The sequence below is a fragment of the Marmota monax genome, unplaced genomic scaffold, assembly GCF_021218885.2.
Source record: "Marmota monax isolate L192 unplaced genomic scaffold, Marmota_monax_Labrador192_F-V1.1 WCK01_AAM20220418_F8-fsc00149, whole genome shotgun sequence".
NCBI lineage: Eukaryota > Metazoa > Chordata > Mammalia > Rodentia > Sciuridae > Marmota > Marmota monax.
In genome coordinates this window covers 1,414,353-1,477,177 of record NW_026693170.1, presented here as the reverse complement: position 1 = coordinate 1,477,177, position 62,825 = coordinate 1,414,353, and the positions used below count along the sequence as shown (strand labels likewise).

General features: G+C 43.7%; 2 protein-coding genes, 1 long non-coding RNA gene and 1 pseudogene across 4 annotated transcripts; 3 read left to right on the top strand and 1 right to left on the bottom strand.

Annotated features, from left to right (window-relative positions):
- The first annotated feature begins 3,990 nt into the window (after positions 1-3,990).
- On the top strand, positions 3,991-18,303 carry LOC124100326 (large ribosomal subunit protein uL6-like; annotated as a pseudogene).
- A 6,526-nt stretch (positions 18,304-24,829) lies between these two features.
- LOC124100308 (microtubule-associated proteins 1A/1B light chain 3B-like) lies at positions 24,830-25,537 on the top strand. The gene has a single exon (XM_046455817.2). The coding sequence runs from the start codon at positions 24,878-24,880 to the stop codon at positions 25,241-25,243; it is 366 nt and encodes a 121-aa protein (XP_046311773.1). The 5' UTR covers positions 24,830-24,877; the 3' UTR covers positions 25,244-25,537.
- Positions 25,538-33,675: 8,138 nt separating this feature from the next.
- Igfl4 (IGF like family member 4) lies at positions 33,676-37,208 on the bottom strand. Of its 2 annotated transcripts, none has more exons than XM_046455748.2 (4): positions 37,138-37,208; positions 36,703-36,766; positions 36,358-36,617; positions 33,676-35,966 (listed from the first exon to the last, which is right to left on the bottom strand). In XM_046455748.2, exons 1-4 carry the CDS (start codon positions 37,153-37,155, stop codon positions 35,892-35,894), a joined length of 417 nt encoding a protein of 138 aa, XP_046311704.1. In that variant the 5' UTR covers positions 37,156-37,208; the 3' UTR covers positions 33,676-35,891. The 2 variants fall into 2 exon arrangements, with proteins under 2 accessions (XP_046311704.1, XP_058438930.1); XM_058582947.1 differs by having other exon boundaries at positions 36,358-36,468; positions 36,713-36,766; positions 37,138-37,192.
- Positions 37,209-51,176: 13,968 nt separating this feature from the next.
- LOC124100268 (uncharacterized) lies at positions 51,177-55,487 on the top strand. The gene is made up of 4 exons (XR_006854202.2): positions 51,177-51,314; positions 52,080-52,143; positions 53,667-53,863; positions 54,193-55,487. It is a non-coding gene; the product is annotated as an uncharacterized LOC124100268 (long non-coding RNA).
- Positions 55,488-62,825: the final 7,338 nt, after the last annotated feature.

Here is a 62,825-nt window from a genome sequence, read left to right as displayed (position 1 = left end):
CTGTCCTTGTCCCTGTGGCTGGCCTGTGGAGTCTCATTGTGACAAACTTGTGGTGCTGTAATAGTCCCATCCTACAGAGGAAAAAACTGAGGCCAAGAAAAGAGCTTTCTCATTGATGCAGTCATCCATTTCCTTCACTCTTTCTTTTTTGTTGTTGTTGTACTGGAGATTGAACCCAGGGGTGCTTAACCGTGAGCCACATCCCCAGTCTTTTTTTTCTGTTTTGTTTAGAGACAGGGTCTTGCTCAGTTGCTGAGGCTGGCTTTGAATTTGTGACCCTCCTCTGAGCCTGCGGAGCTCAGGGATTACAGGTGTGTGCCACTGGCAGACCTCATCCCTTTCGTCTTAGCCCAGGGCTGTAGAGAGAAGGGACACTTTCACACAGTGAATCCGGAGACCTGCAGCTGCAGAAGGGAGAAAACAAGAGTAAGGTGTTACACGGGGTGGAGACCGTGCGTGGCCGCTGCAGCCATGGGGCTGGTCCCCTCCTGGCTCTGCCACCTCCACTGTGTGGCTGTGGGCAAGTGATGCCGGCCCAGTGGTCTGTTTCCCCCATTTCACAAAAAGGAAGATTATTGTAGATCCCCTGTTAGGAGACCGCCCGAGGATGACACCCAACACTGGTGAAGACACTAGAACAGGTACACAGTGAGCGCTCACTTATTTTATTGTTAAATACTGGAGGTTGAACCCAAGGGCACTGCCTGCTAAGCTACATCCAGTCATTATTATTATTTTGTTACAAAGTCTTGCTAAATTTCCCAGACTGGCCTTGAATATGCCATCCCCCTGCCTCAGCCTCCTGAGTTCCTGGGATGGCTTGGCTGCTATTTTTTTTAAATTTTTATTTTTTAGTTGTACATGGACACAATCTCTTTATATTATTTATTTATTTTTATGTGGCACTGAGGATCGAACCCAGCGCCTCACACGTGCTAGGCAAGTGCTCTGCCACTGAGCCCCAGCCCCTGGGCTGTTATTTTTAATTGTATTCTCTCATAACAGTTCACTGAAGAGCTGTAAGTGGAGAGATGGAGATTGTGGGGGCTCAGAGAGGTGGGAAAATATTTGCTCGTTCAACAAATATTTACTGAATACCTGATGTGTGTCTAGCATTTTTAGAGGTGCTGAAGATGCACCCATGAATATGGGCAAAAATCCCTGCCCCCTCAGAGTTAAGTTAAATAGCAAATAATATAGACAGATGAAGAAAAATAGGCTGAGCTATGGAGGAAAAATAAAGGGGGGGGGGGCGGGGTACAGTGGCACTTACCTGCAATCTGGGCAGTTTGGAAGGCTGACTGAGTGGCTTGGGAGGCTGAGGTAGGAGGATTGTAAGTTTAAAGTCAGCCTCAGCAATGGTGAATTAGTAAGCAACTCAGTGAGACCCTGTATCTAAAAAAGTATAAAATAGGGCTGTGGAGAGACCTTTTTTTAGAGACCCTGTCTCTAAAAAAAATATAAAATAGGCTCAGTGGTCAAGTGCCCCTAAATTCAATCTCCAGTACCCAATAAATCAATGAATAAAAATAAAGAGGAATAGGATCATAGGGTGGATGGGGAGGCCTCTTGGAGGAGGTGACATTGGAGGAGAATTTTTTAAAATTATTTTTATTTAATTTATTTATATGTGGTGCTATAGATTGAACCAAGTGCCTCATACATGTACTCAAATGCTCAACCCCTGAGCTATAACCCCAGCCCCAGAGGAGAATCTTAAAGGGCATGAGAGGAGCCTTGCAGTGCCTTGGGGTTGGCACTTGGCTAGTGTGTTCAGGGGTCATCAAGGGGGCCAGGGTGGGGGAGTCGGGGAGAGGTTATAGAGGGAGAAAATTATTCCTGTTTCCCAGATGAGGAAATTGAGGCTTGGTAGCTGATGTCACTTGGCTCATGTGATACAAGATCACAGCTGGGGTTTAAACCAGTGACTGTCCAAGTCTCCTGGGTGCCTGTGAAGAATCTTGGTCTGTGTGCATCTGCCTGCACGCCCGCCTTCCTCCACAGGGGTTGGGGGCTTGTAATTGTGATTCCTTTTCCCCACCCCCAATTCTGATGTATCCAGGTCTGGGCTGGGGTTTCTCAGTTACTGCTTTGTCCCCAGCACAGGGCCTGGGTAACACCCACTGTCAGCTTACAGAGGTGAATGTTGAACAAACGAACAAATGAATGAATGTCAAGCTGAAGATTTTGGACTATGTGCTGAGCAGGCCACTGGGGAGCCAAAGAGGGTTTTCAAGTGGGGGACCATGGTCTTACCTGAGCTTTGGAAGACACTCCCCACTTCCTGTCCATTCTGGGTTCTTGCATGTGTGCTCCTCCTGTGTGAAATGCTCCTGCCCACTCCTTTCTGCTGTTCTTCAAACATCAGCTGGGAAGCCCCCTCCTGTCCTCCAGGAAGCCCTCCTGGTCTTCAGGCTGGGTCAGCCCCCACGCCCCCTCCACATGCCTCCTCCATCCCCGTCCTGAGCACTCTAGGCTATCACTGTCTGGGGACGGGTTTGTCTTCCCCCACAAGTGCCCCCTGAGGACAGAGTCAGTAGTATCTTGTTCATGGCTGTGTCCCCAGAACTGCCCTGCACAGGGCTGGGCACTCAGAGAAACCTTCTTTGGAAAAATGAATGAGACCAAAACTGGGGCAGAAGAGGGGAGGGACTAACCACTGCAGCCCGGGCTCGGAGCCTTCCTCCAAGGCAGCTCCTTCCTCTGAGGAAGCCTTATTTTGAGCTACTTTGTGCTTTATTGCAACCACCCAGAGTCCTAGACAGCAAAATTAAGTAGACGAGGATGGAAATGGGGACACTGGGAGGAGGAGACATATTTGGTGGAGACCACAACTCCGCTTCTCCTGATTCTGGTGATTTGGTGTATCTGTGGGTTTTTTCCTTTTAGTGGGCGGGGAGCACTGTGGATTGAGCCGGGGGCTTGCCCTTGGCCCTCTGCCCCTGAGCTACACCCCAGTCTTAGCTTTATTTCTTAAACTCCCCAGATCTAATGTTTTTGTCAGTCGTACTGTTATTTGCTTTTGTGGTGCTGGGGTCCAATGCAGGCTCCTGAATGCTAGCTGAGCTATTGTTTGTTTATTCAAGGACTAACTTCAAAAATTAGAGTATGAAAAGGGGAAAGAAATAGTAACCTTAACTGGCACTTTAACCAAGCCATCAAGGTGACATGCCTACTGATGCTGATGCTGTCTGTGTAGCTTGATACAACAGAGGAAAATGACACTTTAGATTTTTCATGTTTTCTCTCCAATGCACAATTCCAGTCTCATTGGGAAGTTTTCAGACAAACTCAAATTATGGGCTATTCTACAAAATACATTCTGCTGAGAGCCATAGCCAAGTAGGAATGACGCATGGCAATTTCCTTGTCAGCCTACCCAATGTTGTTTAGAGGGAGGACTCTCCATTGTGGAAATGGGCTTGCCTTGGACCCAGGTCATTTGCAGTGACCTGGGTTTAGGGTGGGTCTGGGTTTAGGGTGGATCCTGCTGGGAATAGGGCATATCCTGCTGGGAATAGGGCATATCCTGCTGCCTCAGGTGCCCACTCCTTGAGTTCCCGTTCAGTTCTCGGGGATTCGGAGAGTATTTTGGTATGCAGAGCCCAGTGGAGGTGTGGATTTTCCCCAGAACGTGCATATAGAGTGCCGGCGAGAGTTCCGGAATAAAGAATTGCTGTTTGAATCTACAAGGCTGTGAGTGGCTCGTGATTTTGTGCCCAGCTAGACTGCGGCACACTCTGTGTTGTGTGTGGTGGTGCATGCATGTGATCTCAACAGCTCAGGACGCTGAGGCAGGAGGATCTCCAGTTCAAAGCCACCCTCAGCAATTTAGTGAGGCTCTAAGCAACTTTGCCTCAAAATAAAAAACAAAAAAAGAGCTGGGGATGTGGCTCAGTGGTTAAGTGCCCCTAGATTCAATTCCTGCTATCAAAACAGCAACAACAACAACAAAAACCACTCTGGCTCTTTGCTGTGTCTATTGCAAGAATGAAGACTGTTCTCAGCAATCAGACTGTCGACATTCCAGAAAATGTCCACTTGTCTCTGAAGGGACACACAGTTATTGTGAAGGGCTGAAGAGGAACCCTCTGGAGTGATTTAATCATATCAATGTAGAACTCAGCCTCCTTGGAAAGAAAAAGAAGAGATTATGGGTTGACAAATGGTGGGGAAATAGAAAGGACTGGTCATTGTTTGCGTGATGAGTAGTCAAAACCTGATCAAGGGTGTTACACTGGGCTTCCGTTACAAGATGAAGTCTGTGTATGCTTACTTCCCCACCAACGTTGTTATCAGGGAGAATGGGTCTCTTGTTGAAATCTGAAATTTCTTTTTTCTTTTTTTTGTGTGTTATCACGTTTTATTTTATTATTATTATTATTTTTTAGTGTCATTTGCTGTTTTTTAAAGTGCTTTTATTTTTTTTAAATATACGGCCGTGGAATGTATTACAATTCTTATTACACATATAGAGCATAATTTTTCATATCTTTGTATATAAAGTATGTTCATGACAATTCATGTCTTTATACATGTACTTTTTTGCATTAATTCTTATTACACATATATACCACAATTTTTCCTATCTCTCTTTGTATATAAAGTAGGTTGAAATCCAATTTGTGTCTTCATACATGTACCATCCTCTGCCCTATCTAGAATTCATTTATTCCTCCCATGTCCCCCTTCCCTACCTCAGGTTAGGGCCTACTTTTTCTTCTATTAGATGCAGAGTCTCTGGTTTAATTCCTAGGTCCTTGATCCAATTTGAGTTGAGTTTTGTGCATGGTGAGAGATAGGGGTTTAATTTCATTTTGTTGCATATGGATTTCCAGTTTTCCCAGCACCATTTGTTGAAGAGGCTATCTTTAGTGCATATTTTTGGTGCCTTTGTCTAACATAAGATAATTGTAATTTTGTGGGTTAGTCTCTGTGTCCTCTATTCAGTACCATTGGTCTACCAGGCTGTTTTGGTGCCAATATCATACTGTTTTTGTTACTACTGCTCTGTAGTACAGTTTAAGATCTGGTATAGTGATGCCACCTGCTTTGCTCTTCCTGCTAAGGATTGCTTTAGCTATTCTGGGTCTCTTTATTTTCCAGATTAATTTCATGATTGCCTTTTCTATTTCTATGAGGAATCCCATTGGGATTTTGTTCAGAATCGCATTAAATCTGTGTAGTGCTTTTGGTAGTATGGTCATTTTGATAATATTAATTCTGCCTATCCAAGAGCAAGGTAGATCTTTCCATCTTTTAAGATCTTCTTTGATTTCTTTCTTTAGGGTTCTGTAGTTTTCATTGTATAGATCTTTCACCTCTTTCATTAAGTTAATTCCCAAGTATCTTTTTTTAAGGTTATTATAAATTCCTCATTTCCTTGTCAGAGGATTTGTCACTGATATACAGAAATGCTGTTGATTTATGGGTGTTGATTTTGTATCCTGCTACTTTGCTGAATTCATTTACTAGTTCTAGAAGTTTTCTAGTGGAGCTTTTTGGGTCTTCTAGGTATAGAATCATATCATCAGCGAATAGTGCTAATTTAAGTTCTTTTTTTCCCTATACATATCCCTTTGATTTCTTTCATCTATCTAATTGCTTTGGCCAGTGTTGAATAGAAGTGGTTAAAGAGGGCATCTGTGTCTTGTTCTGAAAGGGTAAAGTTTCTAAGCTGCAAAGCCTGAGTTAAAATGTAAAGGACCAGGTATTGTTAAGTTCCTATGCTACACCCAAAACCTGAAATTCCTGTAGCTGTTAAAACAATTCCCGGGACTGTCCAGTAGATAAATAACCTAGGACCCTGTGCAGCTTGGCACGTAGACATTCAGGGCCCAAACCAATCAGTTTGAATGTGTACCCTGCTTTAGAACTGACCTATCACCCCCGCCCAACCTGTTCCCGCCAATGAATGTGCTAATCAAGTTTGAGAGTTGTTGTTCGATTTTCCAGCGCCTCATGATGATTTGTTCTGATGTATGCAAAGCCCCTGCCCTCCCCAAAAAGTGTACTTAAGCACTTCTCAACCCCTGCTCGGGGCTCTGGGCCACTCTCCCTTCTTGAGTGAGCACGGAGCCCCAGCGTGCTGGATTGGATCCTCAATAAACCCCTTTTGCTGTTGCATGAGCCGGTCTCTTGGTGGTCTCTTCCTCCGATGTTTGCTGGACCCTTACATTTGGTGCGTTGGCCGGGAATCCCGCAGCGCCAGACAAGGAGACCCCAACGGACTCCTCTGGGAGTAAGTAGGGCGCCTTTTTCCTTTTTCTTGCGATCGCTCAGGTCAGGTCAGGTTCGGTTTAAGGGTTGGCAGAGTGGCTGCCGGCGGAGAGCGTGAGCTCCCCCTGGCGGTGGTGGACAGACGTGTCCTGAAGCCACAGGCCACTTCCCCAAGGGACGCCTTGGAGGACTCGGGAAACTAGGGGACGGAAGCGCCCTCAACTTGGAGGTGTATTCAGTGATTCTACTGCCAACCCATCAGGTTCTGCCGGCTACTTTAGTCTTGTTCATTGTCTCGTGTTGAGTTTACTGTCTGCCTTTAAGGTACTCGTGTTAAACGTTTACTGTTTGTCCTTGTCTCTGTGTCACGTTTGTATTGTCCCTGTCTTTGCCTGAGTAACTCCTAGTATGGGACAAAGCCATTCCACGCCTCTGTCCCTGACCCTTGATCATTGGACGGATGTCCGCTTAAGGGCCCAGAATCTTTCTTTTTCAGTGAAACGCCGGAACTGGCAGACTCTCTGCACTTCAGAATGGCCCACCCTCGGAGTTAAATGGCCCCCAGAAGGATCCTTCCACCTTCCTCTAATCCGCAAAGTCAGAGATATTGTCTTTCAGCCGGGGCCACATGACCATCCAGATCAACAGCCATATATCTTAACCTGGCAGGATCTCTGCAAATTTCCTCCCACATGGGTGAAGCCCTTCCTTGTTCCAGCCCCCACTCCAACCCCTCCCCCCACCCGACTTACAGGTTTAGTCGAGTCACTGATGTTCTCACACCAGCCCACTTGGGATGACTGCCAACAACTCCTGGGGACTCTCTTCACAACAGAGGAACAAGAGAGAATCCTCCTGGAAGCCAGAAAGAATATTCTCAGACCAGATGGGAGGCCAACTCAACTTCCCAACATCATTGAAACTGGCTTCCCCTCAAACCGACCCAACTAGGACCCTAACACCTTTGAAGGTAGGGAGCATCTGTCCACTTATCGCCGGGCTCTTATAGTGTGTTTCTGAGTGGCTGCCAGGCAGCCAACTAATTTGGCCAAGGTAAGAGAGATTATCCAGGGACCCAATGAATCTCCCTCAATGTTTCTGGAGAGAATTATGGAAGCATATAGGAGATATACTCCCTTTGATCCTCAGGCAGAGGACCAAAAGGCATCTATTGCAATGGCTTTTATTGGGCAGGCTGCCCTGGATATTAAGAAAAAGTTACAACTTTTAGATGGATTACAAGATATGACCTTAAGAGATTTAGTCAGAGAAGCTGAGAAAGTATATTATAAGAGAGAACAAAAGGAAGATGAAAGGAGCAAAAGGCAGACTAAAGCATTGGCAAAGGTCCTGGTCACAGTCGTAGATAGACCAGAAGTTAAAAAGCAGGGAGACAGGAAGGGATACCTGGGCCCATGCCAAAAGCTGCCCCTGGCCTCAGATCAATGTGCCTACTGTAAAGAAAAAGGACACTGGGTCAAAGGGTGCCCCAAAAAGAAGCAGTCACGCCAGCCTGCCATGCTGACTCTAGAAGATGACTAGGAAAGTTGGGGCTTAAATCCCCTCCCCGAGCTCAGGGTAACATTTGAAGTGGAGGGGACCCCAGTGACCTTTGAAGTAGATACAGGAGCAATATATTCAGCCCTTAAGACCCCACTGGGCCTTCTATCTAATAAAAGATCCTTAGTTCAAGGGGCTAATGGCAATAAATATCAGGCTTGGACAACAAAGAGAACTATGGACCTAGGAGGGAAAAATAAAATCCACCACTCTTTCCTAGTAATCCCAGAATGCCTGGCCCCATTGATGGGCAGGAATCTACTCACTTCAGTAAAAACCCCCATAGTCACGGCTTTGACTATGTCAGTAGAAGATGAACATCAACTCTTCACAGCCCCTGGGACTGATCAAACAGGCAAACTACCCCAGAAATGGATAAAAGATTATCCTGATGCCTGGGCAGAAACTGCTGGGTTAGGTCTAGCCATAAAACAACCTCCAATAGTAGTAGAATTAAAAGCCTTTGCCTCTCCAATCAGTGTTAAACAATATCCTCTAAGCAAAGAAGCTAGGGAGGGGACAAGGCCCCATATTCAGAAATACCTGGCTCTTGGGGTTCTAAGGCCCTGTCAATCGGCCTGGAATACCCCCCCCCGTGCTACCAGTAAGAAAACCAGGAACTGGGGACTACCGTCCTGTTCAAGATCTAAGAGAGATCAACAACAGAGTGCAGGACATTCACCCCACGGTACCCAATCCATATAATTTGCTTAGCACTCGGAATCTGGAACGAAAATGGTACACTGTGCTGGACTTAAAAATGCTTTCTTCTGCTTGCCCCTGCATAAGGACAGTCAATTGTTGTTTGCTCTCGAGTGGATAGACTCAGAAACAGGAACATCAGGCCAACTAACCTGGACTAGACTCCCACAAGGGTTCAAAAACTCTCCCACTCTCTTTGATGAAGCTCTCCACAGGGACCTCAACGACTTCAGAACTGCACACCCCGAAGTCACCCTACTCCAATATGTGGATGATCTGCTGCTGGCAGCCAACACCAAGGAGAACTGTGAGTCTGGGACCCAAGCACTATTATCTGAGCTTGCTCAGCTCGGATATAGGGCTTCTGCCAAAAAGACCTAAATTTGCCAGCAAGAAGTAATCTTCCTGGGTTATTCTCTTAGAGGTGGCAAACGATGGCTCACTGAGCCCAGAAAACGAACCGTTGTGCAGATACCGCCCCCATCTAATAAGAGACAACTCAGAGAGTTTCTTGGGACTGCCGGCTTTTGCAGGTTATGGATTCCTGGGTTTGCGTCTCTGGCTGCCCCTTTATACCTGCTGATAAAGGGGGATGCCCAGTTCCAATGGACCCCTGAACACCAACAGGCTTTTGATAATATCAAAAAGGCTCTGCTATCTGCTCCGGCCTTAGCACTCCCAGATGTAGAAAAACCCTTCACTCTCTACATTGAGGAAAAGAAAAGAGTAGCATGGGGAGTGCTCACTCAGACTTTGGGACCTTGGAAAAGGCCTATAGCATACTTATCAAAAAAACTGGACCCAGTGGTTAGCGGGTGGCCCCATTGCCTAAGGGCTATAGCAGCGGCAGCCCTTCTAATAAAGGATGCTGATAAATTAACATTGGGACAGAAGCTGACCATTATAGCCTCCCATGCCCTGGAGAGCATCATCCATCAGCCTCCAGACAGGTGGCTATCAAACTCCAGAATAACCCATTACCAGAGCCTCTTGCTTGACAAAGACAGAATAACGCTGGGACCCCCTGCTCCACTCAACCCGGCTACACTGCTGCTGGAAGAATCATCAGGACCTGTCGCTCATGATTGTCAACACATACTGTCAGAGGAGACCAGTGTACAACGAGACTTAAAGGATCAGCCACTGCCTCGCCCTGAGGTCTTATTTTTTACAGATGGGAGCAGCTTCCTCCAAGATGGTAAGCGGCGGGCTGGAGCAGCTGTAGTTAGCAAAACTAATGTCATCTGGTCCTCTTGTCTCCCAGAAGGGACATCAGCTCAAAAAGCAGAACTAATTGCCCTCACGAAAGCACTGAAGCTAGCAACAGGCAAAAGGGCCACCATATACACTGATAGCCGCTATGCATTTGCCACTGCTCATGTGCACGAGGCTATTTACCAGCAAAGGGGGCTATTAACCTCCGCCGGAAAGGAAATAAAGAACAAAGATAAGATCCTAGAAGACATCTTTCCAAGATTCGGATTGCCTAAGGTAATGGGGTCCGATAACAGACAGGCATTTGTGGCCCAGGTAAGTCAGGGATTGGCCAGGACCCTGGGGATTAATTGGAAGTTACATTGTGCTCATAGACCCCAGAGCTCAGAACAGGTAGAAAGGATAAATAGAACCATCAAGGAGACCTTAACGAAATTAAGCTTGGAGACCAGCATAAAAGATTGGACTATGCTCCTACCTTATGCACTGTTTCGTGCAGGAAATACCCCCTCCACTTCTTTATGTAACCTCACCCCTTATGAGATTCTCTATGGTTCCCCTCCTCCAGTAAGGGACCTAACCCCAACTCTGAGACTTAATGATTCCTTTCACACCCCCTTGCTTAATGGTTCAATTTAAATTGGGTAAACAGATAAAAGTAAAGATGTCTTTAAAATTAAGCTTATAAGTTTTTCTAGGTGTTCAAAAAGACCCTAATAAAATGTTGATGTCTATGAAATAATCTGCTTAAATTCAGAAATTTACAAGTATTGTTTCAAAATGTGAACAGAAGGAAGTTAACATGGAAAAGAGAAACTAAAAGGTTCTAGATATAGATTTAATTAAAAAATGTGTTTCTGGATAAGAGAGTCTATGTGATTAAGTAATTAAGAGGGTTTAAGTAAGTGATAAAGAAGGTCTGTGTAAGTTGGTTATAAGTGTAAATTTTTGAGCAAGTAATCTTAAAGAAATTAAAGATTATACAACTATGGTTAAACAACAGCTGTTATTTTTCAATATTGTAATGTTATTTCTTTAAAAGCTAAACTTGGTTAATATAAAAACATCAATGCAATTATGGTAATTTTGGTAATTTTAATGTGTTCGTATCTTCCAGGTATACAAGTCTGTAAGGTAGAAGCTTCAAAAGAACATTGTATCAAGCTGGTGTTCTAAAGTTGTATGGTAATTTTAGGCTTAAAAGAAAAACATGTTGGAGATTTATTTATATCATTTGTGTTCTACAACTGGACTTGTTATCAATAAGATATATACAGTTCTATGTTACTTTTTACACTGAGATACAATTTAAATGTATTTTTAAGTTAATGAGAGCCTAATCTGTGTGAAGGTTTTATTGTAAAACACAAAAATACTTTGCTACTTTTCTATAAAAGGTTAGAAGCTTTCAGCCTTTCTTTAATTCATGTTTTAGATGTGATATTATGTTGTGTTAGCTAATGTTCATGTAAACTTGAACAACAATTTATATAGGCTTTGTAAAATGATATCTAAAAAGCAAAGATCAGCTTCAGAACTATAGTATTTAAGATTTATAAAGAGCCCTGCCTTACTTGAGATAAGGCTCTATATCCCACCTCATGTGAAAGAGACTATAAAAGAAGTAAGCCAGATTCCAGTACATTTAAAGTTGTGTCCAAAAGTTGGTTTTTGCCAAGATTACTAGGATCTCAAACAGGGGATTATAATGTATAACCCTGCCAAAATTCAAGGTAGCTATTATATAAACTAAATATGTTTTTACCCTAGTTAATTTTAGTTTATAGTTTGCTTATAGATGGTCTAAGGATTGCCTGTTAATGTTTTAAAAAGGTACTGCTTTTAGAACTCACAACCTGGGTTAATTTAAGATAAGGGGTTATCACCTACAGGATAGAGAGATAGACATTAAAGCCCAGTGCTCTTAATATAAGGCTGTTAGCTTATTTGCTGGATGTTTAAGATTAAGTTCTAAAATTAAAGTTAAATTAAAAGGGCCAAGAAAACCAATATTTGGCTCTTGCCCTCAGAGTCAGTCTGAGTCAGGGAATAGGGGACTTCTCCAAAGAGCTTTGCAACTCTGGGCCACATAACTTCCTGATCAGGGAGATTAATGAGACCAGTGGAGGACAGAAAGCCAATCAGTGCATTTGCTGTGAAAAGGAGGGTCATCAGAAAAGGGAAACATTCCTGATGCTTCCAAGGGAAGCCACATGGTCAAGCAAGGCCTGGACCCATCCTAGAACAAATGGCACTAGCAGAACTGAGAAGCTGCTGTAAGTTCCCCGAGGACTCCCAGGGAAACTCAGCTGACTGTTAACAATAACATAGAAACAAAAGTCAGTTTGACTTGCTTCATCTTAAACATTTAGCAAAGACAGTCAAAGCCAAAGCACAGCTGTTCCTGGGCATTTTAAATGATAATAATAGATAAATGTAACTTCCATAAATAAGTAAACTGGAGGCTACAAAAGAGATTCTCAGACAGGAATGCCTGATAACTATTAAAAGGAACTGCCAGAGTAGTTTTTAGTTTGAGGCCCACAGATATTCCTAACCTACACAGGCAGGCTTGGTGTTTGCTAGTATGGTTGTCCAGCCCTAAGTAACAGAATTAAAGGTTTCTCTATTAGACACAGGTCATACTAGTAAAAGGATTTTGCAAGATCAGATGACATTGAATTATTAAACTGTATCTTAAGGGAAAGGACATCTGTAAACCTAAATGTTAATTGTTGTGTTTACATCCCTGACATTTCTGGCAATGTGACAAATATCCTTAAAGATTTACATGATAAATATAGAAGAAGCCACGTACTGAGCAAGAAGCCATGTACTCAGCAACTTTGTCATGGAAAAAATATCTTAGCTCCTGGTTCTTGGTACTTCCTGGTGGAAAACATTGTTAGTCTTTGTCTTTGCCATTATACTCATTGGCATATTCCTGTGCTATGGGATTTATTGCTGCATCAATATGGTTCCAGTACTAATGAATTCTTGTTTCTCTTATAGACCACCCTTCACTCAAATGGCCCTCCAGCCTATTACTTCTCAATCAGACTTTTATCATGGACCACTCGATAGACCCAATTTTAAAGGGGGACTCCAAACTGCTTGCCACACACCGTCCCTTTTCAGCCTGAAGAAGCCAGAAAGATCCTCTTCGCCCCCCTTCCTTACAGCAGTAAGGAGTTCCCAAATTAGAGGGGGCAATGAAGCCAGATTTAAAGTTAGGTAGTCAGTGTAGTTAGATAAATCAGGGTCTAATACCGAGTGAAATCTAAAATGGAGGCCATGCAAAAAATGATTCCAGGGAACACAAAACAACTCATGAAATGTGAAACCCTTCAATAATTATGATTCATTACTTTTAAGATTAAAAGTAGTCAGAAAAAGGAGTGGGGAATGAAAGGGTAAAGTTTCTAAGCTGCAAAGCCTGAGTTAAAATGTAAAGGACCAGGTATTGTTAAGTTCCTATGCTACACCCAAAACCTGAAATTCCTGTAGCTGTTAAAACAATTCCCGGGACTGTCCAGTAGATAAATAACCTAGGACCCTGTGCAGCTTGGCACGTAGACATTCAGGGCCCAAACCAATCAGTTTGAATGTGTACCCTGCTTTAGAACTGACCTATCACCCCCGCCCGACCTGTTCCTGCCAATGAATGTGCTAATCAAGTTTGAGAGTTGTTGTTCGATTTTCCAGCGCCTCATGATGATTTGTTCTGATGTATGCAAAGCCCCCGTCCTCCCCCAAAAGTGTACTTAAGCACTACTCAACCCCTGCTTGGGGCTCTGGGCCACTCTCCCTTCTTGAGTGAGCACGGAGCCCCAGCTGGATTGGATCCTCAATAAACCCCTTTTGCTGTTGCATGAGCCAGTCTCTTGGTGGTCTCTTCCTCTGACGTTCGCCGGACCCTTACAGTTCCAGTTTTTAGAGGAAATGCCTTCAATTTTTCTCCATTTAGAATGATGTTGGCCTGAGGCTTAGCATAGATAGCCTTTATGTTGAGATATGTTCCTGTTTTCCCTAGTTTTTCTAGTGTTTTGAACATAAAGGGGTGTTGTATTTTGTCAATTTTTTTTCTGCATCTATTGAGATGATCATTATTCTTATCTTTAAATCTATTGATATGATGAATTACATTTATTGATTCCCATATGTTGAACCAACCTTGCATCCCTGGGGTGAATCCCACTTGATCATGGTGTACAATCTTTTTGAAATATTTTTGTATTCAATTTGTCAGAATTTTATTGAGAATGTTTGCATCTATGTTCTTTAGAGGTATTGGTCTGAAGTTTTCTTTCTTTGATGTGTCTTTGCCTGGTTTTTGGATCAGGGTGATATTGGCCTCATAGAATGAGTTTGGAATTACTGCCTCTTTTTTATTTCCTAAAATAAATTGAAGAGTATTGGTATTAGTTCTTCTTTAAAGGTCTTGTAGAGCTCAGCTGTGTATTCATCCAGTCCTGGTCTTTTTTTTGGTTGGTAAGCTTTTGATGGCTTCTTCTATTTCCTCACTTGATATTAGTCTGTTTAAATTGTGAGTATCTTCCTGACTCAATCTGGGCAAATCGTATTACTTAGAAATTTGTTTATGCCTTCTATTTTATTGCAGTATGAGATTTCAAAATAATTTCTAATTATCCTCTGTATTTCTGTAGTGTCTGTTGTGATATTGCCTTTTTCATCATGTATGCTGGTAATTTGAGTTCTCTCTCTCCTTCTCTTCATTAGTGTGGCTAAGTGTCTGTCAATTTAATTTAATTTTTTCAAAGAACCAACTTTTTGTTTTGTCAATTGTTTCTTTTGTTTTGATTTCATTGATTTCAGCTCTAATTATAATTATTTCTTGCCTTCTACTGCTTTTGCTGCTGGTTTGCTCTTTTTCTAGGACTTTGAGATGTACCGTGAGGTCATTTATTTGTTGACTTTTTTTCTTCTTTTAAGGAATGAACTCCATGCAATGAATTTTCCTATTATAACTGCTTTCATAGTGTCCCAGAGATTTCAATATGTTGTGTCTGTGTTCTCATTTACCTCTAAGAATTTTTTAATCTCCTCCTTGATGTCTTCTGTGACCCATTGTTCATTCAGTATCATATCGTTTAATCTCCAGGTGGTGGAGAAATTTTTATTTTTATTTTGTCGTTGATTTCCAGTTTCATTCCATTATGATCGGATAAAATGCATGGTAGTATCTCTACTTTTTTGTATTTGTTAAGATTTGCTTTATGTCATAGTATATGGTCTATTTTAGAGAAGGATCCATGTGCTGCTGAGAAGAAAGTGTATCCGTTTGATGCAGGTTGAAATATTCTATATATGTCAGTTAAGTCTAAGTTATTGATTGTGTTATTGAGTTCTATAGTTTCTTTATTCAACTTTTATTTGGAAGATCTATCCAGTGGTGAGAGAGGTTTGTTAAAGTCACCCAAGATTATTGTGTTGTGGTCTATTTGACTCTTGAACTTGAGAAGAGTTTGTTTGATGAACATAGCTGCACCATTGTTTGGGGCATATGTATTTATGATTGTTATGTCTTGTTGGTGTGTTGAGAGCCACAGTCCAAGGGGCCCCAGCAAACTTCCAGCTGCCAGCAAACTTCCAGTTGCCAGCTGATGATTGGCTCACAGCAGCCCCAGCAAACTTCTAGCTGCCAACTGATTGGCTCCTCTGCGGTGATGCTCATTGGGCTGTTTCCCCGCCCTTTCAGACCACGGAGCTGCTCATTGGGGGACTTTTTTTGGCTCCGCCCATGCGACCCAGCCAATTGGCCTCAAGAGCAGGAGGAGTGGGGGAGGTGGAGAGGCTTGTGGGAAGCCGGTGGTGGCAGTTGGGCTCTGAAGGTTTTCCTGAAGAGCTGTGTGGTGTGGTGTGTGTTCTAAAAATAAAGTTCGTTTCTTTTGACAAGTGGCTCCTGAATTGTGCCCAGCCAGACTGTGGCATTGGTGTATGGTTCCCTTGAGCAAAGTAGTGTCCTTCTTTATCCCATTTGATTAACTTTGGCTTGAAGTCTACTTTATTTGATATGAGTATGGAGACCCCTGATTGCTTTCGTAGTCCATGTGAGTGGTACGATTTTTCCCAACCTTTCACCTTCAGTCTGTGTATGTCTTTTCCTATCAGATGAGTTTCCTGGAGGCAGCATATTGTTGGATCTTTTTTTTAAAATCCAATCTGCTAGCCTATGTCTTTTGATTGGTGAGTTTAAGCCATTAACATTCAGGGTTACTATTGAGACATGGTTTGTATTTCCAGCCATATTTGTTTATTTTTGTTATTTTACTTGGATTGGTTTTCCTCTTTGATTAGTTTTTTCTTTAGTGTACTACCTCTCTCTGCTGATTTTCATTGCTGTTTTTCATTTCCTCTTCATGAAATATTTTGCCTAGGATGTTTTGTAGTGCCAGTTTTCTAGCTATAAATTCTTTTAACTTTTGTTTATCATGGAAGGTTTTTATTTCATCTTCAAATATAAAGCTTAATTTTGCTGGATAGAAGATTCTTGGTTGGCACCCATTATCTTTCAGAGCTTGATATATGTTGTTCCAGGATCTTCTAGCTTTCAGGGTCTGTGTTGAAAAATCTGTCATTATCCTAATTGGTTTTCCCTTATATATAATCTGATTGTGGCTTTTAAAATTCTCTCCTTATTCTCTGAGTTAGGCATTTTTATTATAACGTGCCTTGGTGTGGATCTGTTGTGATTTTGTATACTTAGTGTCCTGTAGGCTTCCTGAATTTGGATTTCCAGTTCATTCTTCATGTTTGGAAAGTTTTCTGATATTATTTTGTTGAATAGATTGTTCGTTCCTTTGGTTTGCACCTCTGTGCCTTCCTCTATCTCAATAACTCTTAAATTTGGTCTTTTTATGTTATCCCATATGTCTCAAATGTTCTTCTTGTGGTTTCTTATCATTTTCACTGTGTGATCTATGTTGTTTTTAAGATGATTTATTTGATCTTCATTGTCTGATGTCCTACCTTCTAAGTGGTCTACTCTGTTTGTGATGCTTTCATTTGAGTTTTTAATTTGGTTTATTATTTCTTTCATTTCAAGGATTTCTGTTTGGTTTTTTGTAGAGCCTTTATCTCCCTGTTGAGGTGATCTTTTGCTTCTTGGATTTGTTTATCTAGCTCATTGTTGAAGTGATCTTTCACTGCCTGTATTTGTTCTCTTATGTCTTCTTTGAGATCCCAAAACATTTTAACCATATATATCCTGAAATCTTTCTGTCATTTTTTTCTGCTGTATCTGCCAGTGCTTCTAATGATGTGTTGTCTTGATTTGTTTGTGGTATTTTCTTCCTTTGTCTTTTCATGTTGTTCATGTGTCTTCCTTTCCAACTCCATGGATTTGGTGTATTATTGTTTTTACCCTATAGATTTGTAGTGCTCTTGTAGGGTTCCAAGATCTCTCTTTTCCTGTTTCTCTTCTCATCCAGTAGGTGGAGTTGTCTGTTTTAAGCTGGTGTCTCTGCCCTCAGGATGGTGTAGGTAACCAGGTGAGAAGACTGGACCTGCTGTGGAGCATCTGGAAGCAGGGAGTGCCACTCACCAGTCCCAGAAAGGAAATTGCACCTCATGAGTCTTCCTTTGTTACCACTCCTCTGACTTGAGCCCCCGGTATCATCTCCCTCTCTTGCCTGGAGATTTCCCAGATCCTGGTCTCTCTGTTATGCTCCAGACTTTAGTCCCCTCCCCTCTCTTACTTATCAGGTCCCAACTGCGGGACCTCTCACCCCCAGGCTCACACCAGGTGGATGGCGCCATGTGCACACTGCACTTTTGTCCAACTGAGAGCTGTTCTAGTGTTGGGTGGCCACTGTGCCAAGTTCTCCCCTCTGGGGGGGCGTGTGGGATTAGAAATCAGGTACTTGCCCAAATGGAGATCCATTCTGATAGCCAGGCCCACCACAAAATGTTGAGGAAGGTTTTCCAAGATGGAGTCAGTCTGCTTCCAGCGCTGGGTTGTCTGGTGATGTGGGGGGAGCTGAGCGATGGCCTTGTTCTGTGTATAGATAGCAGCCGTGTGACCTGCATGGGAGTGTAGTGCAGTCTGGAGTTCTGCAGAGGTGCTGATAGGTGGTTCTGCTAAGCCGCTTGTGAGCCGCTTGTGAGCTGCTTGTGAGCTAGAACTGTGGGCTTTGGGTCCAGAGTCTGGAGACTTACTCGAGCCCAGAGGCTCTGAAATCTGCACAGGTGGTCACAGGTGATTTCTGTGAAAATCCACTGTATGGGGTCTTCTCACACTCTCTGAGATATTCTATTCTGGGTAGGCAGGACCCTGTGGAGAAGCTGCCTGTCTTCTTTTTTGGTTTCGTGTCACAGAGCAGCCAGAAACAGGACTTCCTCCGAAATCTGAAATTTCTTGGGTGACAAATACATCTGCATGGTTTGGATGAGGACAGGTGTTGCTTGTTCAGTGTCTCAAGCTCAGAAATTAATGAATTAATCCTTGAAGAAAGTGATATTGAACTTGTTTCAAATTCAGCTGCTTTAATTCCACAAGCCACAACAGTGAAAAGCAAGGATATCAGAAAAACTTTGGATGGTGTTTACGTGTCTGAAAAAGGAACAGTTCAGCAGGCCGATGAATAAGATCTAAGTGTCATCCAGCCATAGAAACACAGTCCTGGAGTCAAGTGGATATTTCAGTGATCAATAAAAATCTCTATTGACTTTGGCTTATTCTTAATCCTTTCCAACAGGTTGAATAAACTTTAGTATCCTTTCGATGGAACAGAATAGGAAAAAACATTCTGTAACAGTGTACTCTGCAAAAATGTACTCTGCAAATAAAAAAAAAAAAAAAAAAGCTTGCCAGGCTCCCTGGTGCATGCCTGTAATCCCAGTGGCTGGGGAGGCTGAGAGTGGAGGATCGCTAGTTTAAAGCCAGCCTCAGCAATGGAAAGGCACTAAGCAACTCAGTGAGACCCTGTTTCTAGATAAAATACAAAATAAGACTAGGGGTATTGTTCAGTGGTTGGGTGCCCCTGAGTCCAAACCCCAGTACACCCCCCCCCAAAAAAAAAGTGCCAAGTCATGAAAAGCAAGGAAAGATCAAGAAACTGTTACAAGTTGGAGGAGGCAAAGGAGAGATGAAACCTAAATGAAATATGCATCCTGGATTCAATAGAAGAAGGAAATTATTGGGAAAACTGGTAAAGTTCAGAATAAACTTTGTAGTTTAGTTTCAGATGTTAATTTTAGAGTTTTGATAAACATGGCATGGTTAGATGACATGGTAAAATTAGAAGAAGCATGGGCTGGGGTTGTAGATCAGTCGTAGAGTGCTTTCCTAGCATGTGTGAGGCACTGGGTCTCTCCTGAGCAAGAAATAAAACAAAGGTATTGTGTCCATCTACAACTAAAAATATTTTAAAAAATTAGAAGAAGCAGAGTGAGGATATGGGGAACTCTTCAGGACTTTAAGTTGCTGAAGCTGGCATTGAACTTGTGGTCCTCCTACCTTAGCCTCCTGAGTTGCTGGGATTACAGGCACAAACACCTGTGCCTACCTTGTGTACCTATTTTTGCTGAAATGATCTAGCTTGCTCTTTTAATCTTTGTTTCTCCAAATTTGGAAGTTTGAAAGCTCTTATGTCAGTTTCTACTATACCCTGTTTAAAAATTCAAGTTAAGTTTATTTAAAGAACATGCCTAGGGCCTGGGTTGTGGCTCAGTGTTAGCACTTGCCTCACGTGTGTGAGGCACTGGGTTTGATTCTCAGTACCACATATAAAAAATGAATAAAATAAAGATATTTTAAATAATATTTTAAAAAGAACATGCCTGTATCTATCCACATAAGAAAGAATAGTATTTACCCCTCCCTCTGCCCCCACCCCCACTGCACATTGACAAGTCGTTCATATTCAGTTACTTTCCAGCTCCCAATCTGAAATTGTGAAATGATAGGAAATATTTGAAACTTGCATTTCAAGTTTTTTTCTTTCCTTCCTTCCTTCCTTCCTTCCTTCCTTCCTTCCTTCCTTCCTTCCTTCCTCCCTCCCTGTTTTTCTTACTTGCCCTCCCTTTATTTTACTTTTTTTTTTTTTGGTGCTAGGGGTGGAAGCCAGGCCCTCAGGCCTGCTAGTCAGCATTTTCCGATGAAACACACCCCACCCCTAACATTTCAAGTTTTTGCTGATCACCACTTTACATTAAGCATTTCTATGTCAAGTATTTCACTTGGGTGTCAGTGGAAGGTGTCCTGATGGTTGGGGTCCATGTCGAGTCAGGAGGGTCTGAGAACAGCCGCTGAAGCTCACTCTCCCAGGGGGGTACAGAGCAAGGGAGTGTTGGGCCAGGCCACCCCTGCACACCTGGTGGGCAGAAGTCAGGGGTCAGCTCTCTCTAGAGCCCACCTAGGAGTGCAGCTGGGGCAGTGGGCAAAGCCCCGCCCTCTTGCTGGTGAGTGACTGAGCCCTTCATTCCTGGGCTGCTGGCCTTCTGGCAGCTCTGTTCTGGTCCTGGGTTCTCAGGCCCCACAGAGAGCAGCCCCCTCCCCCAGGCCTGCCTCAGTGTTGGTTCCAAACACAAGACGGGTTCCCAGGGGCCAGGGCAGCCCGGCTGTGCAGCACCGCAGCCTGAGCCACCAGATCAGCCACGCTAGGGGTTTGGGGGGTTGTTTCTGTACTTGGGTCCATACAGCCACCTCTCAGGACATCCCAGTCACAGCTCCTGACCTTGACCCAAAAGTGCTAATTGACCATTTCCAGTGATTTGTCACATTTTATTTTATTTTGTCCACTTCTGTTTGATTTTAAGAATTGTTTTCATGTCCCTTTCCTGACATTTGAGGTTCATCCAAATTTTTAATTGTATTTTTTCTCTCTTTAAGAGAGAGATGGGGTAGGGGTAGGGGGAGAGAGAGAGAGAGAGAGAGAGAGAGAGAGAGAGAATATGCCTCTGCTTCTTTGTCACCTTTGCCCTTTCCTTCTCCATCTCTGACTCTTCCTTTTGGTACCAGGGATTGAACTCGGGGGTGCTTAGCCACTGACTCACACCCTCATCCCTTTTTAAAATTATTATTATTATTTCTTGAGAAATGAAAGCAAAAGCAAAAGAAATGGAGACAGACTTCAACAGACCAGCATTGCTTTATTATTAACCAGCAGAGGGGCACATTTTCAGGAGGAAATGGCACCTGGTTACAATAGAGGTCTGATTTCTGTAGAATTAAGTGAGACTTAATCATCATGGCTGAATGTGTACTCAGCCTTAATCACAGACACTTAATCAAGGCAGAGCCTGTTGGTTGGGCATCAGGGAGACAGGTGTAGAACAGGAAGTCAGGAGCTTCAGAGCCGGTTGTTGCTGGGAAATGGTGAAAGTCCAGAGCCCATTATTTTCCTTCTCTCCCTGGGACCCATTGTTCTCCCTTTCTCCCTGGGGGTTATTTTTCCCATATCCTTCAAGAAAGGGCCTCACTAAGTTGTCCAGGCTGGCCTTGAACTTGTGGTCCTCTTGCCTCAGCCTCCTGAGCTGTGCTTCTGACCTACAAAATTAATTATGCTGCATTCAGGGAAGGGGAATGAAGATTCCAGGTTGGGAGGCTCATTCTTTGGAAAGACCAATGTCTGAGAGATGAGTGTTGTGGGGAAGGAAAGGCCTTATTCAACCTGGCCTGGTGGTGTGCACCTGTAATCCTAATGACTTGGGGGGCTGAGGCAGATTTTGAGGCAGGCTGAATTGCAAGTTCAAGTCCAGACTCAGCAACTTAGCAAGGCTCTAAACAATTTGGCAAGACTCTGTCTCTCAAAATAAAAATGTAAAAGGGCTGGGGATGTGGCTTGATGATTAGCCCCTGCTGGGTTCAATCCTGTCTTCTGCAGGGAGGAAGACTTTATTCAGTGATTAAAAATGAAGAGGGAGCTTTGCTCACAATCAGTTTCTCCACTCCAGGGGATTGAGGGCTACAGATGTAGGATAGGAACAGTGATGGGCTGAGAAAGAGCAGGAATAGTTTTTTTCTTTTCTGGGAACAGGCAGAGAGTTTCCTGGAACTTGGTTGCTACCTATTTTCACTCCTTTCATTGTTGTGTTTTTCGTCATGGTAGCAGGTGTCTTTTTCTATGAAGAGGGGAAGGGAGTGGAGAGAAAGAAAGTTTAGATCAAGTTAATTCTGCATTATAGTTCTGGACAAAAAACTTTTCTCAAACATTTAATGGGTCCAAGTAGAATCTGACCCAAAAGTTAAGGCAACAAAGGAGACAGACATGGTGTGAAGACAGAGATGCCAAGTCCTTCATCCTGTTCCAGTCAACATGGGGCATCTTTAGGTCCAAGTGATGAGGCAGTGTTTTCAACAAAAGTGGACTTCAAATGCCTGAGGCATGGCCTAGGCGGCCATCAGCATGGTGACCCACATGTCCAGGGAGTGATCTACTGCAAACTAGTGGGAGACTGATAATGTATTGCCTGGCTGTGTCACCTCCAAAATTAGTGATTTTTAAGTTAGTGCGACAAACAATTTACTTAAAAAGTGGAACTATAGGGTTTATTTAGGTTTTTCCTTGGTGACAGCTTCAAGGACTTGCTATAGTAAACTTTCATTGCACATGATTCAATTTGGAACATAACTTCCCTGTTGGAAATGATATAGTTTATGCTGTATTTATTTCCATGAATTCTGTAGCTCCCTCTAGATTGTGAGTCCTTGGAGGAACGGTGCCCAGTCCATTTTTATAGACCAGCCCAGTGACAGGAACAGCACAGATACTCAGTAAATATTTGATGAATGAATGACACCACAGCCAGGAGCTGGCTTGCTGAGCTGCCTCTGTTTACTACTTACACTTTAGAAGTTTCCATCTAGGTTCCACTTGAACTACTTACCTGGTATTTTCCATCTAAATAAAAGCACTCACATGCCTTGGAGTCTTAAAAGAAAAAAAAGTTGTCATTGTGTTTACCAGCTTTGTATTACTGTGACCAAAATATCTGACAGAAACAACTTAGAGGAGGAAAGATTTATTTTGACTCATAGTTTCGGAGGATTCAGTACACAATTGGCTCCAAGGCAGCTATGGAAGGGTGCAGTAGAGGAAAGCTCTCAGCTCATGACATCATGGAAGCAGAAAAAGAGAGGAAGGGGCCAGAGAGAAGACAAAGCCTTCTGGGGCATGACCCCAGGGACCTACTTCCTCCAACTGGGTTCCACCTCCCAGTAGTCCATTCAGCCATCAGTGGACTAATACACTGATGATGCTGAGAAACATCATGGGCAAAAGAACAGATAGTGTAGGTAATGGATGATTGTTTGGAAAGATGGGGGCTAATTCAAAAGGAAATAAAATGCTAATACCTCCAGAGCACTTCCCCCTCCTCACAACTTGTTACCAAGGTTACCTCTGCCTCCAGGGAATTGCTTCTTTCAGTGCAAGGTGTTGCTAATGAGCACCCCCTGGACAGCCCTTTCCCACCTTTTGGTCATGTAGGCAAGATAAGAGGAGGAGGGGGCATGAGAAGAAAGGAAACCTACAATCTAAAAGGGGCAGAACACCCCCAATCCCTCCAGCACCAGCTCTGGGCCCCCTCCTCTCCAGAGGAGTCTGTGTTTCTACCTGTCTGTCTCTCTCTGTTCTGTTTCTTAAAGAAAACTTACTTTCTGAGCTTGACTCAGCATTTCTCAGGTGTTTAATCTTCAACTCCAGGGAAGCAAGAACCTGATCCTGATTTTCAAGATGTGAATCAAGGTTCAGCCCTTCAAGATGTGTATCAAGGTTCAGTGCTCTAATCACTTCCCAAAATCTCCACCTCTTCTACCACGCGGCCTGCGCAATGGTTTCATTAATGAGGTTCTAGGCATAAAGTTAGTTAGAAGAGATCGAAATAAAACACACAGACTCAGTTACCTTATTTCTATTGCCAGGTCCGAGACGGCTCCCCTCTCTGGCTCCAACCTCTAACCGCCCAGCAGGGCAGCAAGGATTACTCAGGGCTAGCAGGAGAGAGAGAGAGTGAACACGCCAGGGAGTAGCCTTTTATTGGGGAACAAGAAATTCAGGGGATAATTCCATCCAATGAAGGTTGAGGGGGGACTGCACTCCAAGGTCAGGGTCAGTGATTGGGCCCCCGGGGTCAGTGGTCAGTCACACCCCCACACAGACGGGTTCTCTCATCAGGAAAGGGCCAGGAAAATTCCGACACAGCCAGAAGCCTCAGACCCTTAACGGGAGTCGCCCAGTCACGTGTCAGGATGGCTTCCCACAACCTCTGAGCACTTGGGTCTCTTGGGAACTTCCTTTGCAAACCTCTCTTGCTGTGTGACTTATGCCTGATGTGTCCTTCAATTCTTCTTTGGAATGTGGTCCTAGACATGGAGGGCCCTAGCAGAGGTCTCCTTCATTCCTGGAGACCACCTCAGACTTCCATACAGCAACGGCTTCTTTTTGAGTAGAGGGGTCTTCTGTTCTTGGAGACCTCCTTGGATTCCCACGTGGTGACACACTGAATCCTGCTGTCCTGGGCACTTGGCATCCAAAAGAAGTTTGTTGTGAGTCTAAGGCTCCAGGAAGGAAGTGAGGCTGGTCCTCCAACTCCACCTGCAGAGCACGTACACAAATGTGCCTCTGTCCTGCATCTAGAGTTTGAATCTGGAATGTTTCCCAAAGGCCGATGTAGCAAAGGCTTGACCCCAGTTTGGCATTATTGAGAAGTGGTGGAACATTTAACAATGCCAGTGGGAGATCATTGGGGCATGACCCTAAAGGGAATGGTGGGACTCTAGTGTCTTTTTCTTTCACAACCCAGCTCTGAGGTGAACAGTTTTTCTCTGCCATAATGAGTTATCTCACCACAAGCCCCCAAACAATGGAACCAACCAGTTTGTTATGATATCTCTAAAACTTTCAAGCAAATGTACTCTTTTTTTCTTTGTAAGTTGGTTGTCTTAGATATTTGCTATGGCAACAGAAAGCTAACAGAACATTGGTATCCGAAATTGGGATGATCTTTGCTATTGTTATATTCCCAATGATGTGGAAGAGCCTTTGGTTGCAGGAAGAGTTTGGAAATTTTGAGGAGCAGGCTAGAAAAAGTCTAGAATGTAATAAATACAGCTCACTGGGCAATTCTGGTGAGAGCTCAGAACAGAATACTAATAAGAATGCGGGTCGCCGTCGCCAGAGTCGGACCCGCAGCCGCCGAGCCCGGGACCTCCAGCATCATGCCGTCGGAGAAGACCTTCAAGCAGTGCCGCACCTTCCAACAAAGAGTAGAAGACGTGCGACTCATCCGTGAGCAGCATCCCACCATGATCCCGGTGATAATAGAAAGATACAAGGGTGAGAAGCAGCTGCCTGTGCTGGACAAGACCAAGTTCCTTGTGCCCGACCACGTCAACATGAGCGAGCTCATCAAGATAATCAGGAGGCGCCTGCACCTCAACGCAAACCCGGCCTTCTTCCTCTTGGTGAAGGTGAGCGTGTCCACGCCCGTGTCGGAGGTGTATGAGAGGGAGAAGGACGAGGACGGCTTCCTGTACATGGTGTACGCCTCCCAGGAGACGTTCGGGAGCGGGTCGGCAAAGTAGACCAGGACCCTGCGTCCAGCTTTCCAAGCCCTTGCCAAGGAGAAAAAGGGATGTCGCCAACTGAGACTCGTGAGCTCACCCAGACACAGGCCATGGGGCATTTGTGTTCCACCTGGGAGCTTAAGGGGTTGTTTTTGTATTTCAAGCAGAAAAATGGAGCTCCAAGTGAGCACACTCAGCTTTGGGAACCTCATTATTTAACTTAGGCATCTTGTCTTCAAATTTTAGGTGTTTAAAAATAAAATACTTTGCATCCTAAGTTGCCAATAAAATAGACCTCCAAGTTATTTTAATGCTCTTCTTTCCCCAGTAGGAACGTGCAGGGCATTCAGGTTTCCCCGTCTCTCCAGGTCCTACAAGGGTTTCTGCTCAGCTAGAGCAGTCTCCCTAAGGCATCTGTGCCCAGGCCCCAGATGCCTTTGCTTTCACGGAACAGGGCCAAGGGGGCTGTGCAGAAAGCACAGATGCACAAGGCTCAATGTTCCCATCTCCCAGCTGCAGCATGCCAAGAGTCACGCCCCTCCCCCCCCCCCCCCAGCCAGAAAGTTCCCTGGTCTCCTCTCTGCTTAGTCAACACAGGAAGTCACCACTGCTCAGTAGGAAATGGGCCTTGAACTAAACCTTAGATCTAGTTTCTTAAAGCATGTAAAGGGGCATTTTTTTTTTCTATTTTGGGTTGTCCCTGTTCTGAGACCTGACTGGTGCCTGCTTTGTAAGTGACCAGCAGTGTGACCGCAGCAAGCCCACTGCCCTTAGGACACAGTAGAAACCAGAGTGGTGGCCAAACAGGACTGTCACTCAGAGGTGATCCTTTGCCTTTTGGCCTAAAGCCACAGATACCTTTTTCATGGTTAAGTGTGTAATTAAAATGTAATTAGAAGTTGTCAAATCCCGTTAGGGTTCCCCCACTCTACTTGCATGTCCAGTGGGAAGCAACCCTCCCATCCCTAGTTAAATACCCTCCAGATCCAAGCCCTTAGCTCTTCTGGCTGCCTGCGTGGGGGTGTCTCCCTTCCCTTCTTGGGGAGTGTCACCAAAAGACCAGTTTCACAACTTAAGAGTCTTTATCAGGTCACAGGCACCCTTGTGCCTGGAGTCACCCAGCAAGAACTGCACCAGCGAGGAGGAAAGGCCCAGGGCTGTGCCAGCTGCCTGGGCTCCTCGCCAGGGGACCCCACCCACTCCCTGCTGCATGTGTCTATTTTTACATGATGTAAATTCTCAAAGCTTGTTGTTCCCATGGTATCCATCACTGTACCTAGGATTCTCGGGATTACTGTGTGAGCAGTCAGATGTCTCTAATGCTGCTTTAAAAAAACAAAAACAAAAAACATGCTCAGAGGCAATCTTTATTCTGGGGTCTGTAAGCAGATGCATTTTCAGGCATTGAGTGAATAAAGGTAACTGTCATCAAAAAAAAAAAAAAAGAATGCGGACAATAAAGACTATGCTGATGAGGTTTCAGATTAAAGAGGAGACTAGAGGCCATCCTTGCTACATCATGGCAAAAAATTTGAATGCATTTTGTTCATTCCCTGAGATTTTGTAGGAGGCTGAGTTTAATGTTGATGGATAAATTTATCTGCTGGAGGAAATTTCAAATCAGCAAGATATTCAGACAGTAGCATGAGAATTTGAAGGGAAAATGAGGAATGAGAGATGGATAAGTGAGAAATAAAAGACAGAGACCAGGCAGAGATACACACGAGAGTTTATTTGTCAAAGCTGACAAATAAAGGCCATCTCTATAGCAAAGAGAGGCAAAACAGCTTGGGTTCTGGGACTTTTATGGGGCAGGCTCAGGAAAACAGAGCCAGGTGGCTCCTAATGTGGGTGGTTAGGGGTTGGGTTTGTATGAGGGAGTGGTCAACCTTTCTCAGAAATGCCCTTGGATTGGAAAGTGAAACTTTTTTTCTTAAAATGATGGCTGTCACTTAAGATGGCCATTCTGATGCTAAGAAAGGACCTTATAGTATTTCTAGCTGCTTTTAGACAAATTTATAAGAGAATTTAAAGCTGAAGGGAGTAGAGCAGACAGATTTGGAAAATTTATAATTTGGCCAGAGAAGGAGCATGTTTAAAAGCATTGCCAAAGAGGGGAGGGTTTGGTTTCTAGAATCAATAAAGAGCAAAATGCTTTACCCTGGGACAATAAGAAGGATGCTGGAGGCCACTTTGGGGAAAACAGCAGGGCCACTGCACTCATCAAAAGCCCAAAGGTGTAGAAATGCAAATTTGTTTCAAAGACTTTTCAGGCCAAGGACTTCTGAGAAAAGGGCCCCAGTACATTTTGCACACCCCAAATCAATGAGGGATTTTGTTTCTTCATTTTCTCGAATTCACAGGACATTGTGGCTGTAGGTCAAATGGACCCAGGTTCAGCTCCTACTAGTGTCAGAGCTTGGTGACATGCAGTCCATGAGATGCTAGTTTTGCAGGTGTGCAGAATGCAACAGTCATGGAGGCTTCCACCAAGATTTCAATGAAAGCCTGGGAGGTGGCGCAGGGGGCCCCAGAGTGGGAGTCCCTGCAAACATCCCTAACTTGGTGATGAGTGGAGCCATGAGAGTGAAGCTGAGGCTGCACTGGAGACATCAGGGAGACAGATGCAGATGTGGAATGTCTGCAGAGGGACGCCAGCCCAGGACAGTGGCCATGTAGACTGCAACCAGAAAAATCACTGGGAAAAGCCTTGCCAAACCCTTGGGAGCCCACCTCCTGCTGCACAGGACTCAGACTCTTCACTTAGGACTGAAAATGTCCATTGGGTAGCTAAAAAGATAAAGGATAATAATCTTGGCATCTCTGCTTCCATTTTGCATCTGTTCCCTTTGCTTTGTTTGAGTCATTGGATTCCAGGAATAACGGGTCTGATTGATAAGCATCTTGTGATGAGTGGAAATTATCCCCTGCAGGCAACAGCACTGCCGGACCATTGTGGCATAATGACAGACTGGACCATGCTTGACAAAGATTACCTGCTTTTCCAGCTGTGCAACTTCCAGGTACACAGAACCCCAACACTTGCCCCCATTTCTCTTTCTGTAAAACCTTAAGGTCATTGACATTTTCTCAAAGAAGGAGCTAAGTGTGCAGTTCCCCTTGTCTTCCTGGTATAGCTACACTAAATAAAGTTTCCTTTTTGCTTTTCACCACTACTTCTTCCATGTAGAGTTTATAGTGAGTGGCCAGGTGCAATTTGTTGGGAGCCCCAGAGTTGGGCCTCTGGTCCAGGACTCTAGTACCAATTCCACAGTGTGCCTCAGAGGGCAGATGTGGAGCATGAAGATTTAATGTTGGGCTTGTTGATTTTTGATTTTATTTTGGTCCAATCCCTTCTTACCATTCCTCACGTTTGAAATGGGAATGTTCACCCTATGTCTGTCCCACCATTGTACCCTGGAAGAATGTCACTTTCTTTTTGGCTTTTAAAGGAACTCACAGCTGAGTTTGTCTTCAGTCTCAGAGGAGGCTTTGGGCTTGGAATTTTGAGCAACAATAGAACAGTCAAAACTTGAAGACTCTGGGAATAGAATAAATGCATTTTGCATTGTGAGATGGACATGAACCATCTGGGGATGAGTGCTATAGTTTGGATCTGGAATGTTCCCCAGGGAAGGAAGAAATAAGACTGTAGTTTTCACAGATGACATGATTTTGTATATATAAAATTAAGCAGAACTAACAAAAACAAATAAAAACTCCCAAAAACCCTAATAGAACTAAGAAGTGATTATAGCAAGGTTGTAGAATATAAGGTTAATAGACAAAAGACAATTGCTTTCCTACAGACTAGCAATAAACAAGTACAATTTGAAATGCAAAACAATATAATTTATATTAGAACTTCCACAAATGAAATACCTTTTAAATAAATCTAACCAAATGTACATAATATCTATTGAGGAATACTACAAAATTCTGAAGAATGAAAGTAAAGAAGAAGTAAGTAAACAGAGGAAGTATCCCATGTTCATGGATAGAAAAGTTCAATATTATCAAGATATCAGTTATTCCTGACTTGATCCATAGCTTCAGTGGAACTTCAGGAAGAAATCTTGTCAATGTTGACAAACTAATTTTAAGGTTTATTATGGAGATGCATAAGATCCAGAATAGCCTACGTAATACTGAAGAATAGAGAATCGACACTCTGATATCTAGACTTGTTATAAAGCTTGTAATCAACAAAGTGTGATAATGGTGAAAGAACAGAGACATGGACAAATGGAATGGAATAGAGTGCCCAGAAATAGATTCACATAAACAGTCAATTGATCTTTGATAAAGGAGCAAAGGCAATATAATGAAGCAATGATAGGGTTTTTAACAAACGGTGGTAGAACAAGTGGCCATTCATATATACAGACCTCACATCCTTCACAAAATTAAATAAAAGTGGATCATAGTTCTAAATATAAAATGCAAAACTATAAAACTCTTACCAGGCAGCATAGGAGAAAACCTAGATGACCTTGGGTATGGTGATGACTTTTAGATACAACACCAAAGTCATGATCCATGCAAGAAATGACTGAGAACAGTCAAAAATCATTAAAAATAAGTGTTCTGTTCTGTGAAAAAGATGTTAAGAGGTTGGGAAGACAAGCCACAGACTAGGAAAAATATTTGCAAAACACATATCTGGTAAGAAACAGTTATTAAAATTATACAAAGAAATTTTAAAACTCATCAATAAGCAAAAAAACCAACCAATTAAAATGGCCCAGGGGCTGGAGTTGTGGCTCAGTGGTGGAGCACTTGCCTCACGAGATGTGTGAGGCATGGGTTCAATTCTCAACACTGCATATAAATAAATGAATAAAATAAAGGTTCATCAAAACTAAAAAAAATATTGAAAAAAGGCCCAGATTATTATTTTCTTGCTATGGAGTTATTAATATTTTGGGTATTATCTGCTTATTAGAAGCATAATTTGAAAATATTTTCTCCCAATCTGGGGATTGATTGTTTCTTCACTCTGCTAATTCTTTACAGTATAGATTTTTTTTTATTGTGATGCAAACTCTCTTGTCTGTTTTTGCTTTTGTTGCCTGTGCTTTGGGAGTATTATAAAAAAAAAATCATTGCCCAGATCAGTGTTGTGGATCTTTTCCCCATGTTTTCTCTTTACAGTCCTGGGTGTTACATTGGAGTCCTTTATCTATTGTGAGTTGATTCTGAATATATGGTGTGAGATAAAGGTTTAGCTTTTCCAGCAGCATTTATTGATGAGACTGTCCTTTCCCCCGTAAGTTCTTGGGAGCTTTGTCAAAAATCAATGAATTATAAGTCCTTGGTGTTTTGTTTGGGCTTTCTATCCTTTTCATTAGTTGATGTGTCTTTTACTGCAGTACCATGTTAATCTATAGTGAGCAGTATCAAATGTGTTTTCCTGGAGTCTGAGGTTGAGAGAGGGGATTGACTATAAGGAAACATCAGGGAGCTTTTCAGGGTAATGTAAGATATTCTATCTTGATTGTGGTGGTACATTGCACTGGTATAGTCAATTTATCAATGCATATTCACATGTTCAATTAAAATGTTAAAGGTAAACCATACTTTTATAAAGTTGATTTTAAATCATACATGTGTAATTTGCAATAAAACATACAGGGAATTTTGAGAATTCTTCAAAATATTTAGAACCTCTGGTTGAAATTGCTGCAACATTGCAAAGCAAATGTTCACAGGGTCAGAAATGGAAATTAAAATCATCATCATCATCATCATCATCAGATTTGGCACTGTTTTTATATAAATGTTGAATGAACCTACTACTAATAAGGAAGGTAATTTTAAAATGAAACTCTCCTTATAATTGAAGGTTGAAGTTACAAATATAAAGGAAATAATCTTTTTTAAAAAAAATATTTATTTTTTAGTTGTAGTTGGACACAATACCTTTATTTTATTTATTTATTTTTATGTGGTGCTGAAGATTAAACCCAGGGCCTTGTACATGCCAGGCAAGTGCTCTACTGCTGAGCCACAATCCCAGCCCAGGAAATAATCTTTTAGATTTTTTCTTTTTTGAGACAGGATGTTGTTATGCTGCCCAGGTTGGCTTGAATTCCTGGGCTCAAGCAATCCTCCCTCTTCAGCCTCCCAAATAGCTGGTGTTGGGTGTTGCCCTGGCTCCAAAGACTAACTTCCCCATCCCCTAAGAAGAGCTGTCCAATGGTGAGCCCTGCTGGCTCACATGATCCTTACCCACCAATCAAAAAGCACCCCATACCAACTGTCAAACCACCCTGGGCTCTATAAATATGCAGAGTTGTTCCTCAATAAACAGGCATTTTGGGGCTGGGGATGTGGCTCAAGCGGTAGTGCGCTCGCCTGGCATGCGTGTGGCCCGGGTTTGATCCTCAGCACCACATACAAACAAAGATGTTGTGTCTGCCGATAACTAAAAAATAAATAAATAAATAAATAAATAAATAAATACTAAAGTTCTCTCTCTCTCTCTCTCTCTCTCTCTCTCTCGACTCTCTCTCTCTTTAAAAAAAATAAAAAAAATAAATAAACAGGCATTTTTCTCCATCGGCAAGCCTTGATCGTTCTTTCAGTTGGGACTATGGTTGTGGGGACCCCAATGCTTGGTGTGCAAATAATGTTTCAAATTACATACAAATTATGAAACCACTTTGGTTTCTTGTTACCATAGTCAACAAGTTACCATAGATTTCAGATGAAACATTAAAACACCATATATATATATATATATATATATATATATAATAAAATATATTTAATATATAAATGTATATTTAACATACAAATATATAAAATATATTATATATCTGTCAAAACAGTTCTAATTATGAATTTTGAAACAGTCCTAAAATTCATTTAGAAGAATAAAAGACCCAAAATAGCTAAAGCAATTCTAAGCCAAGAAAGCAATGTTGTAGTCATCACAACACCTGACTTCACAGTACATGAGCTTTGGTAACAAAAACTGCATGGTGTTGGCATAAAAACAGGCACATAGATCAATGGTACAGAATAGAAACACACATTATGAACAACCAGAAGAATGAGAAACTATACTCCATTATATATGATGTATCAAAGTTCATTCTATTCTCATGTGTAACTAATTAGAACAAATTAAAAAATTTAAAAAAGGATAGAAAACACAGAGACAACCCACATCTACAGTCATCTAATACTTGAAAAAGGTGCCAACAACATACATTGGAGAAAAGACATCTTTTAAAAAAATGTATTGGAGCTGGGTGCAGTGGTGCACACCTGTAATCCCAGTGTCTTGGGAAGCTGAGGCAGGAGGATCGCAAGTTCAAGGCCAGCCTCAGTAACTTAGCTAGGCCTAAGCAACTTAGCAAGACCCTGTCTCTAAATAAAAAAATAAGAAAGGGCTGGGATGTGTCTTAGTTGTTACGTGCCCCTGGGTTCAATCCCTTGTACAAAAAAAAAAAAAAAAAGGAAAGTACTGGAATAACAGTACCTCACCCCAAATAAAAATCAATTCAAATGGATAAAAGACCTAGGAATACACCAGATATTATGCAACTCTTAAAAAATTTAGGGTCAACACTCCAGCAGGTAGACACAGGCAATGACTTTCTCAATAGGGCACCTCATGTTCAGGAAATAATGCCAAGAGTTAATAAATAGGATGGCATCAAATTAAAGTGCTTCTGCACAGCAAAGGAAACAATTAGGAATGTGAAGAGAGTAACTACAGAATGGGAGAAAATTTTTGCTGGCTAGTCTTCTGACAGAGGATTAATATCTAGAATATATAAACAATTAAAAAAACCTTTATGCTAAAAAATCAGATAACCCAATTAATAAATGGGCAAAGGAATTAGACAATTCTCAAAAGAAAAAATACAGATGAACAAATATATGAAAAGTTGTTCAACATCATTAGCAATTAGGGAAATGCAAATCAAAACTACACTGAGATTTCATCTCATACCAGCCAGAATATCAGTCATCAAGAACACAAATAATAATAAATGCTGGAGAAGATGTGGAGAAAAAGGAATGCTTTTACACTGTTGGTGGGATTGTTAATTAGTACAGCCACCAGGGGAATCAGTATGGAGTTTCCTTGAAAGACTAGGCATGTAAGCAACCCTAAGACCCAACTATACCATTTCTCAGTATTTATCCTGAAGAATTAAGTGATCATATTTTAAGTGATCCACGAATACCCAGGTTTACAGCAGCACAATTCACAATAGCCAAACTATGGAACCAGCCTAGGTGTCTGTAAATGGATGAATGAACAAAGAAAATGTGGTATATATATATATACACAGCCATAAAGAAAAATAAAATTATGTCATTTGAAGGGAAATGGATGGATGGAACATTATCAGCCTGTTGGAGTGGAAGATCAGACCCAGGGGAAAAAAAAATTCAGGATCTTGGCAAGTAGAAGAAGATGCAAGACATAGTTGGAATAGTACACATGCTTTATTCAGAGGCAGCAGCAGCAGTAGCCACCCTCCAGCTCCATCTTCAGTGCCCAACCAGTCCCATGTAGCACTCTGAATCTTTCCCATAGGATTTTTTAATATGCAGGCTAGACAAAGAAGGCACACTGCCAACAAGTTACATCAGGGGGCTCATGCTCACCAGCCAGTGTTTACGGTCTTGAGTACGCAGTAAAAACCTAGCCTGCCAGAAGTCTTGGCGAGGGAGCCTGACTATAACCATTTTGGACTTGCCCTACAATCTACCTCATAGGATCCTCACCGTACAGTCTATGTGTTTGAGCTCTTCCGCAAAGTTCCATTAGTGAGGAGGCAGAGCCCTGCGTCCAGAGGCCACAGCAACGATATAAGCTCTCACAACATACAACCAGAAGATACGCCTTACCACCTAGGATTACTAAAAACCATTGCCAGTTTCATCCCATATTGAGGTGGCAATAAAAGTCTTTCCCAGGCACATCCAATTGTCTAGGGATATAGTCTGGATTCACCAGGGTAGTCTGATGGCAAAACTCACAGGCATTGTGGTGCATACCCAGTGGGTGCTTGTTAGTCTGGCATAGATGTGTGTCACAATGGTATTGGTGAGGACACACATACAGTTGAAAGGTCAAAGAAGTTACAGGCACTAGCTCAGGTAAATCATGTCCAACTGGGAGAATGCATGCTAGTTTTGAGTCCCAGGAAAGCATAGTGGCCATCTGTGGTGGCTTCCCTGGGTGGCAATGTCACACTTAAACAGCTTGGTCCTGTACTTCGGCAGGTTCAGTGTGCACCAGCACTGGGAAATTGGCCAAGGGGAAATAAAAAAAAACATGCCCTTTAAAATCTGCATCCCATCTGTGGGACCTGGCTAAGTCACACGTACCTGGGGTGGGGGGCGGCATTCATTAATTATCCTGGTGTCACAAGGAGATCACCCTCCAAACCTCTTGTCCATGGGGTAACAGGGCTACTCAACAAAGATGGCCTTTATAATCCAGGGCCATGTCCACTTCAGTTTGCCCCTATTTAATCCAGTGGGAGCAGGAAGGGACATATCTTTGCTTCCCAAACCCAGGCTTAAGTTGTCACCTGGACCTGTATTGGTGCTGCTGTATGATGCAGCAAAGCCTCCACAGGAGCTGGTCCCCCTCATCGGGGACACTCACTATGAGCTCTCACAACCTCCCACAGGTACTGTGCCCACCCTTCATAGAAGGTGGGCTCCCTGCAGTCCCATGTCCTTGCTTAGGCAGGACATCATATTTCTCTATCTTGCCTGCAGCCTGTGGGTGGCATGGGAGGTACAATTTCCATTGAATCTGTAACTGATTTGCCCATTGCTGTACATCCTGACCTGTAAAATTTGTCCCTTTGTCACTTTCTATTGTGATGGGCTGGTCGTACAAGGCTGTCGACACCATCAGGGCACAAATTGTAACACACTGATTCCCTTGACCACAGGGCCAGGCAAACCCAACCATGTAGCCGTATTCACTGCTGTCAAGGCAAATATGACCCCTTCTGCCCTCGGTAGAGGGCCAATGTAGCCAACCTGTGTGGTGTCAAAGGAATGCCTCCCTGCATTACCTGGCCACCTGTGGCCCCAAGGAGCCTGTTGCTATAACAAAATGCCTAATATTGGGTAAATTATAAGGAAAGAATTTTTTTTTGGTTCATGCTTCTGGAGTCTGGAAAGTCCAAGATCACACAGCAACATCTGGAGAGGGCCACATGCTACCTCAACTCCTTGTGAAAGATGGAAGGGCAAGTGGGCGCATTCAAAATATAAAGAGCATGAGAAGGGGCTGAGGTTGTAGCTCAGTGGTAAAGTGCTTGCCTAGCAAATGTGAGACACTGGGTTTGATCCTTAGCATCATATGAATATAAATAAATAAAGGTATATGTACATGGAGTATAACATTAAAAAAAAAAGAGCATGAGGAACAGCCTTGGTTTATAACAACCCACTCGCAAGGTAATAAATCCAGTGAGAATGAGAACTCTCCTACCAGAGGGTACAAATACTACATTCATGATGACTCCACTCCCTATGACCTTAATATTCCCACTTCCTGCCAAATGTTCCCATCTCTAACGGTCACTCTAGCATTGAAGAATTAAGATTTCACCCCAGGAACTTGGGGACTCACTCAGACCATAGCAATAATTAAAAATCTCAGCATGACAGATGACTAGATACCAGATTCCACTCCCCAGGATGGTCCAGATGAAGTCAGATCTGGCTGAGGGCTGGTCGGGTGGTGTTCCTGCAGAAAGAGGAAGGGAGATAGCAGAGGGGCAGCGGGGAGGGGACAGGGGGTAACAGGGAAAATTGAAGAAGAGTCACATGATTGCTCAGAGATTGGAAGTGGAGCCTCAAAAGAAGATGCAATGAGCTTGGCGATGCCCATACTCCTGTAATCCCAGCAGCTCAGAAGGCTGAGGCAGGAGGATTACAAGTTCAAAGCCAGCCTCAGCAACTCAGCAAGAACCTGTCTCTAAATAAACTATAAAAATGGGCTGGGGATGTGGAGCAGTGGTTAGGACCCCTGGGTTTAATCCCTGGCACCGACCCCCAAAATAAATAAAAAACAGCCTCAACCAAGCTCTGTCCCCTGCTGCCCCCTCCCCCAGCCTGGGCTAGAATCACAGACTTACCTGGGCACAAATCCTGGAGACGGGGGAGGACCTGCAGTCAGGCTTCATGCCTGGGACCTTGAATGTCACAACTGCCTGGTTCTGAGAGCCCAGGGACTCCAGGCAGCAGTGCTGGAAGCAGGGATAGAAGATGCAGTTGGGGACACACAGCTGGGTCGCATTCAGGGGCAGGATGGTGTCATTGTGACAGCACTGCTCCAAGGGGTTGTAGGTCTGGTCCCCACACCTCGGTGCTGGCTGGCACAGCCATGGGCCAGTGTCTGGAAGAGTCAGAGCTGGGTGGGCTCAAAGGGCCAGGGTAGGACACGCCTTCCCACCACCAGTGGCATCTCCTCCTCACCATACCTGGTCTCACCTCTGACTCCTTCTGGGTCCCATAAGCCCAGGAGTTCAACGATGAAGACAGCAGCTGAGAAGAAGGGGAACGAGAATGAGAATGAGAATGTGGGAAAGGAGCAGTCTGAGCACAGTTGTGGAGCTCAGGGTGATGTCACCGAGTTTGATTGCTGTTAACCACTCAGAGTGGAATTGAGACAGGCTGTGGGGGCAGGTCCTGGGTCAGGGCTGGCAGGTGAGGAAATGCAGGGAGGGCTCTTGAAAATGTGAGGCTTCTGAAGTTTGCAGGTGGACAGAGGGTTGCAGTGCAGTCAGGAAAGACAGGGATGATTGCCAGGTGGGAAGCTGAGAACTGAATACAGAGGAGAGAACTGAGTTTGAGGTTCAGAGGAACAAAGGGGTGAGAGAACGCTTAGGCTCAACTTGGGGCTGGAGTCTCCTTACCAAAATTAAGGGCAGCATGGTTCTAATTCAGCTGCAGAGCAGGGGGAGGCAGAGCAGCAAAAGAACTGTCTGGGACCTTTGGCAGTGGTTTATAAAGGGGAGGAATCTAAAGTGAGGCCCTCCCATCTTGAATTACAAGTGTTGTTTCTGGGAAGGGCTGGGCACAAGGATCTGCATATAAAACCACATATCAGTTTTCAAATTGATTGCCATCCTGAACACTCTTCAAAAATGTGACTCTGGCACGTGACTTTTCTTAGTGCTGCCAGGGGAACCCCAGTTTTGTGTGCAAACTTCCCACCAACCACTGGCTGTTTCTAGGCTTCCCATGCTCCTCATCCTGGAAGTTTCAAGGGCTCTCTTCACCCGCAACTCAGTCCACTTCTCCATCTGAGCTATGTAGAGTTCTTCAGGTATTTGGGGAGGATTATGAAGTTTCAGCCTAGAGTAGAGAAGAGCAGAGGCCAGGGAGAACAAAAAAGGAACAGAGAGTCAGGATAGAGCTCTGGGGTTCACAGAGCTGTGGCTTTTGTCCCTTTGCAGCTTTTGTCCCTGTGGCTTAAGCACTGAGACCTTTTTGCCCACCCAGGGATGCCAATTGCCAGGTTGCTCATGACTAAGACACTCAGGGGTCACTCCAGGGGAACTGGGCTGACTGGGCTGTGTGAAATAACCACACAAGAGACACAATACCTTTTTCTTTTGGGGTCGCTGTGGAAGCTCCTCTGAACTTAAGGGTCCACAGAGAGAGAGAGAGAGAGAGAGAGAGAGAGAGAGAGAGAGCTTGCACACGTGCTGACCCCTTTTATTGAGGAGAAGCTATTCCAATGAGGCAAGGGGTCAGGTTTCAGGGGCTGAGTATCTTCATGATGTCCACTGTCAGCAGGTTGACTAACACCTGGGTAGGCCACACCCAAGGGCACAGTAAGAGGAGGGGACACACAAAGGGTGTTTCCATGGAACATTCTATCCTAAACAGGGCAAGGGGTAATATCATAAAGGAAGAGGTGAGCGTAGCTCCACCCCTGGGGCTGCAGGAAGGCACACCTATGCAGGAAGATACAGTCACGCAAACCCTAGAAGGGCAGGGAAAATATGGCATGGCTGCTGCCCAACCCCTCATCACCCAGGGGGCGGGGTGTAACTCAGTCAAGTGCAAGGTTGGTCTCCCACACAGAGCACAAGGGAGGACAGCATCTTCATTTGCACAATTCCTTGTCCTAGAAATGCCCCATCCATATTTTTTTACTCTTATTTTCTTGTCACTGTCATTAGCATGTGTGTGATGAGTACTGAGTGTGAGGAGCCATCACCTGGAGGGTTATGACAGGTGCCCCTCCCCCACCTTGTTCTCCAGGGGCTTCCTCTGAGTCACAGTGAAAAGTGGGGGGAGGGGAAGGAGTCACAGAAGTGCTGTGTAACCTCAGAGAGACCCCTGCTCCTCCTCCTCCTTAAACTGGATATTTAGTATGTGGGGGATCTGCCACACAGGTAAGCCTTGCCCTCCCCTCCTCCTCTGCAGGGGTGTCTGTGAGGGTGTCAAGGCTTCTCCTGGCCCCTGCACCCAACAGGAGAGCTGCCTGTAAAGAACCCCTTGGGGCTGGGGCTGGGACTCAGTGGTAGACGTGATAGAGCTCTTACGTGGCACGTGTGAGGCACTAAGTTCGATCCTCAGCTCCACATAAAAAAATAAATAACTAAAATAAAGGAATTGTGTCCATCTACAACTAAAAAAATTCTTTAGAATAAAAAAATAATAAAAAAGCACACCCTGTCCCACTACCCCATTTATACAGAACAGTTCTGGGAAAACAGCTCATTTCCGTCTTAGCTAATTAGCTTGATGCCACATTCATGAGGGCAACCCAGAAGTTCATGACCACATGAAAGAGAAATTCCCAGGTGGACAGAACTGACTGTGGAGGAAAATAATAAGGACGATCAGCAGGAGAATTAACCTCTAACTGAAGTGTCTGTGTGGAGAGTCGCATGGAACCTACAGCCAAGCCAGAGTCCAGGCTGATAGATTCTGGGGCCAGTAAAACCAGCGCACCCTCTGTAGAGTCAGAGTCTACTACTTCATAGAGAAAGCAAGATGAGCCCCAGAGCCAGCTCCCCATGTCCCTTACACAGGATGATACTCAAACCAAAGGGTCCCCATGACTGCAGTGAGAGTAATGGGACACTTTATTGTCACCTAAGCCACTCTGTGCTGCAGGCAGGCAGTTTACATCCTGCAGCTGAGTCCCCGTACCTGCCCCATTGGTGGGGTGGCAGGGAGAGACTTCCTTGTGATAACCTCCTGAAATGGATATAGATGACAATGGCTTTGTCCCTACATTGACTTATGGATTTAGCACAACTCCAATGAAGGAAAATTCACAAACAAGTGAATTCGAAAATGTGTAGGGAAAGGTGAGTCAAACCAGAACAGAACATGTTGGAAAGGAAAAATATCCGAGGACTTGCACTCCCTGATTTTTAGAATTACTGTGAAGCCACTCTCAAAAAGACAGGGTTAACGACTAGGAAACAGATGGACGTATGGATCAGTAGAACATGATAAACCAGGAATAGACCCACCCTACTATGGCCATTTGATTTTTTTAGGTATGGGGGATTGAATCCAGGGGCGCTTAAGCACTGAGGCATATCCCCAGGACTTTTTATTTTATTATTTATATTGAGAAGGTTATGATAAGTTGCTTAGGGCATTGCTAAGTGGCTGAGGCTGGCTTTGAACTTGCGATCCCCCTGCCTCAGCCTCCCCAGTCTCTGGGCTTATAGGTGTGCACTGCCACATCCTGGGGCCATTTGATTTTTGACAAAAGTGCAGAGGCAATTCATAGAGGAAAGCATTGTCTGCTCACTGAGTAGACATTGTGGAGGAGTGAGGCATTCCTGTGCCAGAAAAAATAACTATACTTCATCCTTTGTACAAATTTGAAATCAGAATGGATCAACTATGAAATGTAAAACCATAAATCTTCTAGAAGAAAAGGTTGGGGAAAACATTTATGACCTGGAGATATGACACCTAAAACACAGAGCATAAAGGGAAATATCAATAAATGGAACTTGGTCAAAACTTAAAACTTTTTGGGGAAAATATTTGCCCATCCCATATCTGACTTGGAACTATTATCTCAAGTATGCAAATACATGGAAAAAATATACCATCATACACAAGTTTTTGTAAATCTCTCAAAACTGAACAGGAAGAACAACCCAGTACAGGTGAAAGCAGCACCTTACCAAAGAGGATGTACAGGTAGCAAATGAGCACTTGAAAGGTGTTCAACATCAGGAGTGTTTATGAGACCAAAAATAAAGACCACAATGAACAACCACCTCACATCCACTATAAAGGGGAAAAATTTTAAATACTGGTGGAAATGCAAAATGGTGCAATGTTCTAGAAAACATGTTGACAGTTTCTTATGGAACTAAAAATAAACTTGCAACATGACCTGATGCTCATACTCCTGGTCATTCATCCCAGAGGTGCAAAAATGTACCTTCCCAGCTGGGCGTGGTGATGCACACCTGTAATCAGGAGGCTGATGCAGGAGGATCCCTAGTTTAAAGCCAGCCTCAGCAACTTATCGAGACCCTGAGCAATTTAGTGAGATCCTGTCTCAAAAAATAAAAAGGGCTAGTGATGTGGCTCAGTGGTTAAGGGCCCTGGGGTTCAATTCCCAGTGCCAAACAAACAAACAAACAAAAAGCCCCTCAAACAGAAAAACAAAGCAAAGCAAAAAACAGAAACAAAAACACCACAAAATATTACCTTCCTATGAAAAAGTATGTGAATATTCATAGCATTTTTATCTTTGAAAACTGGAAACTGGAACCACTGCTAATGTCCATAACAGGTTCATGTGCAGACAGCCTTTGGATCTCAAAGGCAAACCCAGTAAATGGAGATCAGAGGATCTCAAATCCTGATGAAAGGTCATGTACAGTGTAATTCACTTGGAGAATATTCCTGGGTGGGCCAAGCTGTAAAGATGGAGAACAGACTGTGGTTTCCAGGGGTTAGGAGGAGGTGACCACAAAAGGGACATCATGGGGGAGCTGTTCTGTGAAGAGACAACATGGACAGAGCCTGAGAAACAGGAGGCCTTCAGGAAGGTGGACGGCGGCTGTTGCAGGTATCTGTGGGTCTCTCCCTTCCACCCAGCAGCCTCACACAACCAGGACATCGAAGGTGGAATTCTTTCTGATTTTGCAGTGTGTCAGTATTCTTCACTGCATCAATTTATTTTTTAATTGATTTTATTTTTTTAAATACACGACAGCAGAATGCATTACAATTCTTATTACACATATATACCACAAGTTTTCATATCTCTGTTTGTATATAAAGCAGGTTGACACCAATTCGTGTCTTCATACATGTACTTTGGATAATGATGTCCATCACATTCCACCATCTTGCTAATCTTCTGCCCCCTCCCTTTCCCTCCCACCCCTCTGCCCTATCTAGAATTCATCTGTTCCTCCCATGCTCCCTCTCCCTAGCCCATTCTGAGTCAATCACCTTATATCAGAGAAAACATTTGGCATTTGTTCTTTTGGGATTGGCTAATCACTTAGCATTATCTTCTCCAATGCTATCCATTTACCTCTGAATGCCATGATTTTATCACTGCATCAATTTCTACCTTAAAAATATTTTCTGTGGAAACTTGGCAAAACTAAGTCAAATGAATTTATCTTCTTTTAAAAACCCATATGAGATTTGCATTTTTCTAAAAGCAGGTCCCATTTCTCCCATTCTGGGACATCTTCACCCCACGCACTCAGGACTTAGTCATTAAGACTGTGAGGCACTTTTCTGGGCACTACAGCTTGCACAGTCTGGGAAATTCAGCAGCACCCTGTTTCAAAATAAAAATAAAAAGGTCTGGGGGTGCAGTTCAGTGCTAAAGAGCTCCTGGGCTCAATCCCCAGTACAAAAAGGTGGTATTTAAAAATAAAGGCAAAGCAGGGTTATAAAATTTTAGACTCCTTCTTTGCCTTTATTTTTAAATACGAGGCAACTCAGAAACGATCTGCTTCTTATGGAAAACAGGTAATGGGTGTCCAGCTCCTGTCTGTGGGGAGTTGCACTGCATACCCCAGCCTTGATTTCCTCTGCAGAATGTGCACATTGCATGTCCTTCTGCAGCTGAGATTTCCCCTTTTTGGTGCTATTTTTTCCATGATTAATGGGCCTGGCCTTTGGCCTAAAGATAAACTGAGAGCCCGGCTCATTGGGCTGAGACTTGGCCAAACGGAAGCAAGACACGTGGTCTAGTGCTTGGGATGAGTGTGTCCCCTCAGTAAGAGCTGTGCCTGGGGGTTTTGTAGATCAAGACTATGTGTCCAAGCTGTTTACCCTTATGAACATGCAGATATCAGTGTTACTCAAGACCATTCTACTTTCTGAAAATTTGCATCTCTTCTGCATTTGGGAGGCAGAGGCACGCCCACATCTCAGCAATGGCTAGAGCAATGTGTGCAGACTTGATGGGCAGGTCATAAACACACAGCAGAACTTGTTCTCTCTTTCCATTACAGGAACAGCACAGTAATTTCAGGGCCACGCTTGTCTACATGCCTCAGGGCCAAGCAATGGAGCAATGTCTCTGTTAGACACACAGGCAAACCTAAAAGAAGGTTGAAGATGGCAGAGAGAAAAAGGCACTGCTCAGAGGTAAGGCCTGGGGAAGTGATGTGCCATCTCCATGTGTCAGAAGGTATTTAATGAGGATCCTTCATAGAGGATGATATTCACTACACCACGTTCCCCTCTGCAGGTTCCCTTGCCACCCCACCTTCCTCTCTGCAACCTAAGCCCAGGCTGAGTCATCCAGGTCCTCCTTCTCAGAACCCAGGCTTGCCACAGCCCCAGGCACTGAAAGGCCACATCTGAGTGCCTTGGGGAGTCCTGGCTGCACTGAGCACTGTGTCTCCCTGTCCCGGGGACACACACGCATGCAATGGAGCCTCCAGATACTTCCAGCTCCCAGGCATTGAGTCACCCCAGCCTTCCCTTCTTTCTTGCTGAAGCCCCAGAAATAATGGAGCAGAGACAGATTGTTCCTGACCTACGGATCCCATGGAAATAGTAAAATTGTTCTTCACTGTTTGCTACACTTCTGGTGGCTACTAGGGAAGCAGCATTTCCCTAGGCCAGAGAGTGGCACATGAAAGGACACTTGCAGAGTCCACCAAAGTCCAAAGACCATGGCACACACTGGAATCTCACAGTAGAGATTTATTGTCAGTAGCACAAGGCAAAGGGACAGGGCTGTCCTGAGGAGAAGATCAGTGAGCAGCAGTTGATGCACCCACAGAGCAGCTTTACAGTCCCAAGAGGAATGTCATAAGCTGCTTAGGGGTTGGGACATAAGCTGGGGTGGAGGTGCTTGTTTAGCAGGTGCATGTTCTCACCAGAAGTGAAGCAGCTTTGCCTCAGAATCAAAACCCTGGAGCCTCTAGATAAAATGGCTCCCAACCTAGAATGGTGATCCTTTTTTTTAAATTTTTTTTTTTAGTTATAGATGGACACAATACCTTTGTTTAATTTTATGTGGTGCGGGGATCGAACCTAGCATCAAACACATGCTAGGCAAGCATTCTACCACTGAGCCACAATCCCAGCCCCCTAAAATGGTGATTCTGATGCCAATATTGATCTAATGCCAATATTCCTCCCTTTTGGTTTTTATAGATACCTGGGGTGGGGACAATGGTCTTTCTTCTGTAGCTTCTTCCTGTTGGTTAGGAGTGAAGAATATCATTAGTGTAAAGGGAGTCATGGAGGCTTTTAGGTGGGGCAGAGTCTCTGGAGTTGAGGAGTTGACCATGAGTCGTAGGTCTTGGTCTTGGGCATCAGGGGCTGGTAGTCTTTGAAAAGTCTTCTTTAGGAATCAGCAGGGAGCTTCAGAGGGTTGAAAGTAGAGGTTTGGAGATGAACAAAGACAGAGGTCCTGTGGGGGTTACCGTATAGTGAGATGGTGTGAACAGTTGGAGATGGGAGTTATGAATCCATGTGGAATGCCCTTGAGTTTGGCCATGGAGTGGGTAGTTAAGATTACCCTGAGTGGTCTCTTCCATTTTGAGGTTAGTGAAGGAGAGAAGGTGTGAGCAGGAGAGACGAGGACTGGGTCTCCCGGAGTCAGAGCAGAGCATGAGGCCTTAGGGTTAGGCAGCAGTTGACCATCATGGGCCCGTAATAAATATCTGAGATAGTGTAAGAGAGAGGTCATTAGATGAGGTGGGTGGGTGGGAGGTTGGTGAGCTAGAGCAGGAGGGAGCATGGGGCGATTGTACTCAACGGGGAAATGTTTAGGGGTTTTCTTGGTAGGGCCTTATATTAGACCAGGATGCAAAGAAAGACCACTGACTCCAATTAAAATCAAATTAAAGCAAGCTTATTATTTCGACCGGCTGAGCTGCCTCTCCCAACACAAACTGCAGGAATAAGACAGCCCCGCAGCTTTCCTGGAGCCCAGCTTTATAGTCCAGAAAGTTACACAAAGTGGGGCGGGGGGGTTACAGATAACAAAATTCTGACGAGCCTAATACGAATGGTAGTTTACATTTTTGCTGGCCCCAACATCAGAATTTATGAAGGTCATTAGAGCCTCAGAGAGGGTCTTTATCTGGCCCAGGTAGGTCAAGATTGATGAGCATCACTAAAGTTCCAGAGAGGGCTGCTATCTGGTCAGAGAGCAAGCATGGGTGAGGTCAACGCACGGGCAGGCGTTCCAAGCTAGTTCAGAATTTGCTTTTATGCTTTGTGGCAAGACGGCTCCAAAATTTAAGAGGGAATCAGGCTGGGTTTATCACTCTAACCATAAGTAGGGCTAGAGGGAAGAGTTTAAGCCAGTCTAAATGTAATTCCAATGATGGTTTAGTCAAGGTTGATTTCAGGGTTCGAGTGGTTTGTTCCACCTTTCCAGATGACTGAGGATGGTAGGGAATGTGAAAGTGCCAAGGAATATTTAGGGCCTTTGAAATGATTTGGGAGATTTGGGATATAAACTCCAGGCCATTATTAGTCTGCAGTGAGCAAGGCAACCCAAAGTGGGGAGTGAAGGTGTCAGCTACCATTGGGGCCCTTTTATTAGTTGTAGGGAAGGCGTCTGTCCAGCCGGTGAAGGTATCTGCCAGGACCAGGAGATATTTATATCTCTTTACTGTGGGCAGATGGTGAAGTCCATCTGCCAATCAGATGCGGACAAATGGACTGGGGCTTGATGGGCTGGGAAGGCAGCAGGGTGAAGGCTTGAGTTGGGATTAGACCTTTGGCAGATGTCACAAGAGACAGAGAGGGTCTTTAGAAAGGTTGAGTCCTCGGGGGAGAGGGAAACATAGGACTTCATGTGTTCTCACAGGGCAGAGGGGCTGGGGTGAAAGAGGTTGTGTAGGGAGGTCAGTGTGTCTTGAGTGGTGGGGGTTTGGGTCTGAGGTGAGGAAGAGAGAGTCCTGACGGGGGCCTCTGCGGGGGACCCAAGGCTGCCTTCTTGCTGCCTCATCAGCTTTGTGGTCTCCCTTGGAAACGGGAGAAGTGTGGGTCTGATGGGATCTGCAGTGAGGGCTTCCAGGTGCAGTGGGGAGGTGGCAGGCCTCCAGCAGGGGCAGCATGTGGGAAGCATGAACCACTGAGGTCCCTTGGTGGTGAGGAGTCCCCTCTCCTCCTTCCATAGGGCTGAGTGTGACCAGAGAATGTGGAAAGCGTATTTGGCGTTGGTGTAAATGTTAAGGGTGTAGCCCTGAGCAGGGTAAAGGCCCCTGAGAGAGTGATAAGTTCCACCTGTTGGTTGGAGGTATTTGGGGTAGAGGCTTGGCCTCAGTGATTTCATTAAAGTATATAACCTGCCCGCAGGTGTCCTCATGAAGAAACGAGCTTCCATCAGTCAACCATGTGCAGGTGGCCTGTGGCAGGGGCCTCTCTCGAATGTGGGTAGGGCGAGGTAGAGGGTCTTCTAGGGTCTCCACACAGAAGGGGAATGGAGGATGGGAGTGTTTCGAGGGAGAAGGGAGAAGACAGGCCAGATTAATCGGTTGCAAAGTCAGTGTAGAATCCTGTATAAGGGCACCTTGAAGGGAAAGAATCCTGGAGGAACAGTTCGAAGGCCTTTGTAGGTGAGGAGTTCAGAGGGGTGATATGGAGAGAGGACTGTGATAGGAGATCCAAAGTTCAGTTGTTTTGATTCCTGTATGAGGAAGGCTGTGAGGCTAAAGTTGTCAAGCAGGGGGCCCAAACCTTGGATGGTTATATCTGGGTTTTTTGAGAGGTATGCGACCGGAGCAAAGGTTGGTCCCAGTTGGTGTCCCAACACTCCCAGAGAATATCCATCCTTTTCAGTGATATACAAACAAAATGAGCGAGTGAGACCAGGAACATGAAGGGCAGGGACTTGAAGGAGGGCTGTTAAAGCCTCGGGAGATGTGGTGTGATAGGATTCAGAAGTGGTTCATAGAAGGGCCTCGTGTACTTCATAGAGAGGGAGGGCCAGAGGGGATAGTCGGGAACACAAGAGTGAAGGAATCCTGGCATCTCCCCAAAAGGAGAGGACTGCCTCTTTTATAGCCGGAGATGGTAGGGAAGAAATTAAGTTCTTTCTGTCAGTGGTGATTGCCTTGTGGGTTGGTGTAATGAGAAACCCAGATAAGTGACTTGGGGGGTAGATAGCTGAATCTTTGTGGGGAGACCTGATATCATGGTGAGCTAGGAAGTATTGGCATCAGATCAATATTGGCATCTAGACAGAGTAGTCTGTGTAACAATTAATTTATTTTAGCCATATTTAGTCAGAACAGAGATGTAAGATGGAATAAAAGGAAAATGTCCAGTTTCCAGGCCAGTTTTAGTGCATATACATAGAAGTGCCAGGACTTGCTGGATGCAGAAATAAATCAGGTTCAAAACCCTGTCTCTCCTAAAGGCAAGTTTCTCAGATTTTCAGAAAATTTCTTGGTGATTATCAGATCAAGGTGAGGCTGTTTGAGATTTTTTGAAGACCTCAGGTCTTGCTCTAATAAAACATCTGAGGTGGTTTATAAGGCAAAACTAAGAGTTTTGGAGCCTGAATTTCCCAGATGGGTGGACCCATCTTCCCAGCTCTGATGAGGCTTCCCAGCTGTGTCACAGCCTGGTGGAGGGCGTCAGGTGTGGGCTCATGTGAGGTGGAGAGGACACACGTGAGATAGGAAGTAGGAGAGAGAGACCCAGTTTACTTTGCACAAAAATAAAAATCCGCTTTCTCAGCAACTCACCAGGGTAGGCCAAGAACTACATAAATCCCTTCCAAGGACAGCACCTTGAGTGACCCAACCTGCCACTAGGTCCCCCCTAAATGTTCCACCACCTCAACACCACCACAGTGGGATCAAGATCCCAGTATGTGAGTTTCCGGGGACACACTCAAACCATATCCAAACCATCAGACCTCAGAAATGCCCAAGGGGATGCCCCATGGAGACTTTCAGCAAGACAGGGTGCCCTCTGAGTGTCTGAAGGGCACGTCTCCCAGACCTTCCCTGTCAAACACCAGGGCGCTAAGAATATATTTTCATCAGGTTATTCTTATAAATGATATTAAAGGACACAGATTAATAAACTTTTGAAGCTGCACAGAAGGCAAGGTCTAGAAGGGTCCCAAGTTCAAGGTCTCCCATCCCTGTGGATTTGGGCTGCCTTACCCAGCACAAGATTGCATGACCAACCTGGAACCTCCCAAAGAATTTTAACCTCCCAAAGACTTTCCCAGTCAGGGGGCTGAAGATAGAGAGATTCTCCTGTATCCAAAAGATGTGTAGTGGGGTTTCTGTCTGGTGGGATGACTCCCCTCAATAAATGTCACAGAAAGCCTAGCATGGTAAAGATGATTATACTAAACAAAGCATTGTTGGCTTGGGTAAAAAATGGCAGACCAAATGAAATACAAAGATGCCTATTAAGCATCAAGGCAGAAAGAGGTCTCCAAAAATATTCATGAACAAACTATAATATATGGGAAAGAAGGATGACTCTATAGCGCCCTAGGGTGCTTTTGGTGGAGTGAATATACAGGGAGAAGCATTAACAGTGGAATGGGGCCAAGTACAGAACCAGTTCTGATACCTGTCAGTTATCTATTTAGGACAACTGCTGATTATTATTATTTTTAATAAATATTTTTTATTGTTTTAGTTGTGGTTGGACATAATACCTTTTATTATTTATTTCCATGTGGTGCTGAGGACCAAACCCAGGGCCTCACACATGCTAGGCAAGCACTCTACTGCTGAGTCACGACCCCAGTCCACAACTGCTCATTATTGAAAACCGCATACCTCACGCACTTGTGGAGGCCTCAAGAACAAAGATTCAGGGTGAGGCAGTGAGCAGGAGATGCAGGAGAACTAATGGTTTAGTTCCAGTCCAGGTCCAAATGCCAACAGTCAGGGGGGCCCCTGGTGTAGGTCCAGACTGAAGGTTAGCAGACTTGAGGCCTAAGAAGAGCTTCCCTCCACTTTGAGTCTGAAAATAGGGGTTAAAAAACATCACCCCTAATGTCCCAGTTTGACGGCAGTCAGGCAGGTGGAATTCTCCCTTCTCAAGGGAGGGTGTCTATCAGTGTGGGCTGCAATAACAAAGTACCATACACTGGATGGTTTATAAACATCAAATGTTTATTTTTCACACTTCAGAAGCTGTATGTCTGAGATCAGGAGCCAGGACAGAAGGGTCACTTTTGGGTGAGTCCCCTCTTCCAGGTGCACAGCACCATCTTCTGTTGTATCCTAACAGAGAGAAAGAGGGTGAAAAATCTCTGGAGTTCCTTTTATGAGCACTAATCCAAATCATGAGAGCTCCACCTTCATGACCTAATCACCTCCAAAGACCTCACCTTCTAATACTATCGCATTGGGGTTAGGATTGCAATGCATGAATCTGGGGAAAAACAATCATTTAGTCCATTAAGGAGATCCAGCCCTTGTTTATTCCTTCAGATGGTTGGGTGAGGTCCATCCACATCAGGGAGGGCTAACTGCTTTATACATCTGCTAGCTTAGGTGCTAATTCATCTAAAACATCCTCACAGAAATAGCCACAATAATGTTTGACCAAACATCTGGGCACCTCATAGCTCAGTCAAGTTGATATAAATTTAACTTTCACACAATGTTTTTGACATCTAAATTTTTATCTTAATTCCTTCTTAGGATTTTCATCACTCTACTTTTGCCCATCTCTTTTTTCCCCTGAGTCCCTTTCCCAAAAGTTCTCTGCCCTGGAAGTCTTCTGGCCCTTTGATGGTGATACAGATTTGCAGGTTTCTGAGATGCCCTCAAAGCCTAATGGTAAGCCATTAGGTGTGAACTGGTTCTGCGGGAATGCAGGATGCTGGAGTTAGGGGATCATGGACTCTTCCACCAAGATTTCAAAGGAAAGTCTGGAATCCTAGGCCAAGTGGGCTTACTTCCCACTTATCTGCACTATGGGAGACCAACCTAGCTTTGAGTTAACTCTCCTGCTGGGTGATGTGGCGATGGGCACCCATGCTGAGACTGGCCCGTTCTTCTAGGGTTCGAGTGACTATGTCTTCTTGCCCGGGCTGTGTCTTCCTACAGCCCCATGGGTAGAGCTATGTTCACCTGTTCCATTGTAATATTACCCTTTGCCCTGTTTGGGATAGAATGTTCTATAGAAGTGCCTTTTGTGTGTCCCCTTTTCTTAATGTGCCCTTGGGTGTGTCCTACCCAGGTGTCAGTCAACCTGCTGACAGTGGACATCATGAAGATAGACTCAGCCCCCTGAAACCTGACCCCTTGCCTCATTTGAATAGCTTCCCTCAATAAAAGGGGTCAGTGCGTGCTCTCACTCTCTCTTTTCCTGTGGACCCTTAAGGTCCGAGGAGCCATCACAGTGACCTCAAAGAAAAAGGTAGTTTGTCTCTTGTGTGGTTATTTTGCGCAGCCCAGTTAGCCCTGTTTACCTGGAGTGACCCCCTGAACCTTTTAGTCACGAGAACAGAAACCTGGCAAATGGCTTCCAAAGTGGGACAAAAGGTCTGAGTCTTTATCCCATGGGGACAAAAGCGACAAAATAATGCTGGCTTGTACAGGGACTCCAATATAAATATTAAAGTAAGTTTAGTGAGTTTGGTATTTCTCTCCAGATGTTAAGCATGCTTAGGATTGCAGAGTATTGTGGGCAGAATTGTAGAAAGTAAGTGAATTAGACAGAAGGAAAATCTGTGAAATTAAAATTTTAAATATTGGGGTATAATTCTAGAGACTCTGAATAAATGTTAAGAGTTATTAAGATGATTAATGGGCTGTGTTGTTGAGTTGAGTCCTCTCCATGGAAAAAGAACTTTTATGGAGTTTTAAAAAATTGTTTTTGTGAATCTTTATAAAAGATTTTTTTGGGGTTTTATGTACTAGAAGTTTGCGCTAGGAGAGTGAGAAAAAGGGAGAGAAAATGTTATGATGTTTACCTGGAGAGAAGCAAATTTCAATTTTCTATTGTTTTTGTGAATACTCAAATGGGCTGTAACAGCCCCTGGGGACAAAAGACTGTAGCTGCTGCACTCTATGGGGTGTTTAACTAGACCTGCAGCCAGCAGAGCTTTTTAGCCCTTAAATGACTTGACCTAAATGCTGCTGAATGCAGACTTCCTTAATGTGTGATGGTAATGCTGGCATCTGACGCTAAAACTTTTAAAGCACCCACGTGCTATGAGAAAAAGTAAAACAAGAAAACACAAGCTACAACTGCAGGTGGCAGAGACAAAACAAGCCGCTACCCACCATAGGATCTTGGCCAGGCCAGGTTTTGTTTCCATGCAAACAAAACCAAACAAAATGCAATGGGCTAGGAAAACTCAGGGAACTTTTGCTGCAGGTAATGCGCAAGGGACTCCAGGTGGTTTGTGTCACCATGGTAACCCTGTAATGCCTCTCCAGATGAGCAGGCTTCTGGTCCCGCCTCCCGCATTTTCTTGGGCTTCCAACTGGTTCTTCCACAGGAGCCGCCTTCCAGCCACTAACCTGTACTTCCTGTTTCGGACCTGCTGGAGCTACTCAGAGCCTGCGTTTTTGAGAATGCTCACTTGTAAATGCTAACAGAAGATATCTTTTTCAGATATAGTTTAATTTCACAGGTTCTATGTTGCAGCCCTAAACTTAAAGTTAGTTTGGAGTCAAATAACCTGACTTTTCTATATAGTTATATGTTACTAAACACATGCTTCTTTGTATTTTACTTTTAATTTTGGAGGTTATGGGGATGCTTTTCAGGAACAAAAGCCGGCAATGTTCCTGTGATGAACAAAAAATCCTTATTCTTATTGCTGACTATATAATTACAAGAAATAAATATGTATACATAGGGATCTAATTTCAGTCACATCAAGGGATGTCACATACCATGGTGACTCCTAATTAAAAATAAATTAAAATGGATCCAAATATTTTAAAAACCACGTGGTTACATAAAGTTAATACAATTATAAGTTATGTCTTTAATCTTAATATATATATTTCCAGATATTTAGATAACCTATAGCTGTTAATCCATAAAATAACTAATATAGGTTTAATTGTTTAATTAATATATATTTGTCTTATTGTTTTTCTTCAACAGAAAACTCATAATTTGTATGTTTTATACATACGTTTATCTGATATTCTTTCAATTACGGATATTTGAGATAAATGTATTTACTATAAATTTGCTTTTAAGAGAAAATACAATCTTCAAGTAGTTTCTAATTCTCAAGTTATTGTACAAACTTATAAGATGATAAACAAAAATAATTCTGCAGAAATAGCTAAGGATTTTAACTATATTTTCATTGATAATTCTTCTTATCAAGGTACAATAATTGGTTTAAAATATAAGGTTTTCAGAAATTGTTCCAAAGTATAACTAGGAAAAATTCTAAAAAATATAGATGCTTCAACAGAGAGGAAGAACACATTGGGGATCCAAAAAAGAAGAAAAAAAATCATCTCTGGGTAAGACAAAGTCTTTATATTCTAAATTTTAATGATAAAAATATTTTTCTAAATAGAAAGATCTTTATGTCATTATCTAACCAGATGATCTAAAAAATTAGAACAATTAAAAAAGAGATTTATATATACTGGACTGAGTATAAAAATTTTAACTGATTAATTCAAGGATATTTCAGGCTATTTTCCTAATTTGACTATACTGATGTGAGCTAAGATTTTGTCCATATTTTGACATGATAAAAACCTATTAAAATGTTAAGTGTATTTATTTTAAAAAAGGTCTTTATTGCCTAATGATTCTTGCTGTTTAAAACCAAGGTGAATTTTGGTAAATAAATTCACATCGTTGATTAAACACTAAGTATATTAAACTACCAACTTGGATCCCAATGTTGACAATTGTCCTTAGAGACTAAATTTGATTGATTCAAAATCACTGTTGATTCTTACATTTTGTTTGTTAGATAATTATAAAATTTGAGAAAACATTTTATTAGGATTGAGGTTCTCCAAATTAAAGTCGTATGTTAATTTTGAGCAATAAAGGTTACAAACTTTAAAAATTCATTGATATTATATAAGTTATCTGGCTGGACCTATTGTCTATTAAAATATGGTAAGATTTATATACTGCTCCCTACACTGGGAAATAACTTCAATCATATTTTTTTAAAGGCAATTGAAAGATATCTCTTTAAAGGATAATATTCTAAAATATAGAGATATTTTGAGACCTTCTCAAAAAGAGATTGAGAGTTCTTTCTAAATTGTTAGAATGGATCAACTAGTCTATATTGAAAAAGTACAAAAATCAATTATTATCATTTAAATACTTGTACTATAATATATAACTCAAACTGATGATACTATGGCTTACACCAAGCCTTTACTCAATTTTATTAAATAAAGAAAAGGGGAATACAGGACCCCAGAGACACACACTAGATTTTACAAAATATTTTAAAATTTTTTTTCTTAAGTTGTAATATTGAGAGTCTTAATGTTACTAAACACAATTCAGTAAATTAAATCAGCTATCAAAGGAGAGTTTAAACCAGTCATCATGATAAGGACTGAGAAACCTGGCCCAGGAAAGTAAATTTCCAGCTACAGAGTTTACAACCATTTGTAAACTTGTCAAGTAAGTAAAAATTATGAAAAGACTTGTATGGACCCATTTCCCAGGTCCACCTTTAATGTACATTTCAGTGTAGACTAGAGGGTCCACTCATATAACTAGATTAATTGTACTGACTGTAATGGTCAATTATATATTGATTCTATGGTAAACAGACTGAGAGTATCTCTTGAGAGAAAGACAGTGTTGGAATAATGGATTGTTCCGCATCCATATGGATGGCAGCTATGGACCAGATGTGAGTAACACCAACTAAGGGCCAGTTCTGTGAGGGATCGTGCTCTGAGTCTTAGTACTGCTCTCTTCATCTATCTATGTCTCTCGGCTTTGTCACTATATTACTGTTTGTCTGTCGATGGCCTGTCTCCTTCCTTCCTGAACGCAGCCTCGCCAGTCCAGTGCTGTGAGCTGGGCCCTCCATGGAGAAGGAACCTGAGTTTGCTGATCCTAAGGGAAATGCTGTTGTGGAGGCCACGGGGGCATTATCTATCAAGGAGACAGAGAGCCCTCTCGGGGACAATGCCTTGCACACTCCACATCACCCTGTTTGGCCCCGGAGGATGGCTGGTTAGTCAAATATGGGTAAGATTCCTCAAGGGAGGGACAACCTAAGACAGGCCCAGCCGCAGAGGGGCCATCAGAGGCACAGAACTTCACCCCCACCAACCTTGGCAAAGGCCTAATTCTTCACCCCTTCTGAGAGGTCTCCTGCCCCATGGCTGCTTTGCTCCCCATGTCCACCTCAGATCAGAACCCAAGTGACAGACAGAGACCTAGTCAACAGCGACTGCCTGCTCCCCACAGCAGGAGACAACTGCAGCTACAGGGATGGGCCGTGTCTGGGTGCTTTTCTCTTTCTTGGTTCTTCTCATTTTTTAATGCTTTTCCCTTTTCCTTTCTTCTCTCATCAGGGTTCTCCTTCAGCAACAAATTTAATAAAAGGGGAGGAGGTGTTGGAAAAACTTCCAGTTACAACTAGCAGCTACGAGCAGCTTGCAGTGCTTGAGGAATCCGCATTCCTTCAGGCCTGACAGGAACACCTGCAGGATGGGGTGCTCTGCTCTAGGAGCCGTCCATGAAACCACATCCTCCGCACTGTGGTTAGCATTGCCAAACTACCAGGCCAGGAAACCGAGTCAGGGGCTGCAGGGCATGAAATCCCTGACTCAATAAGCCCTTCTCTTAGGGCCAAAGACCCTTTCAGATTGCTTTCCACCACGACAGCAATATTTAGAGTTTCCTCACAGTGTGGTTACATTAGGCAGAAGATGATTGGCTTATGGATATTGTCTTGCTTATGTATGATTGACAGGCACGTCCCACTCAAACCCTATAACAGTTGTGTGCATTCCAAAAAGAAACTGAGCTACTGGAGTCGAGTTGAGGTTTGTCACCAGTCAGTTCTCACCAGCTCCCGGAGTCTGTGTGTTGAGTCCGAATGTCTCTTACCCCCCCACACCCCTGCGACTAAGTTAGCCAAGCAACTAATTCACCACACCAGTGACAGGAACATATGCAAGACAGCATATGAGAAACCTAAACCAGCCAATTATGCTGGTCTTTAATGATACAGTATATATGAACAATTGTCAGAAAGATTATTAAAATAGATTTTCCAAGAGTATTTACATTACTGACAGACCTAATAGACTCCTTAAATGTGAGAATTAAGAAAAAAGATGATAAATATCTTGTAACCTGTAAAAATACAACTTATTGTATCATTAGTTTATTGCCAGCTAATATTTCAGAGCTATGATATGCTGAGGTTAATATTCAGGCTTTAAAACAGGTGTATGTCAATTAACCAGACCTAAGCAAACTGCTGGTCTCATAATCCCTAAAGTGACTACTTTAAATATTATTCCTTGCTTATTCAATTGTAGCCTTTGTGGCTATACCTTAAAATTTACAATGTATGGATTTTCTTAATGTTTGACTTAAATTACTTCCAAAATCCTTCATGGTCAGATAAGCTGATGGAAGGATGAGAACTAAGTTATAATGCTCTAGAAGACAATGTAATAAATAATGTGAATGAGCCCTCTGCTAATGAAAATGTCTATGTTACTATGGCCAAATGCAATGCCTCCCAATAAAATTGGAAAAAGATTAAGAATCTTCTGATGAGTGTTTGGTGAAGTAATAATAATAACCTGGATCTTCCAAGTTGATTGTGTTATTAAAATGGTATGTTTTCTACTGATTCCTTTTGTGTTTCAATAGCAGATCATGATGACCTCGGACCAAGAATCCGTGACTAAAGGATAAATTTTCCCAGTTATATATTTCTATATATTAAGAAAGGGGGAATATGTGGGAGACCAACCTTGCACATGATGAGTTAACTCTCATGCTGGGTGATGGGGCGTCAGGCACCCATGCTGCTAGACTGCCCCGCTCTTCTAGGGTTCGAGTGACTGTGTCTTCTTGCCTGGGTGTGTCTTCCTACAGCCCCATGGGTGGAGCTATGCTCACCTGTTCCTTTGTAATATTACCCATGCCCTATTTGGGATAGAATGTTCCATAGAAACACCTTTTGTGTGTCCCCTCCTCTTACTGTGCCCTTGGGTGTGGCCTACTCAGGTGTCAGTCAACCTGCTGACAGTGGACATCATGAAGATAGACTCAGCCCCCTGAAACCTGACCCCTTGCCTCATTTGAATAGCTTCTCCTCAATAAAAGGGGTCAGCGCTTGGACTCTTAAGGTCAGAGGAGCCATCACAGCAACCCCAAAGAAAAAGGTATTTGTGTCTCTTGTGTGGTTATCTTGCACAGGCCAGTTATCCCAGTTTACCTGGAGTGGCTCCCTGAGCCTTTTAGTCACGAGAGCAAAACCCGGCAATGCACCTTATTTCCAACCTAGGACCTAGGGAAGTTACACACCAAATAAACAAATAAATACACAAATATATAAATAATGTCCATTTCACTGGGGATGGGGAAGTAGAAGAGGACGATAGTGATGATTTGTATTACAGAGAAAGTGGTGTGAAATCCAATGTCCGGAAACCTGCTGTCCAAGGACATGAGCAGAAATTTTGGAGAGTTTCCTTTTTTAACCACAGACGTGGTAGCATAACATTTTAAAAATAGTGACAGAAAGCAAATGTAGATTTTTCTACCCTGCTAATAAGGCCCTTAAATGAAGAAAAGGAGTCTCATACATTCAGTCATGAGGGTAGTGAGTGGACCAAACTAGTTTTTCTGCTATTAACAATGATGAAACACATAGGGACACTGTTTTCAGTAGTAGTTAACAAAGGTATCATAAGTTCTCAACTTCTGAAAGAAGAAAAAGTTCACTCACAAGGTGAACTCCTGGAAAATCGAGCTAGTTCTCTGCCTGGGACACTTTCCCAGCTGAAGTGCAAGTGGCAGGGATGGAAGTTGGTCACCACAGTCCTGCAGAGCTGTGGTTGCTCTGGGCAGTGATGGAGCTGGAAAGTTTCAGGTTTGGCATCAATAAAGTGTGCAGAGGTGAGGCCCAGGAATCCGCGTGGCGTCTGCCAAAGTTCTGCACCAGGACAGGCTCCCATGACAGGCAAGACAACCCAAAGTCTACCAGAGAGGAAAGGCTTGAGGAGGAGCTACCTGTTTTAACCTGTGGAGGTGACAACAGAGAAAGGCCATAGCGATTGCAAGAAATCTAGTGTTTCTCACTTGCTAGAAGCGAGAGGCCCAGCACGTCCAGCAGGCACGTGGGGAACACCAGCTGCTGAGGAGGCAGAGGCAGGAGGGGAAATCCTGGGCCAGAGCTGTTACTGCTTCCTGTGGGAAACCAGAGCCAGGAGGGAGAACAGCTCAGCTGGCTCGTCTGAGTAGCAGCTGCAGGCTTGGGGCATAAGTTTTCTGCTGCCTGGCCCTGGGTTGATTTAGAGTAGTAGAAATCTAGCAGGGTGTGTGGAATGATCTAGAAGAGAGGTAAATAGTTTTGATGATTACTTGGGTCCTATAATTAATGGATACCAAAGGGATAAATAGAGACTCCGAGAAAACACAAAAACACTCTCCTGAGTGTGCTCTCTCTCGTCCAGGGAGGAGGTCCACAGAACAGGGTAGAGGAGAGTGTGGCTGCGCAGTCGCTAATCAAGACCTCCAGAGACCAAGCAGGGAGCAGGTCTGATTTTACTGCGCAGTTACCATGGATATATACTCAGGCAGAAGCTAAGCAGATTACAGGAGGCCACCAATGCAATTGATGGCCAACTGTCTTTGCAGCCACCAATCGAGGAGCGGGCCATGGAGCAAGTGGAGGGACAGCAAGACAGGGCCTCACACCCCGGGCTGTGTCTACAGGGTAAGTGGCCTACCCCTCACAGCCTAGCATGAGGGGAGTGCCTGCCACTCAGATGCCCTTGAGGTGTGCCTTGTGTGCAGTACTCCATGCACCTGTCTCCACACTCTCCAAATTGGAGGGACACAAAAGTTATGATAATGAAAAGTAATACAGTTTCCTGGAGCAAGAAATAGACATTAGGGGTCAAGTAACTGCCGCAGTCCGGCTACAGCAAAATACGGGGTGGGGGGGGGACGAGCAACTTGTGTACATTGATACAGCAGGAGTGGGAGCCGTTTATTGTAGGACAGGAGGGGTATATATACATTCCACACAGCTTATCTTAATTAACATAAACTAGATACAACAGTCAACCAATAAGGAATCTCCACACTTAATGACTCACTGGCGTTACTTCACAAACCACTCCCTCTGGCAAAATGCCAGGCGCCATCTTGACTTGTTTACAGACCCTAACAAGTGACAAAATTAAAGTCAAGCCTATAGGTTAGTTAATAGTATCATTCCAATTAGTTTCTTGTTTTGAAAACTGAATTGGGATTATGTAAAATGCTGCATGTTGTGAGAAAGACACAGTATCCTGTTTTTCTACCACTTTTTTTTTAAGAGAGAGAGAGAATTTTTTAATATTTATTTTTTAGTTTTCAGTGGACACAACATCTTTATTTTTTTTTTTTATGTGGTGCTGAGGATCAAACCCAGCACCCTGCACATGCCAGGTGAGTGTGCTACTGCTTGAGCCACATCCCCAGCCTCTCTACAACTATTTTGTAAGTCTGAAATAATTCTGAAGCTTTAAGGAAAAAAAATATTTTAAATGAACCACATGCAGTGGCACACTCCTATACTTCCAGCTGTTTGGGTGGCTCAGGCAGGAGAATCTCAAGTTTAAGGTTGGCCTGGGTGACTTAGCAAGATCCTTCCTCAAAATAAAAATAAAAAGTACTGGGGATTTAGCTCAGTGACAGAGCATGCCGGATCCAATCCCTGTAAAACAGAGAAAGGAGGAGGAGAGAGAAGAGAGACAAGGGAGAAAGCAGAGAGAGAGAGAGGGAGAGAGACAAAATATTTTAAGTGACGCCTACAACAATAGCACAAGTGTGGGAGGCTAAACTAGCACATGACTGAGTCTACTCCCCTGCTGGGCCATGTGGTGTCAGGCAGCAGCCATGCTGCTAGGCTGCCCCTGTCTTCTAGGGTTCGAGGCACTGTGTCTTTGTGTATGAGCCTGTCTTCCTACAGCCCCATTGATGGAGTTACGCTCACCTATTCCTTTGTGATATTACCCCTTGGCCCTGTTTGGGATAGAATGCTCCATGGAAACACCTTTTGTGTGTCCCCTTCTCTTATGTGCCCTTGGGTGTGGCCTACCCAGGTGTCAGTCAACCTGCTGACAGTGGACATCATGAAGATAGACTCAGCCCCCTGAAACCTGAACCCTGGCCTCATTTGAATAGCTTCTCCTCAATAAAAGGGGTCAGCACGTGCGGGTTCTCTCTCTTCCTGTGGACCCTTAAGGTCAGAGGAGCCGTCACAGCAACCCCCCAAAAAAGGTATTTCTGTCTCTTGTGTGGTTATTTTGTGCAGCCCAATTAGCTCAGTTCCCCTGGAGTGACCCTGAGTGTTTCAGTCTCCAGCAATCCAGCACACAGGAGTGATCCTGACAACTATAGACACAGTCAGGTGCTGTAAATGCCTCCTCAAGCCTGAAATTGCAATTACAAACTCCTCTTCTAGGAATATTATCGAGGCTCCTTGGGCTTTGGTGTGTCTAGGGCATTCTTTGTGAGCCTTAAGGAGAGAGTCCATGGGAATTCTGGGGCACAGATAGGATGACTCTACCACCCCCAAGATACTGGCTAACTGTTGGACCAAGTATAAGAGCAAAGGCGGAGTGACCATTTCAGTATGTGATGGTCGTGGTGTAGACGCCCAGGGAGGCAAAGTCCCACGCACCCTATGTCACCCAGATAAAGCCCTAGAGACTGCACAGTCCAGTTTCTACTAGCACCAGAATAACCACATTCCTCCCCCCAGGCCATGCTGCCTGGGCTCTCCTGACAGCAACTCATCTGGGGAAACTCCAGAGACATGGCCACCTCTCAGCACCCCTGAGTCATCATGATCTCAACTTCCCTTCTGGATGGTGGACCTCTTTACAGGAAGAAAGGTTTTGGACAGAATGATTGAAAGACATTTTTTCTACTTAGAAATGAAATTACTGCTGTTGTTATTATTACTATTAATATTTAAATGATAATTTTGCTAGAAAATCCTGATTTACAGAACATAATTACAAAACATCTTTCTCTTTTCATTAGTGGTTAAAAAACAATCATTTATTTTCTCACACATATGTATTTTGCAGGTCAGTGGGGAGGGCTCGTGTGTACTTCATGCAATGGTAATGGGTGGGCTGACTGGGCCTGGAGGATTTGCTTCCAGAATGGGTTCCTGGGAGGCTGCTGGTGGGAGTCATTTGGAAGTATAATAAACAGCTAAGATGGCAAAAGGAGCTACAGCATAGTAAAAGGGGGAAGAAGGACTGCGACAAGAATGCTGAGGACTCTAATCTGAGCTTCCCGCAGGTCAGTGCACTGATATCTTGATTTCGTGTGAATTTTCATATCCCTCGTCCACTCCCGAAAACTGGCTGCCGCTGAGCTGGCGGGCGTGGTGCACACGTGGGTGCAGCTGGAGCTGATCCGCCACCCCTGCGGGGCTCCCAGGCGCTGGGGTTTCCAAGAACAGACTGCGCCAGGCAACTCCCAGTGCTGGACTGGAGGGCAGGCTGGGGTAGGAGGCAGACTGGCGCATCCTGATCCTCACAGGTGTGACCTGGCTGTCAGCTGGGCTGAGGAGGTTCACGCTGTCTCCAATCCACTTGGTGGATGCACCTCAGTGACTTCCATGGGCTGCAAAAGTAGGTGCGCTGCAATTCGATGCATTTTCAAGGCCACGAACTTGGATAGCTTGACACTCAGGAAGACAGCCACAGCGCGACTTGACACAGCACTGAGGACACCAAATCCTAGTCACAGCGAGAGGACTGCCTCAGTCGCGGTTCCGCAGCGTCCCAAGCGTCCAGACGGTCCAGGAGGCAGCAACAGCTACTGAATAGTGACACTAACGACGTGAAGGCTTCAGAAATTTGGCCATCCACCCAGCTCTATGCTGATGCGCTGCTTCAGTGACATCTACCTGAGACGCCTGCGGTACTGCAAATCTGCGCGTCACTGCTGCCACCTAGGGGAGAAATAGAGATATCAGCGCTCTGACCTCAGCGGTTGCAGTTCTCCAGGTCCTGGCGTTTCCAACAGCGGGCTGCGGGCTGGAGACTCTCGTGCCAGGCTGGGAGCAGAGGCTGACATGAAGGCTTCGGAACCACACGTGTTGGATCTGAAACTCTCAGGCTAAGAAGGTGCACAGTAAGAGGTATTTTAGTGCCCTGGGCAGGGTGCAAAACCAGGTGCGCTCCGAATTTCTGAGCTCCAGTTTCCAGGAGGGGAACATCCAAGGGGAAGTCAGGCCGACATCCAAAAGAAAGGGTGAACATTTTCATGCCTCCAGGGCTGCACTCGCAATTTCTTCCTATGCCAACTTAGAATTTTGGCAGCCAAACACCACTACCGGGCGCCTGCGCGAAGTCTACAGTAGGCTCCTACGCACTTGGTCCCTGAGTCTCCCCTTCTCAGAGCTTATCTTCTTGCGCCCTGGGGTTCACTGCTGGGGTTTTGGCTTGAAAACCTGCGCAGAAGGGGGGGGGGTCTACTTTTGAGAGAGAATATGAATGTGATATACAGATGTGTTAGGTGCACTTTTCTTTCTTTTTTTTATTGGTTGCTCAAAATATTACAATGATCTTGACATATCATATTTCATACATTTGATTCAAGTGGGTTATCAATTCTTATTTTTACCACGTGTACAGTTTGCAGATTCACATTGGTTATACATCCACGTTTATACATACTTCCATACTAGTGTCTGTTGTATTCTGCTGCCTTTCCTATCCCCTTCCTATCCCCCCCTCCCCTCCCCTCCCATCTTCTCTCTCTACCCCATCTACTGTAATTCATTTCTCTTTTTTTCCCTTTCCCTTCACATCCTCTTATATGTGATTTTGTATAACAATGAGGGTCTCCTTCCATTTCCATACAGTTCCCCTTCTCTCTCCCATTCCCTCCCACCTCTCATTCCTGCTTAATGGTGATCTTCTTCTCATGCTCTTCCTCTCTGCTCTGTTTTGAGTCGCCCTCCTTATATCAAAGAAGACATTTGGCATTTGTTTTTTAGGGATTGGCTAACTTCACTTAGTATAATCTGCTCCAGTGCCATCCATTTCCCTGCAAATGCCCTGATTTTGTTATTTTTTAGTGCTGAGTAATATTCCATTGTGTACAAATGCCACATTTTTTATCCATTCATTTATTGACGGGCATTTAGGTTGGTTCCACATTCTAGCTATTGTGAATTGTGCTGCTATGAACATTGATGTAGCTGTATCCCTATAGTATTCTCTTTTTAGGTCTTTGGGGAATAGTCCAAGAAGGGGAATGGCTGGGTCGAATGGTGGTTCCATTCCCAGTTTTCCAAGGAATCTCCATACTACTTTCCAAATTGGCCGCACCAATTTGCAGTCCCACCAGCAATGTACAAGTGTACCCTTTTCCCCACATTCTCGCCAGCACTTGTTGTTGTTTGACTTCATAATGGCTGCCATTCTTACTGGAATGAGATGGTATCTTAGAGTGGTTTTAATTTGCATTTCTCTGACTGCTTGAGATGGTGAGCATTTTTTTGTGTATTTGTTGATTAATTGTATATCCTTCTCTAAGAAGTGTCTGTTCAGGTCCTTGGCCCATTTGTTGATTGGGTTATTTGTTTTCTTATTGTTTAATTTTTTGAGTTCTTTGTATACTCTGGATATTAGGGCTCTATCTGAAGTGTGAGGAGTAAAAATTTGTTCCCAGGATGTAGGCTCCATATTTACCTCTCTTATTGTTTCTCTTGCTGAGAAAAAACTTTTTAGTTTGAGTATGTCCCATTTGTTGATTCTTGATTTTAACTCTTGTGCTATAGATGTCCTATTAAGGAATTTGGAGCCCAACCCCACGAGATGGAGATTAGAGCCAACTTTTTCTTCTATCAGACGCAGAGTTTCTGGTTTGATCCCTAGCTCCTTGATCCATTTTGAGTTAACTTTTGTGCATGGTGAGAGAAAGGATTCAGTTTCATTTTGTT

What these genes read in the sequence shown, in the direction of transcription:
- LOC124100308 (XM_046455817.2), top strand. Translation starts at nt 24,878, where the DNA reads ATGCCGTCGGAGAAGACCTTCAAGCAGTGCCGCACCTTCCAACAAAGA.
- Igfl4 (XM_046455748.2), bottom strand. An exon ending in GGAGTCAGAGGTGAGACCAG is followed by an intron (nt 36,618 to 36,702) that starts GTATGGTGAGGA and finishes TGACTCTTCCAG; the next exon opens with ACACTGGCCCATGGCTGTGC. An exon ending in TCTCCAGGATTTGTGCCCAG is followed by an intron (nt 35,967 to 36,357) that starts GTAAGTCTGTGA and finishes CTCTTTCTGCAG; the next exon opens with GAACACCACCCGACCAGCCC.